The sequence below is a fragment of the Mustela erminea genome, chromosome 13 (genome assembly GCF_009829155.1).
Source record: "Mustela erminea isolate mMusErm1 chromosome 13, mMusErm1.Pri, whole genome shotgun sequence".
Classification (NCBI taxonomy): domain Eukaryota; kingdom Metazoa; phylum Chordata; class Mammalia; order Carnivora; family Mustelidae; genus Mustela; species Mustela erminea.
Window position 1 is genome coordinate 48,169,568 of NC_045626.1, and position 72,089 is coordinate 48,241,656.

The 72,089-nt window shown below is 44.3% G+C and overlaps 1 long non-coding RNA gene and 1 pseudogene across 1 annotated transcript; one reads left to right on the plus strand and one right to left on the minus strand.

Moving 5' to 3' along the window:
• The first annotated feature begins 1,653 nt into the window (after window positions 1–1,653).
• On the plus strand, window positions 1,654–2,089 carry LOC116572090 (annotated as a pseudogene).
• A 26,761-nt stretch (window positions 2,090–28,850) lies between these two features.
• Window positions 28,851–55,877, minus strand: LOC116572091. Its single transcript, XR_004278122.1, has 5 exons — window positions 54,836–55,877; window positions 54,052–54,176; window positions 53,522–53,752; window positions 50,164–50,215; window positions 28,851–28,954 (listed from the first exon to the last, which is right to left on the minus strand). It is a non-coding gene; the product is annotated as an uncharacterized LOC116572091 (long non-coding RNA).
• Window positions 55,878–72,089: the final 16,212 nt, after the last annotated feature.

Genomic DNA, 72,089 nt, shown 5'->3' on the forward strand with positions numbered 1-72,089 from the left:
GTAATGTGGAACTGTGTTTTCATTTGTACTGGTCACGTCCACCCGGCAGCCGCCTGGGTTTCTTAGGGAAATGTTAGCAGACTCCAATAACCACCACAGGAGCAGGAAGCGAAGAGAGAGCACGGAAATGGAAGAAGTCAGCATTTGCGGAGCGCTGACTATGAGCCAGGTCGGGGAGGAAAGGCATCTTTGAGCTGAGCGAGCCCTGGGCACCCCAGGACCTTGCCCTCCAGCAAAGAAAGAGGAAAAGCACAGCTAGGGAATTGCCAAGCAGAAGAGTTTTGTGTACCATGAATCAATTCTCTAAATGTTTTTTGAGCATTTACTGTATCCCGATCCCTTTGCAATGGTATGAAGATATTTAAGAAGTACCTCCTGCCCCAGATGAGCTCAGACTCTGACGGGGAAGCCAACATTTAAAAAAATAAATGCAAATTACTTGCAGTCATAAAGGTATGTACATTCAGAGCCACAAGGCTAGGGGAACTTTCAAGTGGATGGGCGGTTAATCCTACATCCTGCTTCTGGTATCATATTGTCTCTCACCTTAAATGTTTATACTATTGAAAGTTTGGAGATTTTTTCTGTATTTTCATGGGTGTCTAGAAGGTGAATATAAAAAGATTCTAAAGATCTTCAGAAAGACGAAGCATGCTAGAAAGCCAACCGATGATGGAAAAGAAAGTTTGAGGACCTCACTCATTAGACAAGAAAGTTTCTACAAAGTTAATCAAAATGTGTGGGAGTGATTGGGCAAAGAACAGATAATTCAGTGGAATGTCTCATCCAAAAACCTTCTCGAATCTATTTAGTAGCTTAGTATATGGAAAAATCTACCACTCAAATCAGTGATGAAAGGCAGGGTCATTCAATAAATAGTGTTGAATGCCATTTGCAAAGATATCTGTTTTGTAAATGGATTAGCATTTGCAAAAATATGACACATCTCTCCCACCCTATGTCAAATTAACTCCAGATGGACTAATAATTTAAATATTTGCAGAAGAAATGCTCCAACGTCTAGAATAAAACACAACCTGAGCGGAGGATTTCCTAAGAAGGATAACAAGGACAGAGGGTTTAAGGATCGTGCTGATAGGTGATGTTCCATATGGAGGGGATGTAGACAGGCACTTCCTTCCATTGCCTGGAAGCCAAGGGCAAGAGGGCATCAGTGAAACACCAGCAGACACTGACATTGGAGGGGTGAGGGTGTGTAAGCATGCACATGTTGGGTGTTTTTATTTTTCAATGATGATTATGTATTATTGAATAATAAAAAATAGAAACGTCTTTTTTTATGACACACGTCTGGGAACTCACCTTCAAAGTATTTTTCATTTTACTAACCTCCCCAGACAAGCAGTAACTAAAAACAGTATGTCTGCTAAGTTAGTAATGCTTTTTTACATATACATTATGCTATTTTTTCAAAATAATCTAATAACGTGAATGCTTTCATTTTGTCTGCATTTGGTGGATGAGGACTCAGGGTGGCTTGTCCAAGAGCATGCAGCAAAGGGGAAGCAGAACGTCAAACCATCTCTCGATATCCACGTTCCAGGTGACATCACAGGTGTTGCTAATGTACCATTAAGTTTGTGTAGACGCTTCATCCACTCAGGGCAGGAAAGGGGGCGGGGCTGGGGCTGAGGCTGGGGCTGGGGCTCCGCTGGCCTCGCTCTATCTGCCATTTCCCATTTTCAGAGTCTGTTGACCATAATATTGCTGCTTAAATGTACCTGTGCTTGTATCTGATCCTTGGCACCCAGCTTCCTGAATAGAAATAAAACTGGGTTCTTGGGTATATTTTGGAAGTGGCCAGAACTGGTGAACGGAAGGTCCTTATGATGCGGAATGCTGTAGGGCGATGGTCGTCAGCATCCTCTTCGTGTAATAGCTCGGAAAAAGAGCCGCATTTAATTGCCATTTGATTTCAGTATGAAAAAAGGACGTATCTTCAGAAAATAATGGAATGAATGATTAATAACCCTTTTATCTCTGAACATTGAATGAGATAAATTTCCAGCTGCTGTTCTTTATTTTTGTTATTGGACCAATGTCCTGTATAAACAGGGTATAACCATGTAATACTGGAGGAGTTTAATATGCCTGTAACCATCAACCTCGGTGCCATCAACACAATGTTACATTCTGCAAATGTTATTAGGTTGTGTCGGACAGTTTTTCCTGAGGTATCTCTAAGGTACATAATGGGAAACAAAATTGGTAAATTATTCCAGTCCCTTTCACGGGATTTGAAAATGATAAATCTTCGTAGAATGAGAAAAAAAAAGTTTGTGGAGACAACTATTTTTTCAAAATCTCAATCTTCTCAGGAATCATTATTATAATAATAAAATTAGATTTTATTAAAAATTAAATTAAATTTTAAAAAATTAAAATAAATTTTATTTAAAAATAATTAAATATTATTAAAAATTAAATTTAAAAATAATAAAATTATTTTTATAGTGTTCTCCCTCTAGACGCATATACTCAGGCAAGATGTACTGTTCCTACCAGTCCAGTCCTCAACTTTTCCTACACTATAAGCAATAAGAATACATAATCTTCAAAGAAATAATTTATTATTATTATTATTATTATTATTTTGCTTTTTCCTTTTGTGGTAAGAGAACTTACGATAACATCTACCTTGTTATCAAATATTTCAGCATACAATACAAATTGTTTACGAGCAGGCCTTACGTTGAACAGTAGTAGTTCTCCAAAACTTATTCCTCCTGCATGACTGAAACTTTGGACCCTTTGACTACTATCTCCCTGTTTCCCCATTCCCCCTGCCACCATTTGATTATCAGCTTCCATGAGTTTGACTATTTTATATTCACATATAAGTGAAATCACACAATATTTGTCTTTCTCTGACTTATTTCATTTAGCATAAGTTCCTCCAGGTCCATCCATGTTCTTGCAAATGGCATGATTTCCGTCCTCATCTCACATTCTTTTCATCTGTTCATCTGTTGGTAGGCATTTAGGTTGTTTCCATATCTTGGCTATGGTAAATAATGTTGCAATGAACATGGGACTGCAGATATCTCTTCAAGATCTGGATTTTAATTCCTTTGGAAAAATACCCAGAAATGGGATTGCTTAATCAAATAGTAATTCTATTTTTAATTTTTTAAGGAACCTCCTTATTGTATTCCATAGTGGCTGTACTATTTTGCCTTCCCATCAACAGTGTAAAAGGGTTCCCTTTTCTCTATATCATATATATATATACATATATGTATGTGTGTGTGTGTGTATATATATATATATATATATATATATATATATATATATCTTAGCAGGTGTAAGGTAATAATTCATTGATAACTCTTTGTATTCTGTTTGCTGGGGTAGAAAGAAACTTTTGGAGGTGGTGCATAAGTTTATGGCATTGATCATGATGATGCTTTCATCGATGCATGCCTATCTCCAAACACATCAAGTTGTGTATCTGTATGTCAATTATGTCTCAGTTAATTGGTTTTAAAAACAACAGAATAATCTGAAGGAATAGGTAATTTAAATTCATACATGGAAAATTGTGTATTTGCCTAAGAAGTTACAAAGTCTGGAGCCATACTCTTTATACTAAAATATATGTTTAGTTTATATTTCTAATCGAAACACTTCATCTCTTAGTCTAGTACATTGGCTGTCATCTTTCTCCAAGAACCAGTGGGTGGGAATTAGTTTCACATTTATGTAACTAAAGCACTATTGGTTGGTTTTACCAAATCAAAGGAACGTAAGTTTTTATGAGCTACATAAGGACCAGGATCTTGTCAGTTCTAAATTACTGTTCTATCTTGAGACCCCCACAAAAAAATAGAAACAAGTGGGTGAATGAATAAAGATCTGATTCAAAGGGATGCAGGCCTCCCACTCTTTGGAAGCAGAAAAATGCTTGTAACTTTTATTTGACACTATTTGCAGTGAGGGACCCTCTTTTTATTAGTGTCTGAAAATGGAAAACTACCTAAATGTTTGGTCACAGGAAGTTAATTAAATATATTATAGTCTAGACATGTTTTACAGACAATTAAATCAACATCGCGGAAGTCAACATAGCGATAGATCACTTTGGATGTTTTCAGTAACATAAAACACTGAAATGAACTTGAAAATAAGGACTTTTATTATGACACACACCCGGAAGTCCAGAGGTAGGACAAATTTCCGGCTCAATAACATCACCAAGACCCAGGTTCTTTCCGTCACTCTGCTCTGCCATCCTTGGTGGGTCAGATTTGCTTTATGGGGTTCTCTTTCACTCTTTCAAAATGGTCACAAGGTTCCAGGAGCCACAGCTAAATACAGCATGTCCAGAAGCCCAAGGACTATCTTTTCAGGTCTCTTATCTAGGATCAGGGAAACTTTTCTCAGGAGTCCTCAGCTGACCTCCCATGTTGCCTCAGAAGAAAGTTATAGGCCTTCCCCTAAACTAACCACTGGAAGGAAGATAGGATGGCAATCAGTAGGGTAGACCAACGAAGAAAACCCCCTTAATCTTGGATATAGTTGCCTTTATCTGATGGTGAGAAGTAAACCTCCAAACAGAAGTGATGAGTGGGTGGGTATCAGATGTGTCAATCAGGATAGGCTAGGTCATCCAGCAGAAATAAACACCTGAAGTTCCAATGATTTAAAATAATAGAAGTTTATTTCTTTCTCATGCCACACGTACATCATATCAATGAGGGCTGATGGAAAAGCTCCAATCTCCAACATTGCTAGTCGAGTTACTGCAGAGAAATAAAGAGCTCTGCAAGTTATCAAATAAGCAATTAAATACTCTGGCCTGGAAATTAGGAGTCAATTCCATTCTCAAATCATTTAATAAAACTAGGCACATGTCCCTGCCCATTGCAAGGGTGTCAGGAGGGGTGATCCTGTTATGTCCTTAAAGAAGCGAGAACCTGGAACATTTGGCCAGCAGTATCCTATTAGGTAAGCAATGCGAAAAGATTCATGATACTCTATTAAGTGAAACAAACATGTGACAAAAACACATCCACCGTGGTATCCTAAGTAAAACTCAGTGGGTGTGGGAGTATAACAAGCTGAAAATGATTGTTATCTTAACAAATGACAATAGAATTCCTCTTACAGAGTATACTATATTTGCTTAGGAAGATCCTTTATTAAACCTCTTGAGATGGCAGTATGAGCCTGAAAACATAAGCCACTGGGGAGGAGAAGAAAAAAAGGGAATAGCTGAAGAGTTCTACAGTAGAAATAAATAGGAATTCAGGATGAGGGAGACCAAGGAAGACGGGACAATAAAAAGGAATCAGAGGGAATCGTCAAGCACCACCAAATATGGTCCAAGTACTCGCAGATATCTTAAAGCAGGGTTTCTCAGCAAAGGCACTATTGAAATTTGGAGCTGGATATCTGACTGTTGAGGGCCATGCTGAACACTTAAGATATTTTAGCAGCATAGTTGGTCTCTATACACTTAGTTGCTAGGACCTGTGACACCCAAAAATATGGTGACAAACAAAAAGGACATTTGACTTATTTCCAGTTTTTTCTTGTTATGAATAGTGCTGCTATATATATTCATGTATAGGTTTTTGTGTAACCATATTTATTTAGTATTTTGTATAACTATAATTATAGAGTATAATTGCTGGGTCATCTGGTAAATGCGTATCTAACTTTACAGAAATTGCCAAACAGGTTTTCCAGAATAGCCATATTAGTTTGCATTCCTACCAGCAATATATGAAAGTTTCACTTGCTCTGAGTGCTCACCGGCACTTGGTCTTCTCAGGTTTATTTGTTTGATTGATAGTATTGCAACCATTCTAATAAGTAGATAGTAGTATCTCACTGTGGTTTAATTTGCATTTCCCTATGATTAATGATATGGAACTTCCTTCATGTACTTAATTACTATTCTAACCTGGTTAGGTGAAGTCTTTACATTTTTTTGCCAATTGATATAATTGAGAATTTGTTTCCTTATTATTGCATTTTGAGAGCTCTTAATATATTACAGATATAAGTCCTTTATCAGATACACGATTTTTAAATATTTTCATCCAGTCAGTAGCTGGTCATTTTATTCTCTTAGCAGTGGCTTGCTCAGAGCAAAAGATTTTAATTTTGATGAAGTCCATTTTATCAATTTTTTTCCTTTATCAATCATGGTCTTACTATTTTGCCTAACTTGAGGTCACAGAGATTTTCTACTGAAATTTTTATGGTTTTGTCTTACATTTACTCATGGGATTGCATTAAATCTATCAATATTTTGTCATTTTCAGCATGCCAAACCTACACATATTTTGCTAGATTCATAACTAAGTATTTTGTTTTTAAAAGCTATTAAACTGGTTTTATTGTTGTAATTTCTATTTGCAAATGTCCATTGCTAGTACATTAGTATATGATAGTTTTTGTATGTTAACCATGTATTTGTGAACATTGCTAAACTTGATAATTAATTCCAGGAGCTTTCTATAAGATTTCTTATGACTTTCTATGCAGATAATCATGCCATCTATAAATAGAAACAGTTTTATTGGGGCGCCTTGGTGGTTCAGTTGGTTAAGCAACTGCTATAGGCTCAGGTCATGATCCTGGAGTTCTAGGATTGAGTCCCACATTGGGCTCCCTGCTTGACAGGGAGTCTGCTTCTCTTTCTGGCCCTCACTCTTCTCATGTGCTCGCTCTCGCTCTCTCTCTCTCTCTCTATCATATTCTTTCAAATAAATAAGTAAAAATCTAAAAAAAAAAAAAAGAAACAGTTTTGTTTTTTCCTTTCCAATACAAATGCTTTTTATTTCTTTTCCTTGACCTTGATGGCTTACGTGATGCCTTATCCCTTATCTTAGGGGGAAAGCATTCAGTCTTTCACCATTAAGTATGTTAGCTGTGGCTTTTTTGTTGATGCTGTTTATCAGCTTAAGGAAATTTCCATCTACTTCCTGACATTTCAAAATACAAATTGACGTTGAATTTCTCCAAATGCGTTTTTGCATCTATTAAGATAATTGTGTGGTGTTTCTTCTTTAGTCTGTTAATATCATGGTTACACAGACCAAATTTCAAATACTAAATGAACTAGGCTGTATTCCTTAGATAAACCCTATTTGGTCATAATGTGTTTCTCTTTTACTGCATTACTGGATTCAATTTGCTAACATTTTGAGGATGCTTTTATCCATGTTTATGAGGAATATTGGTCTGTAGTTCTCTATTCTTGCTATATTTTTGTCTAGATTTGATATGAGGGTAATGCTGTCCTCATAACATGAGCCTCCTCTTCTATTTTGCTGGAAGACATTGCATATAAGTGATATCATTTCTTCCTTAAATGTTTGATTAAAAGAATCAATTCCTTGAAAGACACAAAGTACCAAAGTTCACTCATTTAAGTTTTTTAATTTATTGGCATAAACTTGTTTGTAATATTTGCTTATAATTCATATATATTTATATATTTAAAGATTTATTTATTTTAGAGAGAGAGCATGAGTTGGAGGAAGAGCAGAGGGAGAGGGACAGAGAGAGAGAATCTCCAGCAGACGCTCCACACTGAGTGTGGAGCCCGACGTGGGGCTCAATCTCACAACCCTGAGATCGTGACCTGGGCCAGAAGCAAGAGGCGGAGGTTCAAGTCACTGACCTGCCCAGGTGCCCCTCTTATAATTCTTCTAATTTCTATAGGGTCAGCGTGATGTCCCCTCTTCCATTCCTGATTTTGGAAATGTGTGTCCTCTTTCTGTTTTTCTGGTCAGTCTAACTAGAAATTTGCCCTTTTTTTTTTTTTTTTCTCCTCTCTCTCTTTTCAAAGAACAACTTTTGGCTACATTGATTTTCTTTATTACTTTTAAGCCTGACTTCCTGTGTTCACACAAAATAATGGTCATCCAATGACTAAAGAGAGATCACACTCAACCATCTCAAGCCGGTGAGCCACTGTGCTATATCAACGGATTTGTGTGTGGGTAGAGCAGAACATTCAAAGATCGAGTCATTTTCGAGTCTTCCTAGTCATTACTTCCCACTGGGCCATTTTGGTCTCTGTGTCTGTGCATGGGCTCTGGTTCGGTCAGGACTATGGCTGACTTGAGCCTTTTCCCTGTCCTGCCATGTGTTCAGGCGGCCTTCGGCAGACATATGTTTGTCCCAGACATCACCGCAACCTCAGACTGAAGCCATGGGCATGGTCACTCACCTGCCTCTGAGATGGTATTTCCACCAACACCTACACCACCAAGTCAATCAAGTGAGCTTCTCTTGACTGGTAGAGAAGCTGGCAGGACTCACTTGGCAAAATCTAGCCCTGCTAGAACCCCAGCATCAACTGGGCTTGTGGGGACTTGAATGAGGGAGAGACAGGAGCATCTGTGGGCCAGACTGCCACGGGTGACCGCATTTCTTGAACCATGTTTAGCAGTGTTTCAAGCATAAACGCTTCTTAGATAATTGTAACCTTTAGTTGGGTTCGGGAGTGCTCAATGCATTCTTGGTTGTTTTTCACTTGTCCATGCTCATCATTGTTTTTCAGGGACAAAAGTTGCCACTCTCCTCACCCAGCTATAGCCAGAATGAGCCAGTAACTTAGTTTTGAAAAATACAGAGAGAGCCTACACAATGTTAAGCTGTTAGTTATATCTCTATAGGTTCCCTGACTATTTCTGATGTTACACATTTATTTCACGTGATAGTAAGTACTGGATACATGTTGTTTCGAATTCTGGGTTGTTGTTGTTGTTGTTTTAGCCTTTTATTTTATATATTCATCTCAACACATTGGCATATACCACAGAATACCACCGTGTTCACATTCCTCTAACAATGGTATACTTTTAAAAGTCTGCAAACACATGATTCTTTCAGTTTTGGTTGTGGGATTTGGAAGCCAACTTTGTTCTTTCCAGGTTGCTTAGAAAGCTTTCAGAAGCTTTGTGAAATAAATATTCTTGTCACCATCCCTACGGCTTCTTAGAGGTTCAGTAAGAATAATATTTTACAGATTGTGAAGCAATTCTAATGTTCAGAACATATTCCTGACAGGCCTTACGACCCACACTTATTACAGGAGTGAGTAACTGCGATATTTATAAAGCCACATTACAATACGTAACTGTGATTTATAATGGTTTGGATATTTGGTACCCTATTCTGGATACAGACTTTCATAACATTCCCCATTCTACACACAAATTCTACTCGTCATTTATTTTATGGAGCTTTATCTACATCTATTCATCTATATATAATTAAAGTGACGTGAAATCATTGGCATTGATAATAAATATTTTATGACAACCCTAGAGATGACTGGATATATGCTTGGTATCACAAAACCAAATGTGATCGTTACAGTATAACTGTTAGCACTTCTGCTTTTCAAGACATACTAATCCTATATTGGATAAAAACGCTTTAGACCCAAAAGCACCTGGAATGAGAATTCCATATTTCCTAAAATTTCATGAAATAATATACTTCCAAAAGTAGTAGTTCTCCATGATACACATATTATTGAACATACTAAGTCATTGTGCCTTACTTTCTATTTTCCACTCTGTTACAGCATAAATCAAATTGATTTGGTGTGGCTTGGGCATAGCACACAATAATGTCCCAGAAAAAAAAGTGTTTTAGGAAAAGCAAAAAGAAACATAAAGAAGTGACAGTTTTTCTTTTAAATCCATATGCAGTAATAAATACATCAATGGTACCTATGGATTTTTCAGAAAATTTTGAAAAGGCTCCATAAAATTCATGTCATAGTCTTCTCAACATATTTTAGTAGTGAACAGCTGTTTAAAATAACTTCTTACTGTATTTTAATACATTCATTCCCCCAAATCAGCACATTGTAGGCTTCATTTAGTTTAGTTTTTTTTTTTTTAATCAATTGCACAGATACTGAATATGATCTGACTTATGGGCAGTTCCTATGTCAATTCCTAAGAACTGACAGCAAACTCTGTAAGAGCCAGCCCACGAAATGATTGCCACAAAAGCCAACAACATGGATGGAAAATGCAGAGACTGCCCATGAGAGGTAGTCCACACACTGGTGCCAGGCGCATTGGAAAGACTGGGCTGGGCACCAGGCACACACTAGAGCCACACATAGGAGGCCAACAAAAATAGGTAGGAGAATTGAGGGAAAAAGCAGTGCATTTTAACCTGGCAGAGAGAAATTTACAGGGAGATATGAGAGCAGTCTTTGGATAGTTGAAGTGTGGTTGTGGCAGGCTCTGTTCTCTGTTCTCATGGCCCTGCCTACCACTGTCCATCCTCTCCACCTTCCCCCTGCCCCCGTCCCTGCTAACCAAACAGATCTGTGTAGGTTCCTGCAGAGACCCCTTGACCTCAGAAAGAAGAGGCCCCACCAGGTCCTGGAAGGAGAAGCATGATGCATCTCAACCAGCCATAGCCTACAGCCAGTCTAGGTGTGACCATGAACCCAATTCTGTCTAAGGAAAAGTCTGATAAATCAGGATTTCAAAAAAGTTTCTTCTGGGGTGCCTGGGTGGCTCAGTAGGTTAAACCTCTGCCTTCAGCTTGGGTCATGATCCCAGGGCCCTGGGGTCGAGCCCCGCATCGGGCTCTCTGCTCAGTGGGGAGCCTGCTTCCCCCTCTCTCTCTGCCTGCCTCTCTGCCTACTTGTGATCTTTGTCTGTCAAAAATAAATAAATAAATAAATAAAATCTTAAAAACAAAAAGTTTCTTCTTACCTTTTGAGAAGAGAAGTCTTGACTGGCTGCCTTTCACTGCTTAGTTCTTTCTTCCTACCTGAGGATACAGCAGAAAACATGCTAAGAATGACAGCGTAGGGAGATACACCTAAAGAGTTCTACCAGCTGGACAGTTGGCCTGCAGATACTTTGCTTTGTGAGAAAGACAAGCTTCTATTTGTTTAACGATGGCAGCTAGGGATTCTGTTCACTGTAGCTAAACACTCCAAGCTGACACTGTCTTCATGAGAAGAAAAACACATTCGGTCCTCAGACATTCTAGAGGGCAAAACTGAAACTAGAGTAGGAAGTAAGGGAGATTTTGAACCACTGTCAGAAGTCATTTTCTAAAAACCAGAATTGCTGGAAGACAAAGTTACCTCAGGAGTCAATGACCTTCCATCCCAAACAAAGCCAAGTAGAAGATGACTGACTGTCTGGGAAGGGTGTTCTTTAAAGAAGGAATTTCTGGGGCACCTGGGTGGCTCGGTCAGTTGAGTGTCTGCCTTCAAGCTCGGGTCATGCTCCCGGGGTCCTGGGATCGAGTCACACATCGGGCTCGCTGCCCAGCGGGGAATCTGCTTCTCCCTCTCCTTCTGCCCCTTTCCCTCCTCATTCTCTCTCTCTCAAATAAATAAATAAAATCTTTAAAACAAAAAAATAAAAGAAAGAATTTCTGCATGAGTTAGGAGGTTCCACAGTCTCTTTGAATTCTAATTACTATACAATGCCTTCATATTTGAAAAAGACACTACTGATGTTTGCTAGTCATATAGGAAAAAACAGTCTTTAAAAGGGTGACAATTATTCTTCTAGTTGTTCAGGAGGGAGAACAATGCCTTCTTGATATCAGGTATCTCAGTATTTGAAAACATAGAGATTTTGTTCCAAGTTTCTTTCATCTTGGCATTAATGTTGAACCAGTCAAATAGTGTCCCATGATTTAGATAGCAGCAGATTGTATTTGAATTAAAGGACAACTATTTGGATAAGACTATTCCGGTCAAATTTCCATTTTGACAACACTGCTTTGCTGTAAATGAGTCACCTCATTTCTAAATGCTGAATGTCAAACAAACTCGTCTTCTGTTGTGGCATCTTCTCACCAGCCTCAGATTAGATATTCTGTACATTACTGCTCTGTGTTCTAAAGGGTCTATTAAATTTTCCCTTTATTCAAGTTTAAGGATGCCCCTGAGCAGCTACTTCCATACATCATAACCCAGGTTCTGTATGTAGTCAACAGGGCAAAGTCATTTTAGTGATCACATTCTGGCTATTTTCTGGAAATTTAGTGTAGATCAATTATTTTTCTACCCCACCCCCCTCTAAGCTGTAGTTCAATTTAATGTTAACTTTGACTTACCAGATGGAACACTGAGAAAATCACTCATGAATTTGTCACTTTGAGCACGTGTCTACAACCCAGGTCTCATAATGTTTGTTGAGCCCCAGCTCTGAAAAAGGTGGTTTTCGCAGAGACTCAAAATAAATAAAATAGAAAGCACTTTAGAATAAGGGTGATGAAACAAACAAACAAACAAAAAACCAAAAACAAACAAACAAAAAAAGAATAAGGGTGATGATGAGAAAAGTAACAGTAATGATGCCTTTTGCTTGATTGCAATACTTTTTTCTTTCATATTTCAGAACATATCTTATTATTCTCATTTTATACATGAGGAAATTGAGGTTCAGAGATATGCAAATAATTAATTCCAAGCCAGGCAAGTGAAACAGTGCCCTTGTAGAGGTATGGGTCCACCATCCCTTATCCAAAACCTTGGGGCCACTTGCATGTAGGAATTTTTCTGATTCTAGAGTGATAATGTAGTGTATATATCATTAACTAACTAACAGCCACATTAGAGTCTGGGTATCCCTCTGTCATCAGACACATTAATATATTTATGCAATCAAAATGAATGAATATTCCTATCACTGAGACAAATAGACTACCAAGAACCTTAGATCAGTAAGGTAAGATTTTGTAGCCAAGTAGCTTACATCTTACATAAAAGCTTTCCATTTCCCAAGTAACTTCCATAAAAGCTTCTTGGATTCCAGAAGTACAGAGGGAACCATGGGGCTGATCCAGTAGTACCAAACCAGTCTATTGGAATTGGAGAATTGGATTGAAGGAGGTTTCATAAAGGGAGTGACATTTTAGCCAGACCTTGAAGCGCCATAGGGCTTCAAAAATCAGAGAACTAATACGCATCTTATTGACTATAAAGGGAATTCAACAAACTCAGCGCAGGAGAGGTGGTACAGGAAAGACACTTGGGGTTATCACAAACAGGCTCCATGTGACGTTTGCCACTATCCCCAAAGGCCCAGCGGCCCACTAGGGTGTCCAGCCATGCTGGTCTGCGCAGGATTGCTCTAGCTGTAGCACTGAAAGTCCTGTGTCTGGGGAAGCTTTCTAGCCCCAGATACACTGGGACTGTTGGTCATTTAGCAGCTCCATGATCTGCTTTCTTTGTTGATGTGGGTCTAATTCAGCGGAACTCAGAGTTGCCATTTGGGCTCATGCTGTTAACGAGAGTCTTTTGCTGTGCGGGCATTAGCAAGAGCAGGCATTTCCTGAGCCAGTCACAAGCTCTCCCCCACTCCAGCTGTGGTGTGCGTGTATGGAGGGGTCCAGCTCAGCTGTGCACCTCTAGAGCCCGACCCAGAGTCCACAAATGAGCACAACGAGAATTTCAATACAGAATATGGAAATGGAGCATTTTAGGTCACTTTTTTTTTTTTAAGATTTTTTTTTTTTTAGATTTTTAAAAAAGATTTTATTTATTTATTTGACAGAGAGAGAGCACAAGTAGGCAGAGCAGCAGGCAGAAGGTGAGGGAGAAGTGGGCTCCCCGCTGAGCAGGGAGCCCGATGCAGGGCTCAATCCCAGGACCCTACAGTCATGACCTGAGCCGAAGGCAGGCGCTTAACCCAAGCGCGGCCCTAGGTCACTTTTTTTCTATACAGATAATTCATTCTTGGGGAAGAGACTCTGTGTCTGAATAACACCTGTGTGGATTACTTAGGGAGTTTGTTTGCTGCTGCTTGTTACTCAAGTCTCAAGAAAGGCTGGTAGGTCAGCACTAACAAATGAAAACTTCAGACAAAAAACAATGTTTGCGAATATCCAGATGTTCGGTGTCCTGTAGTCTCAGCTTCGACGTTGATCATTTGGAATTAAGCTGACGGTATGAGGCAATGTTCTGAGAGCATTTCACACACAAAAATGTAAAGCTGGATTCAATAGAGCAAAATGATAAAAGCCAAATCCAGATAACATTTTCTCCAAAAGAAGCAAACAGGCCCAAACATCTTGGCTAACACCTATATTTAGTCATGAGGATAATATTAATTACCATCAAGTGATTTTGTCCTTTATTAATAGCATGTCATGTAGCGTTTCCTGTCTCTGGTTTCCCAGAGGAAGGAACCAGAACTGTCACTGCGCTCTCCACACGCCTGCCTGAAGCTGGCATAGGGCAGCCTCCTCCCAGAGACTCAAGCATGGACATGACAAGCCCAGCCAAACGCCTCCCTGATCTTACCCGGCCTCCCAGAGAGCGTTGATAGGAGCTGTTTTAATTCCAATGGTTACCAAGCTGTACATGCTCTTTAAGTGACACAACCATTATTTACAAACGAGGGTGTGTCTGCCTTGAGACATTTTTGTTTTCAGAAATAATCATAACCACAACCTTGGGCAACACAAATAAGAAAGACTGAAAGAAGATACAATATACACTCACAGAGCAGACTTGACGAAATCTGATGTATTTGGCATCAGTTCATTTTCTAGAAGAGAATCGGTGACATTGAGCCAGCTGAATGAGGAGGGCAAGCGAATGGGAAATAAAGACTTAATGTAGCTCAAAACAACCAAGATATTCATAATAACTGCAACAAAAAAAATGAGATAAAATTGACAACATCGAAACAATATCCATGGAACTCCACCAACTTCAAGAACAGAACACGGCCCCACCCCCACACAGGCATTGGTTGAAATAGTCAATGTCTAAGGAGGACCTAGTATCTTGTCCATTCATTCATTCATTTATTCATATGTTCATTTAACAAATATTTATTCTGAGCCTACTATGTGTCAGGCACAGGATAGAATGTTGAAAATACATGATTCCTGCCCTCAAAAAGTTCACACTCTAGCGGGAGAGACAATCAAGGATTATCATGGAATAGCCTAGTGAGTAATGGGACTTTAATAACTAACAGGCTTTCCCATTTGGAAATAACTCTGTAGTTTACAAGATTCCTTCACATCTTTTTTTTTTTTTTTTCATCTTTCTGCATCATTACATTGAAGGCATGTCTCTTATAAGCTGAATATGGTTGGGCATATTCTCCCAAACAATCTGAGATTGTGAGTTTTTAACTGAAGAATTTGATTATGGATATTTTGACTTATTTCTACGATCTTTCTGTGCTTTCTAATATCATATTTCTTGTATCTTCTTCTCCGTGTTCCTGTGTTATATAGAATCAAACTTGCTTTATTCTCTTTTGTTTCCTTCTACAGACTTGAATTTATAAACTGTATTTCTATTCTGTTAGAAGTTACCATTTAAAAATTTTTAACATGGGCATGTGATAAATTCAAGTCACCATTGGCTCTGCCCTCTTCCCCAAAAAAGCAAGGGATACTCATCCCTTCTGCCAGTCACATTATTATCAATTGTTTAAATTCCACTTTATTTTAACTCTTATCTCATTAATATTATCATTATTGGTCTTGGGGGTTTGTGTGTTTGTTTTTACATCAGTGCTTATTAATTTTACTTATATGTTTGCCAATTGTTTTGTTTCCACTGGTTTCAATTTCCTTCCTACTGAAATACAGGAATACCCTGGAAACTGATTTTTAGATGAACATTTTCCTGCGTTTAATTCCCAAATTTTATAAATAATATTTATTTCTAAACACTGTGGTTTTTTGGCTAGTGTTTTTATAGAAAAAAGAAAACTTATGCTCATCTCAAAATTTCATCAACCCTTTGAACAAAGCAATGTAAAAAAATAGTCTGAAGTTTTATTCCAAAAATAATTGGTAGAATCATGTGAAGACACTGAAAAGCTTACAGAGAGCCAGCAGTGTCCCCTGTGTGCTGTTGGTGCTACAGAGAGTTACTGGTGTATCAGAGAGTTACTCAAGACAGGTGTCTGTTAATAGCCACATTCACCATTTTGCAATCAAGAAATAATACTTTAAGCAGTTTTTATTTATATAAGTACTTGATGGTTGCTATACGTCAATATTTTGCTGTGGTTTGGTTGTATTTTAGGAAAGTAGTTAGTGGTTGGTTTCAGGTTGGTATATAATGAATTAGATTTTTTTCCCATTGGTATAATGGGAAATAGGATTGGCAGTGTTTCCATTTAGCTTGTCTGATTTTCAGGAAGGAGTTACTGGAAGTAAATAGGCAGGGCATGTATATTATTAAGTAGCTCTTTAAGGGACTCTAAATTATTATCTGCAATGTCTTCATTCTACCTTTACTTCTGAAAAACATAGCTGGATATTTATTCTAAACTGTTTTTCCTTCCATAATTTAATGGCATTATTCCACCATCTTTTGGTATTAGTTTTGAGAATGCTGTTCTCAACTGATTATCATTTCTTTGTAGGTAATCTGTCTTCTTCCTCTGGATTCTCGTAATATTTTTGTTGGTTACGTGATGTTCTGTAGATTTCATTATGATGTGTCTAAGTGTGGATCTATATATTTTCTGCTCAGGATTCATTCATTCACTCAGTATGTATTTATTGTGTACCTACTGTATGCCATATCCAGGCACTAGGCATCAGCAAAGAGCAAATCAAACAAAGTCTCCATGTTCAAGCAGCTTACATTTTGGTGGGATGAAACAAGAATTACGTCATAATTCCATACGTATAAATTCTGTCTGAGAGTGATAAGTGCTATGGAGAAAAATAAGGTATGAAGAGTAGTGAGTTCTGGGAAAGCACGAAATAAGCTATTCAGAAGTCCTTTTCCAAAGGCGACAGAAACAAAGGCAAAAATGAACTATTGGAACTTTATCAAGATAAAAAACTTTTGCACAGCAAAGGAAATGGCCAACAAAACCAAAAGACAATTGACAGAGTGGAAGAAGATATCTGCAAATGTTTCATCAAATAAAGGGCTGATATCTAAAATCTATAAAGAACTTATCAAACTTATCAAAGTTATCAAACTTAATCAAAGAACAAATAATCCAGTCAAGAAATGGGAGAGGACATGAACAGACATTTCTGCAAAGAAGACGTTCAGATGGCCAACAGACACATGAAAAAGTGCTCAACAGCCCTCAGCATCAGGGAAATACACATCAAAACCACAATGAGATACCACCTCACACCAGTCAGAATGGCTAAAATTAAGAAGTCGGGAAATGACAGATGTTGGCAAGGATGCGGAGAAAGGGGAACCCTCCTACACTGTTGGTGGGAATGCAAGCTGGTGCAGCCACTCTGAAAACAGCATGGAGGTTCCTCAAAAAGTTGAAAATGGAGTTACCCTATGACCAAGCAATTGCATTACTAAGAATTTACCCCAAAGATACAAATGTAGTGATCCGAAGGGGTACTTGCACCCCAATGTTTATAGCAGCAATGTCCACAATAGCCAAAAAATGGGAAGACCCCGTATGTCCATTGACAAATGAATGGATAAAGAAGATGTGGTATATATATAAAATGCAATAGTACTCATCCATGAAAAATTGAAATCTTGCCATTTGCAATGACGTGGATAGAACTAGATGGTATTGTGCTAAGCGAAATAAGTTAATCAGAGCAAGACAATTATCATATGATCTTACTCATATGTGGAATTTAAGAAATGAAACAGTGGATCCCAGGGAGAGAGAGAGAAAAATAAATCAAGACAAAATCAGAGAAGGAGATAAACCAGAAGGGACTCTTAATCATAGGAAACAAACTGAGGGTTGCCGGAAGGGAGGGGATGGGGGAATGGGGTAAATGGATGATGGACATTAGGGAGGACTCATGATGCAATGAGTACTGTGTGTTATAAAAGGCTGATGAATCACTGACCTCCACCTCTGAAACTGATCATATACTATATGTTACTTAACTGAATTTAAATTAAAAAATAAAATCAAATAAATTTTTAAAAAATTTTTTAGAAAAAGAAAGCAGGAGCAATCAGTTCTACCAAATGCTGCAGACTGTGCATAATGCGGATGGAGAATGCACCACTGGAATTAACAATATGGAAATCTTGGGTGAATGCTCTGTGGAGAAATGGAGATGAAATCCAGATTAGAGGGGCTCCAAAAAGAACTAGGAGAAGAGAGACTATAGATGAGGAATACAGGCAACTCTTCAGAGGAGTGTCACCGTGAGAAGAAAAGGCATAGCATCTGGAGGAGGCTGTGGGACAAAGGGAATTTGTTTTATTTTACTATGACATTTTATTAAAATGTATATATTTGCTGATGGCAATAATATAATAGAGAGGGGAAAATTGCTAAAGGAAAGAGACTGTGCTGCCTTGTTCTGAGGACTCAAATTTTTGTCCTCTTCAAGAAACTGATCATCCTCTCTGTCTCCGAATATCACATCTCCTTGATTCTCTTTGAATCCTTCCATTCCAAAACTTGTAATTGGCTATGTATTGGTTCTCTTAATTCTGTTGCCCATATCACTGAATCTGTCTTCAACTTTCCATTTCCTTTCCTCTCTGTATTCTCTGCTGGGTGATTTCCTGCGCTCTACCTCCTGGTTAAGGAATTCTCCTGGCAGATAGAACGAATTTGTTCTTTGACCCATCTCTTGAATTCTAAACTTCAATATGTCTCATTTTTACAGTTCCATTTTTCTTTCTCAAATCTGCTTATTCTTTTTTTGTATCTCATTAGTTCTATAGTTTACTGCTAGTCATCTTAAAGATTTGTAATTTTATGTCTCTTTCAGATTATTCTATTTTCTCCCATCCTTGGGTGCCAGTATCTTATTTATTTTTTCTGGTGGCTCTGTATCATGGTGGCCTGGTTCCTTACGGAGTTTGTCATTTTTTTAAGCTTATCTTCAGCAAAAGTTATTTTTCAGTTGTAAGCCCACACATCCCTCCTTGAGCCAGGGTCCCACTAGAGAAATTATTGAAGCTTTGCTTCTCTAAAACCCTAGTTTTCAGTCGGACCCCAAAATGATGGTTTTGCAATCCCTCTTTCAAAAGCCAGTGGCCCATTGAGCGTCCCAGATTGAGGGCCTCAATCTCAGCCCCTGAGACCACGCCTCGTCACCATCTGAGCATCAAAACCCTAGTGCCCAGGCCCTGAGCCCTGCCGCCCACGTCAACTCCTGCCCAAAGGTCATCTCCACACCAGCTCTAGTGCCCCACTTTAGGTTTGAGTTGCTTTTTGTTTTTGAAACCCAAAACTTCCCCTTTCTTTCCAGCTTAACTCTATATTTGGAGATACTTTCTGGACATTTTTTAAATCTAACATTTTTACGTAATGGCAACCACAGAAATGCCTGACCAGGGTCACTCTACCAAATACGGTCAACTCAGAGGTCCACTTAAAAACATGTCTCTGTGCTCACTTCGGCAGCACATATACTAAAAACATGTCTCCCAGAACACTTTGACTAAACTCAAAGTTGAAGTTGCTCCCCAAATTCGTCTCAACCCCGGAAACAATACCCACTTGTCAGAGCTGGCATGGGAAGTGAAAATTTTTTCTCTCCCTGTGATACTACAAAAAAGAAAAAGAAAAAAAAATTAGATTTCCACCACCACCACCACCCCCCCCCCCCCCCCCCCCCCCCCGCCCCACCTCAGGCAATTAAGGAAGTATTCATTAGCAGAACTCCTTAGATCTGTAGAAAGAATTCCTGCTTCCCAGCCCTTACCTGTATCTCTTAAAGCCAAAGGAGTCTTTAAATGAGGATTAAAATAACAGTAACAAACGTAATGTCCTGCTCTAATGTGCAGACAGACACTCTGGAGACCAGGCTCCTTACTTCCTCTGGGGTGTTCTTTGTGAAAAAAAATAAAATAAAATAAAATAAAAAATCCAGCTCTATCTTGGGAGTATGGAGAAGGAGGATGTTTATGTTTTATTAAGGGAAAAGTCAGCATTTTTTAAACATTTGGAGCATAAGAAGTCATTTGTGGATTTTCTGATTTTTAATTTTGAATAGATGGATCCTAATACAATGGGAAAAACTTAGGTTAAGAAATCCTAACATGTAAATATTTTATATATGCCTGCTAACACTCATATATTTTTACCAGTCAAAGTAAAAGAGATATATAGCGATTATTTCACTGACCCTCTCTGTTTACCAAGTTGTTGGTGCTTGTAAATCTGGGACAGAAATTCTGTTCTGCAGCATAGATAATCCCATTCTATTGTTTTAAAGTATTTCCAATTTTACTTATAACAGGTCTTACTGAAAACGAAAATATCATTATGAGATAAAACATTATGTTGAACCAGGCAATAGTCAATATGCAAAACAAAAACATTATTTAATTATTTTGCTTTAACTCCCTCAAACTCCTCCTGTCCATGGATTGTTCCAGGTCCCGCTGTCCTACAGCTGCCCCCAACCCTTCCAGCCTCTCCTGGGGCTCTAGCTGAATCACAGTATCTCAAAATCCTCAAAGCAGTGCAAAAACCTGTAAGATGAGTAGCACAGAGCTCATTTTCCTTTTTGCCATCTGGAACCAAAAAGGTAAACTTACTGTCCAGCTACAGAATGACATTGAAAGCTGCCCTATACCCTTCAGAGCACCCACTCTCCATAGACACAGACACACATGGACTATAGTACATATACATACATACATACGTGTGTATGCATGTGATTTTATAATGTCATTTGACAAATACTTAGGCCTTAGGGACACATACCTAATTTTAAAATATAAATCCATAAGAAAGTATGATTCGCCCCACCCCACCCCCAAATTTAACTCTACCCACATATTTCAAGAATGCATGCATGCCAAGTACGGGAAGAGGTTTGTGGTACAGAAGGACGGTAAAAGACAGGCGGGCCATCTGGGAAGATGGTTCTACACACAGGCTGCAGATTATCCACTCTGAGACCAAGTCTGTCTTGGCCACGCACAAGCTACATAACCCTTGATAGATGTTAATCTCTCCAGGCTTTTCTGGAAAATGCAGAAACACTACCTCTCAGGATTGTAACCAATAGGACTGTATATTTAAAGTAATTCACCCGCTGGCTGACACACAGCAAGAACTTTACAAGTCAGTTCTTGTCATTCCTGCCAACACTGTCTCACTCTTTGATTTGCCCCCAGGAACAAGTACCATAGTAGTTTTTAAAGCAATCCTGGAAATGTAAAGCAAAACCATCACCTCATTTAAAAAAGTGGTACTTCTGTGTATTTGAAATAAATACTTCCTTTAACCCTTGGATTCCAGCTAGATGTCTCTGGACCTCGTGTTAAGATGCTTGTTGTCACCAGGTATCAGAGGTGGGTGATAATTCCTGCTCCAAAGGAACAGATAACACTTCATTTGAATATCACTATTCCAGTGACTTGAAAAATAAAGTTTGTGACCAGGACATGAATATATCTTATTTGCACTTGGCTCATCTACATATTACACACAGACTTTTTTTTCTTTATTTTTGTCCTGTTTTCTTTTCATAAATGGGATCCTACTAAATACACTGTACACAGTTCCTTGTGTTCTGTCTGACCGATACTTCATGGAAATCCTGTCCATTAAACTGGTCTAGTTCCATTTCATTCTCTTTAATGACTACACAATATTTTATTACTGGGACAATCATTTTGTCAGCAGGGTTTTGTTGTTTTGCCCCACAATTTTGCTTTTTATTCTGTTGTGTTACTATGAATAATCCCTCAATATGTTTTCCAGATAGCCCATTCCTGGGGATCTATCTCATACAGACAAAAACACTAGTCCCTAAAAAGGGACTTCTGGGTCAAAGAGTGTATGAATTTGAAATTGCAGTAGAATCTACTAGGTAGCCTTCCAAAAAACCTTAAATGATTCACATTTCCATCAACACAGAAATGTAAAAAAGAATTTGAAGGGATTTGGACAGAGGACCAACCCTATCCATGACAGAGAAGGAAGAGGAAATGAAAATATAAGAAAAAGAGAATAATTAAGCCTATTATGGTTGAGTTGAAACTCAACAGAACACACATATTAAAGACTGTGAATATGAAGACTATACATATGGTGGAAAATAGTGTAGAAAATCATAAATAAGCTCATAAAAGTGTATGCAAAAATGTCTTCTATATGCTAAAATGTCCTGTATTAATGTAAAATGTTATTACTGGATGAAAAAAGTAGAACTCAAAATTATAGTTCACTATTAGAACCATGTACAACCTATATTTCAGTATAAATACATAAAATACAGTTCCTTTGTGGATGTATCTTAAATAAAATTTTTAAGGATTATTTATTTATTTATTTGACAGAGAGATTGATTACAAATAGGCAGAGAAGCATGCAGAGAAAGAGGGGGAAAGCAGGCCCCCTACTGAGCAGAGAGCCCGAGATCAGGACCCTGAGACCATGACCTGAGCAGAAGGCAGAGGCTTAACCCTCTGAGCCACCCAGGTGCCCCTTAAATAAAATTTAAATAAATTTATTCTTCTGAAAACTATCAACTGCAAGAAAATATATCAAGTATTTAATATCAAATATGTCAAAATGGTAATAGTGGTTCTCTATGGGTCTTTTTCTTTTTACTTTCCTGTATTTTTTCGCGTGAGATTGATTATTCGGAATTTTCTTTTCCGTGTAAAGGACCTGTTGCAATCAAGAGCATCTACAGCATTTTGGGGTTTATTCAAAATGGCTCCTTTTCCCATGCTGTAGGAGGCCAGCATGATCTGCCACTCCTCCCATCCCCCATGGCTCATGACCTGGCCCCTCTCGGGTAGGAAGAGGACTCAGCGAGGGAATCCGTGCTCCTCTCCAAACCCACATGCTTCTCTCCTGGCCCAGGGCTACACATCTTCCCAGCGTGCATGATGCATGGGTTGGTGTGAACCTGTGACTGCCTCTAGCAGAAGCAGCAGCAGTAGTGTCATTTCCTGAGGGGCCCCAATAGCCTTTCCACATGCAAAGCTGCAGGCTCCTTTTATTTCTGCACATTTGATGGCGACGAGCACCGTGACCTAGAAGGTTTCATGGTGATGGCGAGCCTGCGACTTATTGGAGCCCCAGCAAGAAAGAGCCTGGCCCCCCACCTCTGCTTAGAGTAGAGCTGCCTGCTGACTGGAAAAACTCATTTTAGGTTTGATGTGAGAGTCAATAAGTTCTAATGGTGTTAAGCTACTGAGATACGGTGTTGGAGAAAAAGGAGAAGAAACAGGAGGAGAAGGAGGAGGAGGAGGAGGAGGGGAGAAGAAGGAGAAAGGAAAGAAAGAAAAAAATGAAACTCTCAAAAGAAAAGAACAGAGATGTGGGATGACGACGGATTCGGTTTGAAAGTACAATAAAAGTCAGCTTTGAAGAATTGGTTTTCTACAGCTATTCCGCATCAGTGGTGTTTACATAAGAGCAGTTTCCTCCACAGTCTTTAGCAACTCATGAATCACGGCCCTTATCCTCACTCGGAGACAGCTATGGGGACGAGCGAAGCGGACATGTGGCAGGAGCCAACCTGAACTCTCCTCTCACTGGCGACTCCCACAGCCCCGCGTGCTCCTGGTCACCCTCGGTCCTCCCCGGGAGCACTGTCTCTCCCAGGTGTGAGGAGACCACCCCACTATCTTAACTTCACCCCAATATTCAGCCCTTACCAGAAGCCCCATCATTCTCAGACACATGTCACAGTATATAGATCACAGACCTGAGCACTCCGCCCTGCGTGACTATGGGGGACACGTGTCCACGTGGCAGTCGGAAGCCCTGGCTCCCAGGCCCAAGGCGTAAACAACTCCGAGGCTTGGATGGAGCCCCTCATCGCACTCTGACTGTTTTCTCATCTGTAAGACAGACGTCAAGGAGATTATGGGCCACTTAACTCACAGAGCTGTTGTGAAGGGCAAAGTGAGATCACAGGCTTAAATAAGATGCGAGGTATTGTATTTATTTCTAGAACTGGCAGAAATACAAAACTAACTGACTTCCTAGCATCGAGGAAGTCGCCTGAATATTGTTTCATATGGACTTTTATCCCAAGGACTTTGAAGATCCTTCAAACGGTTTCTTGCTATGCTTCCATGCACCCGCCTGGGGTCCGCCTCTTTAGCCAATGAGGGGTTAAAGAGAAATCTGGGACCCCTGCTTGACATAGTTACAAATTCCTGTACTTATTTTCCTTTGTCCACCACCCCACTACTACTGGACTACTCAATAGCTGTTGTATTAATAAGTCTTCTGCGAAGTATTTCCTGTTCTTATTTAATGTCCAGGAAACATCACACATTCATCAGAGGGCATTTTCAGCATCAGAATGGCACATCCCTTCCCTGGATCATCTGGTTGCTGTTACATGTCATTCTTCTCTGTCCTGGTCTTTGCCTCTCCTTTCACACAATGTCCCCAGATCCTAAAAATGTTCTGTGCGCCCAACGTCACCAGGAGGCCAGATTTGCAAGGATGCTTGCAGGGGGATACAGGAAGTTCAAATTTGGCTGTGCTTTTAAGCACATTCAGAGGAACACCGGTTCACGGTCACATTCAGTACAGCTGCTTGATGTATTAACTTGCATTCGGGAGTCGAAAATTTCATGTGTGGCTGCTTCCTGTTTGCATTTTTGGAGAAACCCATCCAGTCTCTGCAACTGCACTGTCGGTTTGGGGTGGTGAGGCCGGCTTGTGAACTCTGTTCTTCAAAGATTAGAACACAGCACCACTTCTCCCCTAGCGTCTTCAAGGCTCTGACAAGTAGACAAGCAGTTTTAGGAGCTCTGCCCGTGGAAGGGATCTCCTCTGTGGCTTTGATGGGCAGACACTGAATTTGAGATCGATTCACACAAGGCTTATCTTCATGAAAATTCTTTCCTAACAGTCATCAAGTAGAGCTGCATGCTCCTTTCTATGCGGATTGCAAAAGAGCATAATTTAATACCTAAATTTGGTCCTTCTCCATGATAATTAAGAGTAAGAAGAATCAAAAATTCCAAGGAAGTTGAAAGATAACAAAGAGAGAGAGAGAGAGAGAGAGCAGATCAGCAGGTCTCAGACTGATTGAGTCTACAAGTCTTGACCTTGACTTGCCTGACTGAAGGTCACAATCATACACATCAAAGAGGTGACCGGATGTGGCTTGGATACAGTTGAAGCAATGTTCAGCTATTTTTAGAAACCAGTATGCAAGGAACAGTTGAGAACACAGAAACGGAAGCCAGACTTCCTGGGTTTAAGTCGAGGCTCAGTCTTTCACTCTCAGAAGGACCCTCAGCAGGTTACTTAAGTTCTGTGACTCAGTTTCCTCACCTGTAAAGTAAGCATCATAAGCCTGCTCATTTTGTGGCGGGTTAAACACATGAACGCACGTGAAGCACCGACAACAGCCGCTGGCACACACCAGGCTCGCGACTCTCGCCGTCACTGCTGCCTTCACCAGGAACTCGGGCAATGAGCGCTGCCAGTCTCTCTGTTAAAACACCTCTTGATGGTGGCAAGGAACTGGTGAAACTAAGACAAGCCGGCAGCGAAGAGGGAAGGGGCAGGGCCCAGGGCGGGGACAGAGAAGGCAGCGCGCCTCACAGGTCTCAGACTGGGTGAGGGATTTCAGCTGATTTAACTCAGTTTGGTGCACCCCAACATTTACTAAGTATTTACTTGCCAGGGGCTCGGCCAGACAAAGGGGGTTCACAGATGAACAGGATTTGATGCCAGGCTCAGCTAGGGTCACTGAAACGGATCCCAGGTCAGTCAGACTCCTTCCTCACTGCCATGCCAGTCCTACCTCTAGCCCTTTGCAAAGCTGGTACACCTTCACCTCCTACCATCCAGACCTTACCTGCCCTTCAAGGTCAATCCCCAGACCCCCTGCCTCCTGAAGCTTGCGACCGTCACTCCCACCCACCTTCCTCTCTCCATTTTTGGGGCTACTATGGCAACTGCAGTCGCTTGATATGAATTTAACCACAGAAAAGGTTTCAGTTCTTGCTACGCACCCTAAGGTACACACCCTAAGGGGACTTCTCTATCTCCCTCCCCTCTACACACACACACACACACACACACACACACACACACACGAACATAAGTCGGAAAAAGCCCAGGCTCAGAACAGGCAGTTTCGCATTCAAACATCAGCTCTGATTTTGAGAACATTACTCAGCTTTTTTGAGCCTCTATTGTCCCATCCGTAAGCTGGGTAATACTGCATACCTACGGCCAGGGTAGAGGTGAGGATTAAGGGCCTCGCTCATACTAAGCGCCCCTCCTTAATGGTAGAAACTCTCATAAACAGATACTTAATAGAGCTTATTTTTTTTTTTAAGATTTTATTTATTTGAGATAGAGAGAGAGAGCACAAACAGGGAGGAGGAGCAGAGGGAGAAGCAGACTCCCTGCTGAGCAGGGAGCCTGACATAGGGCTTGATCCCATGACCCTGAGACCATGACCTGAGCCAAAGGCAGACGTGTAACCTACTAAACCACCACTCACAGCACAGAGCTTGGCACATTGTCAGTGTTCAATAAATGTTACCAGTTTATATTACAATTACGATCAAGATCATTGTCATTATTTTTCTAGCTGAGCAAGCAGCAGAAGGCAACTGATAGCAACACCCAGAGACGCACTTTGAGCAACTTTTGCATGCTGAGGAAAATCCTCATTTCCTGGTCGCTTCTCACCTTGTCCAATCGCCGACATTGCCCAAGGGGGGCACTTGGAATTCTCTGCTTCGTGTCCCAAACCTCTGCCTTGTGGACAATTTATCCCATGAGGCACTTATGCAGTGTGCTAAATGCGTTTGATCTCCCTCCTTTTGATTTGTAGAACATCAAGAAGAAAACACTGTGTGATGTGTACGTAATGATATCACAGTTTCCTTCCAAATCTAAGGGAGCAGGAAAGATAATACAATGTTTCATGCTGGCTTGTTGTGTAGTTGTCTGAATGGCCTGTTCCAGGCCAGAAAAGCAGCACCACTTACCCACTGTCTTTGAAGAAAAGTAACTGTTAAACATAAAGTGGAAAGAATCTTTGGGATAACTTTATCACTCTGATCAGACCATTCGTCTAGCATGGTCTAATCCTTTCCCAGACTCAGGCTCACTAAGTGCTTCTTGGTTAACCCTCACCAGTATGGCTTGTCTCCAGTTGGGGTGACATGTTCTTTATGAGCTGTTCTTATATAGAATGTGAAGGATACACGATCACCTTGTACAAAGGACAAAAAGAACATCGTGATGTCCGTTCCAACAGCGTCCCTCTGTTTTCATTTCCAGCAAATACCAGAGCCTTCCATCTTTCACCAGCTTGTGTGTGGGGAGGGATGAACAAAATGTTCTGACATGAGCTTGTTTCAAAATTTCTACCAGGGAAGCAACTTGAGGGATTTAGCAGGAGAAACTGTGGGTGTGTTATGCTGGTCATGCTTAAGGAACTTGGAAAACAGAGTCAGAGAATGGGGGTTGGGGGGGGGGAGTTAGGGCAGAGATAACTTGGCAGTGAAGCAAAAGCAAACCAACAAAAACAAGGCGACCTGAAAGGGGAATTGAGGGGGCTCCTGGAGAAAGGGGGCATCAAATTGACAACTTGGCCAGAAATCTGGACACTGTAAGAGACAATTTAGTACTGGGTCATGCCCTGGGCTGAATTTATTGCCTCTTCCCTTGTTAACTGGCCTCATGTTTAAAGTCAAAACTGCCATAGGCTCCAAGGGATTTTATCTTTGTCATTTGTATGATCTGCCTCAAAATAGGTACCCTGAAAGGAGCCTCCCCCGCTTTGAGGTTTCTTAACCCCAAGTGACAAGGACATCCCCACCCCATCCCCATCTGAGTGAAGAAGGCAGAGATGCTGTTTTTATGGATGATGAAATAGATTTTTCAAAGTTAGCAGATTTGAAAGGCGGTTCTGAATGAGGTTGGTGCTTTGAGAAATGAGTGAGGTCGGGAGGTGGGGGGGGTGCACTACGGAGACGCAGTAACCCAAGTGAGGAGGACACGTGGCAGTGGGCAAAGAGGGAAGAGGCCCGCGGACCCCTGGGCCTGCAGACAGAGGGGACCGGGCCATCTCTACTCGCCAAGGCCTGGTTGGTAAGAGGATTCTGCTCTCTCCTGGCGCCCGGGGGGATTAAAGAGTGAACATTCATGAGAAGCCAAGTTTTGCCAATTCCAGGTGAGTAGGGAAGATTTCCCCCTGAGCCAGAGATGTTACAAATGAGGTACGTTAAGAATGCAGCACGGACATCCATCATCCTTGGGTACAGAAAACGAAGAGGCGCACCTCTCCCCACCGTGTCTAGGAAGCTGGGCGCCTGGGAATGCAACCCAAGGGCGGAGAGGCGAGGTCTCCGTCCTCTTCTCCAACGCTGGCAGGCCGCAATTGGTAAGGAGAAATTAAAAACGCGCAATGCGTCGGCTCCCGAGGCTAACGATGTTTACACAGACATACCACGCCAGTGGAACGGTCCCAACATTCTGCGCACGGCGCAGGGCAGAGGAGGTGGGGGCGCGGCCGGGCCGCCCCTCCCCCGCCGCCTTCCTGCGCCGCAACCTGGACTTGACCCCCGCGAGCCTGGCGCGGCGCGGCCGGGCCGCCCCGCCGGAGCCGGGCGCTGAGACGGCGCTGAGACGGGGCCGCCCGGGGCCGACGTCGCGGCGCGCGTTCGCGGAGCCCAAACGCCGCAAGGTGGCAGGAACCCGGTCCGCCCCGACGCCAAACCCTTTCGAATGCCTGGACCACTTGTTTGACTGGGGGTAGGCACCCCCCCCCCCCCGCGCGCCCCTGCCGCCGCCAAGGAGGGCGAAGGTTTTGCGTCCAAGCGCTGAGATGTGAAAAAGGAGAGACAGCTCGACAGCAAGCATCCAGGGCAGAGAATTGGAGAATTGGAGGTACGCACGCCCCAGAGGGGATGCGCTCCAGCTGCCCCCCACCCAAACCAAGGCATGCGGCTTAAGTTTTCCAAGGTCCCTTCCGGCCCTGACATTCTGACTTGTCTCCTGTGGATCAGGACTCGTGGCAAAAGGAAAAATTACTCCATAACTAGAAATTAGCCAAAGCGCAGCTCTAGAGAGACAAAAGCAAACAAACAAAAAGTCTCACATAACCCCAAACACTAGATCCTAGTGCATTTTAACTCTATTACTCTGTAGAGATTATTTATTTCTTTAGTAACAAAGGTAATTGATTAGCGTCAGTGCCAAAAAAAAAAAAAAAAAGTGCTTGGGTTATTTGTCTTAAGGAGGAAACATAAATCCATAAATCCTCCAGGCTCGAAGAAAGAAAACTCTCTCTATTCCCCAAATAGGCAGATCTTCCAAACAAGTCCTCTTTTTTCTTTCTAAATCTTTGCTCTTAGTCACCTAAAATCAGTGGCTTTCTTTTCCTGAGATTCATATAATCTTTAAGTAAAGGGAGAAAAGAAAGCCCCATTCTGTAGCATGGCCTTGGAAAGCTGTGCCCAGAAAGAAGTATATTGAGATTTTTTTTTGAGAGGGTTAAGAATCCCAAGCAAGATGATTTTCCGTCTTCTGAAAATATATGTAAAATAATTTATAAACTAGATGTTACACAGATTTACAGTATGATTCTTAGACTCTCTCTGGTTGGGAAAAGGAACACTGATCTTCTAGTTACACCAACAGAATGTTCTACAGGCGATGTTTGATTCACAGGCTACGTGATCTTTCCCCACCTCCTCCCCAACAGTCACATCAACAATAAGGATTATATTTTTGACATTTATGGTTTTAAAAAGGAGCGGGAAGGTGATTGATTCAAAGTCTAGTTGTTACCAAAACAAGGTAGTAAGGCGCTTGGTGTACATGAGAGGTTAGAGGTGCAGAAGCTCATTCTACTTAGCAGCCTTCTGGAGTAATCTTCTGAAATGCCCAAATAAAGTCTCCACCCCCTCCTCCACCCGTCAAGCTTTCTCTGCCACCCGCACTCGCCCTCCCCCAATGTTCCCTCTCCAATCACCCAGGCCTGCCCTGGCCTGAGACAGGCTGGAGACCAAGACGAAACACTGGCCCCACCCCTCCCCCAGCTTCCCAGGGACAGTCCTTGCAGTGGGGTGAGTTTGTTGTGCTGACCTTGTGAGCCAGTGACCCACACAGAAGGACACTGTGTGCGGTCACTGAGTTTGCTGGCCTCGTGTGTCCCTGTTCCTATCAATGAGGCGGCCAGGGGGAGGGGAGAGAGGAAGCGGGGAAGGATGGTTACGAGGACACGGAGGACCAGAGACCGCAGCTGCTCGGGTGACAATGAATAATTGGGTTGTTTCCTTGAAGCTGCTTGAAAATGAAGGTGGGCCGGGTGTCCACAACACCCTCCCAACCTCTCCTCTGGCTTCCTTCCACATGTTCCCAGCCTCCTCTCTCCATAGAAAGCTTTTTATGCAAAGTCAGGGGCACATGTTCAGGACACAGACTCCAGAGCCAAGGGCCCCTGTCCGAATCCCACTTCTGCTAAACCTCAGACACAGTTTCATCACCTACAAATGGGAATGAGAACAGCCCTAGCTCACAAGAGTGCTCTGAGATTTAAGTAAATGAATACATGCTCAGCACGAAGCCCAAATGTTTCCTTCAGTGATGGTTTTATTCAGGTCTCTTCTTCCTGAAGGGCTGCCTGCCTTACTAGCTGTGGCTTCCTGCCATTCTGAGCAAGGATCAGATGTTGTCCTGTCCAGAGGGCAGGTGAGCTTATTAAATCTGCATTTGAAAAGATGTCATGGAAAAATGTAGAAAACTCAGGAAAACCCTCACTGGGAAGGCTACCATTTACTGACCCCGACTCAGTGAACACGTTTGGACACCATTCCATTTAAACTGGATAATGGCCCCCAAGGTAAGTATTTTTACTCCTTTTTACAAGGAGGAAATGAAGGCTAAAAGAGGTTGGTAATGTTCCTGGTTGCACAGCTAGGATCAGAATACGGCAGTAGTAAAGACCACATACCAAGTAGCTGTAGCTGCCTGGCCTGTCTCCATCCATTGAATGCTCTCAGCAACACTGAGATCGACACCATTATTCTCTCCATTTTACAGGTGTGGAACTGAGGCAGCATGAATAAATTCCTCCTCCAAAGCCCAGAGGTACAAAGTGGCAGATCTGTGGTTGGCGTAGAGCCTGGCTGACCACAGTCCAACCACAGCACACAAGCCCTGTCTGCCACTGGGGAAGGGAGAGCCCTGACCACACCAACCCCCATTGCCAATGGCTGCTGTCACCATCCAGAATGCCCTTGAGAACTGCAGATCTCTTCAGACTCAGCCCCATGAGAAACTCACAGCTACCATATGTCATTGCTCTGTACTTAAATTTTCAAGACAGAATGGATCCTGATATTTCTTTGTTCTGATTTTTGTTGTGGTTTCCAAGAATCATAATATAATTTCTCTGTATTGAGAAAGGATGACCTTTTTCCTCTTCCTTGCAAGGGTGTTTTTTTTTTTTTTTTCATTTTTTTCCCTGGAATATTTAAGAATAGGTCACCCTCAATTCTTTCCACGGGGCCTGAGCTGGATCCCGTGTGGAAAGTGCACAGAGTCCCTATGGAGGGCCCAGGATGAATCTTCCACAGGACCCAGAAAGAAGTTCCTGGTGCCAGGCTGGCCAGGGGAGATGTGAGAGGCACAACTCCCCTGAGAGGGCTGAACATGGCACAGACCCGCAGTCCCTCACTCGGCCTTCTGCACCTTGACCTTCAGCTCTCTAAAGTACTCCGAAAAACATTGCCAACTCAGGCTTCCTGTTGCTCTTTTGCAAAGACTGACATTTGCCTGTCCCCCTACCCCCCTTTTCTCCAAACAGGCTTGTATTTAGAAGCTGTTTAAGTGTTAAAAGTAAAAGTTTAATTCTCTAGCTTTCCCCAAGGTATGCTTCTAGAATTGAAAGAAGCAAACATTTTGGAAGGGGAGCCCAAGCTCTCTCAGCTGGTAAAGCACAGACAGTGGGCAGTCCAGCCAGGTCTCCTCACTCAGTGCTCCCCCTCTCCCCTCTGCACTTGATGGCCTGTGGTGCGGTGCTCTGAGGTATGAGAAAGGGACAGCATTAGGGACTCGGGGCTGCCTTAAGCAACTCGTTTCCGTTCCTATTACTGTAATTCAGTTCTTCAAAGGTCAGCCTGCCCTTCTAGTAAAGGCAAACACACACACACACACACACACACACACACACACACACACTGATTTTTCAGTGCAGAAGCTCCATGCCCAACAGCTAAAATAGAATGTTTTGAAAGGGAGAGTGGGGCAGACAGAAGCCCTGGTTATTATATTTAATTGAATTTAATTAAAGCCATAAAAGCAAACCACAGTTTTGCAGTGGGTACTGACCATTCTGATTGCTTGGAGGACTCAGAGGAGTCCTGCTCTTAACTGATGGGCAGAGGCCCAAGTCACTGCCATTACCGAGTCTCTGTCCAGGGGCCTCTTTACCTTGATCTATCTGGGCAGTCTTGCATACACTATTTCTCTCCTATCTTCTGTCATTTTAAAGGTGATCATTGTGGTTCCTTCTCATTTTAGTAAGAATTGCACTTTGATTTCTTTTCCCTAAGAAGCTCGAAATGCTGAGTGAAATTTTCCCCTTCGTTTCCCTTTTCTGTTCTCTTTCCAGCTCTTAATATTCTGTCCCTCTTTGCCTCTCCATGCTCTTCCTGTTTCCCTTCTGGTCAGCCGCCTTCCGCTGGCCCCAGACCGCCATCCAACCCGAAGCTGGGCTGTACCTGCCCCGCCAGGCCCTGCGCCTGGGGTTTCGGAGATGGTCCCCGCCCTCAGCTTGCTCTCAGTGCCACCGGGGAGGCTCGGGAGAACACAGGCAGGCTCGGAGTGGTGCGGCCCTGAACAGGAGGGACACCTAACCCTGGCTTGAGGGTATTGCCTGGAGAGGAGACTTTTCAGGCAGAGGGAATATCAGGTGAGAAGGCGCCGAGGAGACAAGTGCAGGGTAAGGCAAGGAACTGCTAGTCATGTCCTCCCCTCCCTAGGCCGCCTTTCGAATCTCTGTGGGGCCAGGCCTCCTCCTGCCTCTCCAGCTCCATCCCTACTTCTCCTTCCTTTCTGTTTTTGGCTCCAATTCTATCTTTCCATCCTTGCCCCAGCCTTTACTCAAATACTGTCAGGAACGTACTTCTCACATCCCCAGCCCTCCGCTGGCTTACTCTCCCATCCTGCCCTGTGGGTCCCCGACGAAACGTCTCTTCCTCCAGGAAGCATCCCTGACCTCCCAAATCCAGGTGGCATCCCGTTCGCTCACCCCCATTCCTAACCCTTATCGCACGGCTTTATCACAGCTGTTTGTTCATTCGTATTACGCCGGGGAACACATGCTCTGTGGAGGCCACAGTGCCGTCCGTGTGGTTTATCTTTGTCTCTCCAGGTCAGAGATGGCGCTGGGCATGCAGTAAGTGCTTTACAGAGGTTTGCCAGATTCACCAAACACGGCTGGAAAGGAGGACACTGGGGCGTCGTGGTGTCAGGTGAACGCAAGGAGGTAGGCAAACGCAGAGCACGAAGGTTCTCACAGGCTGCCCTGAAGAGGCAAGATGGGGGACAGCATGTGAGGAGAGAAGCAGGTCAGGGAGAGCCCTCATGGAGCGGAGTCGCTGGAGGCCAGCACAGACGTCCTTCAGACGCTCGCTGGACCCATGGCCGGAGGTCGCTCATCGCTGTCTACATGAATCTCCTCCACAGAGAAATCCCTAGTCTGCCGCAGCCATCTTGAACTCTCGTGTAACCAGAAGGCAGAGTCAGACTGAGGTGGCTACTACTCCGTGTCACACTTCCTTCAGCAGCATGTAACTTGAGAACTGTTTGTTCACGTCTGCAACAAAAGCGAAGCTTCTGGAGACCGGAAGAGCCCTACGCAAAACGAAGAGGCCAAGGCTATGTCAAGGTGGGGACAGAGCGGCTGTCACTGGGCATCTCCCTCAGGCGCTTTCACTCCCTACAGCTGGCCCTGCCACCGAGGTGCGGGGAGGGGACGCTGCCCTCAGATGCCAGAGCTCGCTTTACCTGCATGCGGGGAGTGCCTGGGAATTCGCAGCCCCATAGGGCAGCCCTCAGCCAGTTACAGGAGAGCAAACACTCCATCCTTGGACCCCCGAGCAGAACAACTGGGATGCGGGGCCTGCCTGTCCTCAGAGACCCACGACAGGACCTGGCTGCATACCCTCTCTTCGCTCAGACCCCTTCCCTTGCCAGTCCCATGCCACACCCCTGGACTCCCTGGGAGCATTCATTCAAAACTCACCTGCACCAGAGTCCTTGTCTCTCCGGGCTCCATCTGGGGAACCCGGCCCAGGGCACAGGGTTCCTAAACCTTCAGGCAGAAACAAGCATTCTGCTGGAAGACCAAAAACCCTGCGTGCTTTATCCCAGCTGTTCACACACGCAGGCTTGCCATCCAAACCATGGTCATCATGGGTGGGGGGATGGGGTAACTGCGTGACGGGCATTAAGGAGGGCACTTGGTGGAATGAGCACTGGTGTTATATGCAACTCTACCGTGAAACTAATGAAACACTGTATGTTAACTAACTTGAATTTAAAAACTAAACAAAACAACGCAGTCATCCGAGGTGAGGACACACACTAAGAACTAAACCGAATGGGTATTTTCAACTAAAGGGAGATACTTTATTTTTCATGTCCTAAACGGACCCCACCCCCAACTCCATGAATTCAAAGCTTGGTGCTTTTGGGCACTTGTGAGGGGTCCTCTGATGGCCTCACTTCTGGCCCAGGAAGAAGGTCACCACCTGCCTGAACCGAACGTGTCAGCGAAGGGACAGACTCCCATACTTTCCACCTTCCCAGAGAATGTTGCAGTCTTTCAAAATGTTGCCTGGAAAGAGAGAACTGGGTTTGGGGTGTGTCTGTGTATATTCAGGGAAAGACAAAGTTGGAAAGGGTCAGTAATTCTAATTTTTCATCGCAGGTATTTATCAGAGAAAAGTTTCAAAGTTTATGGGTGAAGAGGAGAAATCTTAAACTCCGTTGTAGGTCAGCTTTTGGAAGTTTACAATGCTAGGAACACATGAAACTGCTCCTACGTTCTTCCTGAGCTTTGATTTAGCTCTGGGGGTTTTTTGGTTTAAGATTTTATTTATTTATTTATTTATTTAGTGAGAGAGAGAGCGCGCGCGAGAGCATGCGCATGAAAGCAGAGCGAGGGGCAGAGGGAGAGAGAGAATCTTGAGCAAGCTCCATGCCTGGTATGGAGCCCCATGCAGGGCTCGATCCCATGACCCTGAGATCATGACCTGATCTGAAACCGAAGAATCAGATGCTTAACTGAATGAGCCACCGAGGCTCCCCTGCTTTACCTTAGGTTTAAGTTTCAATCTTTTACATCAAGATGCTGCCGCATTAAAAGTAATGGAAGAGATTAATGATAAAGTAAAAAACAAGGGTTTTAAATAAACAAGAGGGAAAAACACAACTTTGCATTGCTGTCCCTTGAATGAGAAACAGATTTCTGGTATTTATTCCAACCCCTAGGTTTGGGTGCAACACGTGAATATTAAAATCATTTTTGAGGAGTCATCATTTTTTTCACAGTCTGGCATCCACCAAATTCAAGAAAGATTAGAAACAGCATTTAGAGATCGTCAAGCCTTCTGGATGGCAAACCCCTCTCCTGCTCTGCACCTAGTCCCTCCTTAGCCATCCAGCAGCCTGGCTCTGGGACTGGGGGGCTCAGCACCAGGTTGTCCTTGAGCTGACTTGCCCCATTTCGCCCCTCTGGGGCTCTGCTTCATTGCCGTGCCTGAACCCCCTCCTTGAACCTGAAGCCCAGGTAGCAGCCTCTCCTCCCGTCACCGGGGGGAGGGGGGTGTCCCTCCCCCATGGCTAATGAGCAGCTCCATGATTGATTGAGCTCCATGATTGATTGAGTGCCAAGCAGGGGACAGGGTGCTTCTCCTCAGCACAAGTGCCCCGCACTTGTATCATTAACCCCTTAGTAACTGGAGCGCAGAAGTGGGCTGAGCACCCTTTCCCATTCACGTGTCCTGCAGCATCTTTGCTCCACATCCGCCCCGGCCAAAACCTCAGCCCTTCCTCTGGATAGCCCAAAAGACCTCTGTCCACAAGATTACTCAAGAGCTTGCAAACTTGGCTGGGGACTTGAGGGTCAGAAGAGGAGGGGGCGCGATGCATACTGCGCAGTCTCCCACCCTCCCCTGGCTCTCTCTAGATGGAGTCCATGTCTTGGGGTGTCAACATCATCCCCCGAACAGGACATCATGCCTCTCCTACAAAACACAATGCCCAGGGTGCCTGGGTGGCTCAGTGGGTTAAGCCTCTGCCTTCGGCTCAGGTCATGATCTCAGGATCCTGGGATCCAGCCCCGCATCGGGCTCTCTGCTCAGCAGGGAGCCTACTTCCCCCTCTCTCTCTGCCTGCCTCCCTGCTTACTTGTGATCTCTCTGTCAAATAAATACATAAAAATCTTTAAAAACAAAAACAAAAAAACAACAACAAAAACCAAAAACCACAATGCTCTCCCCAGGAGCAATTCTGGTGGATACAGTTGAATACAACTGCCCTGCCACAGTAACATCAGGCTGCACAACCCACGGTGTAGAGAGGCTGACTGACTGACTGGAGCTCACTCAGCTACTAAGAATTGGGAATCTGCACTCAGGTCAGTTGGAGAGTCCCCACACTCTAAGAGGTCACGTTGCCTTGCTATGACAGCTTGGCTGCTGACACTTCATTTCTCCCAAAGACAGGCCATGTGCTGTGCCCTCCTTTTCCTCACAGGCTTCGAGTCTTGCCCCTGATTCCATCCCAGCTGCCAGAGCCAGTTCCTGACTGCGGTCCCTGACCCCCACCATGTTGCACACATACCTCCTGGGACCTCCTTCCTCTGCCCCGCCCCGCCCTGCCCCTGCTCTACCCACCACCCTGCACTGAACCTCTCGATCTATTGATGGGGACCAGTTGCTTGGCCCGCCACCCATCGCCTCATCCCACATTCTCTGTCTTATTGGACGTTCTTCCATCACCTGTCACCAGACCCCTGACCACGGGCCACCTCCCATCCTGCTCACCGCCCACAGGCAGCTCCCACAGAGCCTTCAGATGGTATTGGCTGTTTTCAGAAGACAATGAATCTCTCCTCTCTTCCTTTCCTGTCCCTCTCACAGGCAAAGAATGTCTTCCTCCCAAGAATGATTCAGTTCTCCACTGTCCCTACATGCCAGGGCGCTTGAGGGAGGATCGCGCAGTCAGTGGTGTTTAATGGAGTGACTGAGACATCTCTACCTCCCTTCTCTCCTCTTTTGCTCCATGTTGGCTGAGAAGGCAGCTGCCCTGGAAAAGATTTTTGGCCGATCCCTTTTCTCCCCGCTCCCTCAGACTTTCCCATGCAAAGCTAAAAATAGCAGCTCACTGCTATTGTCACAAGGAAAGACAGAGGCCGATTCCCACCATCTGGGCAAGGACATGGCGGCCCTGCCCACTGTGTGGGCAGGTGTCGGGCCCCAGCCTCGGGGAGCATGAAGGAGCTGGAAGAAACTCTCGGGAGGGGCTGGTATGTATTTGATGTCCAAAGGGATGGACAGCTATTGTCACAGGTATCAACTCGCAGTATCATAGTAGGAATCCAGATTCTCAGACAATCTGGCAACCCGTTGGGGCTTTCCAGAAGGCCTCTTGTGGTCCACCAACGCACACGTCCCTGGACAGCAGGCTGAAGGGCAGAGTTCGCTGCACAGACAGTGTGGCCCCCGAGTTCTGGAGGCGCAGACCAGAAGAAGCTTCACCCCGGGGGGCTGTTGGCCTGTGCTGAAGAGCTGTGACACATGCAAGCCCATGGTAAGAGCCAAATTATGCAACAGCCCTCGTTTCATCACACATTGCTGCCCTCCTCCTCCACAAAGCCTTCCCAGCCGGCCCGCCAGCCGCATCTCTTCCTCCCCTGAGTTTCTGGCTCTACCAACCACTGGGCACATAAACAGACATGGCCTTGTGGCATTCCCAGCATCCCATATGGAACTTTAACCTACTGCATTTTCTTTAAAGAGACGTGTGCATGAGCGTGTGTGTGTGTGCGTGTGTGCGTGTGTGTATGCGTGTTCTGGGGCAGGAACTCCTGTGCAGAACAGAACTATGGCTGAGAATAATCACGGGAGACAGACAGCTCCCATTGACGGAGTTCTTCTCAAACGCTTGCTGTCTCCACATCCCAACTCGTGGAACCCTCCCAAAGACCCTGTGAAGTGCCGTAAAGGACATCCTGAGACTTCTTGACTTCCGTGTCTTAGCTACCCGGTATCTAATCCCCCTTCTTGGGTGTGGGGAAGTTCTCCACAAAGTTCTCCACAAAGTTCTTCACAAAGAGTGGGACTTTCCTTCTCTCACTGCTCACGAGAGTTTGCCACATGTTTGCTTTCTGCAGGACATGGTGTACGACCCGGTCTGGCCATTGGATTTGAATCAGGAACAAGCGGCAGTAAGAAGGGGACAGGGAGAACTTGCTCTAGCAGCAGAACTGGCAGCAAACACCTGGATGTGGAGGGTAGTGGGTCCCGTGGCTCCTCCTCTGTTTCTAGGACATTTTCTAAGCCTGGTTGGACCCACCCTTCTCAGTGATTCCTTGAGCGACTCAAATCCCATCACCAAACTTCTCCTGTACCTGAATAGGTCAGAATACGACTTCATTCCTTGAAGCCAAGAACCCTGGCTGTAGATTAAAAATTCTCGTATCACAGGGTAGGATTTGAAGCTCAGAAAGGGGAAATGACTTGCCCAAGGTTGCGGAGCTCATGCCTGTTGATCGTAAAGCCTGTGTCCTTTTTAAAAAGGTTTTTATTTAAATTTCAATGGGTTAGCATAGGGTGTTGTATCAGTTCCAGGTGTACAGTATAGTGGTTCAACCCATCACCCCGTGCTCTTCAGACAAGCGCCCTCCTTACTCCCCAGCAAAGCTTGTGTTCTTGACAACACTGATTGCTGAATGTTCAAAATGAGAATTGAATTATAAATGGCATTCTTCCTGTGGACACTTCATAGACTTTTTTTTTAATGAGCTAATTAGGATAAAACCTGTATTGCTGGAGATAGTACATATCGGTATAACTTTTGTAGAATGCAAATCTGGAATATGTATCAAGCCCTTTAAAATGTTCGAGCCTTTTGGGGCACCTGGGAGGCTCACTCAATCAAGCATCCGACTCTTGGTTTTGGCTCAGGTCATGGTCTTGGGGTCATGAGATCAGACTCCGCATTGGGCTCCACGCTCAGCTCAACAGTCTGCTTAAGATTCTCTCTCTCTGGGTGCCTGACACCCAGAGAGAGCATTAAGCAGTCATTAAGCATCTGCCTTTGGCTCGGGTCATAATCCCAGGGTCCTGGGATTGAGTCCCACATTGGGCTCCCTGCTCAGCAGGAAGCCTGCTTCTCCCTCCCTTTCCTTCCCTGCTTATGTTCCCTCTCTCACGGTCTCTCTGTCAAATAAATAAATAAATAAATAAATAAATAAAAGATATTCTCTCTCTCTTTCCGTCTACCACTGTCCCTCCCCCTGCACATACACTCTCTCTCTAAAATAAATAAATAAAGTCTTTATAAATAAATAAATAATATTTTTAAAATGTTCAAGCCCTTTGAGTTACTATTTCCATGCTGGGCCTCTATTCCCAGGAACTGCTTCTTGCCCTTTTCTTTTTATTATTGGTCCTTTAGTTAAAAGCCTTTTTTTAAGCACGTTTTTCTTGTGTCCCCTACAATTTTGCAACACAGATATACCATATATTGATGTGCTGCACTTATTATCCATGTTTTATACATAAAAAGAGTATGATTTATTTCACACACACCAACCCAGGGACAGTTATCACTCCCATTGAGAAATCATGTACTAAGGGAAGAGATTCATGTACAAAGATGTTCAACATTAATTCAATAGTTAATAGTTGAAGGTGCACAGCAAAGAGGAGTAACATCTCTGCCAATTGAAGTAATAGTCATTTTACATGATTTTTAACCAAGAAAACCCACCATTTGGAATTTTTATTATTTTTCTTAAGATTTTATTTATTTGAGAGAGAGAGCACAAGTCAGGGGCAGAGGCAGAGAGAGAAGCGGACTCCCCACTGAGCAGGGAGCCCCATTTGGGACTCAATCCCAGGACCCTGAGATCATGACCTGAACCAAAGGCAGATGCTTAACTGACTTAGCCATCCAGGCACCCACTTTTGGAATTTTAAAATTACTAATAAACAACTCTTGAGTCAAATTTGTGATCTAAATTGAGAACAGAGAAAATTTAGAAAGCACTATTAATAAAAATACACCACAGCCCAAACAGACTTTTCCCAGAGGCAAAGTCATTGCCTAAAACACTTCTATTGCTAAACAGCAAAAAATAAAAACAAACCATTTATGTTTAACTAAGGGAGTTTTTAAAAGGGCAATAATAAGTTTATAAGGTTTGTAGAGCTTTTTAAATGCTTATCCAGTAACAGGAACTGTTAAAAAATCAGGATAAAATTATATTTACCATATGATTAAAACTTGATAAAACAGGGGCACCTGGGTGGCTCAGTGGGTTGTGTCTGACTTCAGCTCAGGTCATGATCTCAGATTCCTGGGACTGAACCCCACATCAGGCTCCCTGATCAGTGGGGAGTCTGCTTCTCCCTCTCCAGCTGCCTGCTGTTCCTCCTGCTTCTGCTCGCTCACTCTCTCGCTCTGCCAAATAAATAAATAAAATCCTTAAAAAATATATTTAAAAAAATAAAATTTGATAAAACAAACATACTCATGGATTAAAGCATGGACAAGATACAATATTATCACAGTAGTAGGGGCTTTGGATGGTTGAATTCTGGACAATATTTTTCCTTGTACTTTTCCATATTTTCTGACTTTTCTATAATGACCTTTTATTGCTTTTCAATAGGAAAAGCGTGTATGTTTTCGAAGTGAGCTCATTCTCCAGAACTGGAGTCTGGCCGGGTTAGGGAGGTCTGCCGGTCACCACTCTCCTGGGGAGCCAGAGGAATGGGTATCAGCTCCGTGCCCTCTGCCACTGCCTTGTTCCCTCCGTCACTTAAGACGTGTGTCCCCACTTCCACACGCCAAATGCACCCCAGAGATTAGAGATGCGGGAACCGCAAGAAGGAGAATTATCTGTGGTTGAAGCAAGGTTACTGGTAGTTCATCTCACACTGGGAGGCGCAGGTGCTCAGGACCCTGGGGAAACACCTCACGCCCTTGGATCAGTCATTACTGGGCTGACATTCGGTCCGTCCCCGACAGAGGTTTTGCGCCCGTCACCACGGGCAAGATAATGGCTGTAAATGCTCTTCTCCACCCGGTGCTGAGGTGACTTCCTACCCCAGGGGCAGCGTGGCGGGTGCTCCCAGCAAGCAGGCTGCCCTGAGGCAGGACAGTGGGTTCTTGTGACAAGCATCGCACCTGCTGTGGAGCCTGGGTCCTGTCATTTCTGGAAGTCCAATGCTTTGAAGTGTCGTGTGGCACCCCTGGGGCATGAAGTCATATCAGATCAAGAGTCAGACGCTCCCGGCACCCCACTTGGAAACCCGAGAGCCCTGGCCTTGTGCTTGGATGTGTGGCCAGAGAGAAGGGGAGTGGGCTGTCTGCGCATGGAGTGTGCCTCCTGGCCCCAGAAGGAAACAACTGTTATGGACAGAACTGTGTCCCTCACGATGCATACGTTGACGCCGTAGCCCTGCGATGTGCCAGTCTTTGGAGATGGGCCTTTAGGAGGTAATGAAGGCTAAGTGAGGTCAGTAGGGTGGGGCCCTAAGGATTGGTGGCCTCATGAGAAGAGGCAGTTCTCTCTCTCCCTCCCCCACCCCCCACCACCTCCCCCTGCCATGTGAGGACATCACGGGAAGGCGGCGCTCCGCAGGTGGGGAAGAGAGTTCTCACCAGAAGCCAAACCCTACGGGAGCTTGATCTTGGAATTCTGAGTGTCCAGAGCTGAGAGAGAATAAAGTCTGTTGTTTGAGGCACCCAGTCTATGGTGGTTTACGGCAGCCTGAGCAGTCTAAGACAATATCGTCTTCACGGGGGATACCCGGATCCTCCCCCACCAGCTACTCCAGGGGCCCCCAAAACAAGTCTTCCCCCATTCATCCCACCCTCTCCAGGCCCAGCCCATAGCTTGGGCTCTTCTCTGTCCTCACCTGGAGGCGTCTGCAGGTTCCTGAAGTCTCTCTCCACCCCTGATCAGGAAACTTGTCCTGCCTTGTCATAGCACCCCCAATCCTAATACAAGGCTTGGTGCTTGGTCGATGCTCAGGAAGAGCTGGTGGGAGGTGTGAGTCATAAGCGTCCCGGCCAGGGAGTCCCACCAGCCAGGCGTGGAGAAACAGGGCAAGCTCTTCCTCAGCTGTCAGCCATCACCATCTGGGGCCAGTCCTTCTTCGTTTCTCTGGTCCAGGGTTCCGGCCACCCACAGGTGGAAACGCCATAACATTCTGACTCTGTACATTCTTCTTCTTCTCCTTCTTCTTCTTCTTCTTCTTCTTCTTCTTCTTCTTCTTCTTCTTCTTCTTCTTCTTCTTTTTAAAGATTTTATTTATTTATTTGACAGAGATCACAAGTAGGCAGAGAGACAGGTTGCGGGAGAAGCAGGCTCCCTGATGAGCAGAGAGCCCGATGCAGGTTCGATCCCAGGACCCTGAGATCATGACCTGAGCTGAAGGCAGAAGCTTAACCCACTGAACCACCCAGGCGCCCCAACTCTGCACATTCTTAATGAACGCCAACCACGGGCCTCCTCCTCAGCAAAACCCTCAGCTACAATGTTCAACAAGACAACGTGGTGAGTTCCCCAAGCAATAAGCAAGTAAATGTATCAGAGCATCTAAAATTACAAAGAACTTAAAAACATGGGGGAGGACCTCACGTCTTTACCACATGTGAGGAGATCCCAAGGCGCTGAGCTGTGTCCCCAGCATAGCTCAGTGTTCCTGATGAGTTGGGCGTGCTTTTCAGCATTAAACCTCCTTCCAGATGCACTCTGCCATCCCTCCTCTCTCTCACTCTGTTTCTGTTCTGTCCCAAAGCCCATGGGGGAAGGGCTACCCCCCTCTGCCCACCTTGTTTTTTGCCCAGCAACCGCAGCCATTCACCACCAGCCTAAGCTGGACCCTTCCTCCATCACTTCCTAAACCCTCGGAGCAACTGATTTCATGTGCTTCTGAAAGGTCTACTGCAGTTCTAACAAGTGAAAATATGTTCCTCTTCCAGGAATTGGAGGGCTTCTGTGGAGACTGACAGAAAATACAGCAAGTCACACTACAGGTTTAAATGCTATGAAAAGTCTGTGCAAGGTCCGAGAAGGGAAAAGTCAACTCCATCGGAAAGCAGGGTTTTGGGGGAAGGCAGGGTGGGCCTTTCCAAAGATGTAGTATGTGAGCTACATCTTTTTTTTTTTTTTAAAGATTTATTTATTTATTTATTTGATAGCGATCACAAGTAGGCAGAGAGGCAGGCAGAGAGAGACTGGGAAGCAGGCTCCCCACTGAGCAGAGAGCCCAATGCGGGGCTCGATCCCAGGACCCTGAGATCATGACCTGAGCCAAAGGCAGAGGCTTAACCCACTAAGCCACACAGGTGCCCCGATCCACTTCTTAAACAACAAATGGGGATTGGCCACACTGGCAAGGTCGGGGTGTAGGGGGAGGAGGGCTTTCCAGGCATTAGGAGGATCAGAAGCAAAGGCACAGATCACGAAATTTCAAGGGCTTTACACTAATATCTATTACTGCCTAACAAATGACCCACAAACTTAGTGGCTCAAAACAACAGGACTTTTTGATCTCACTGTGTCTGTGGGGCAGCAATCTGGGCACGGCTTAGCTGGGTCTTCACCTTCAGGGCTCTCCCAGGGCATCAGTCATGGTGCTGGCCAGGGCTGGGGTCCCATCTGATGATTTGTAAGAGGGCTCCATTTCCAAGTTCACGTGGTTGTTAGCATATCATGGTTCTTCAAGGATTGTTGGACTAAGGGCCTGGGTCTAGATGGCTCGATGCTGCCTTTAGCCCACCGCCAAGTGGTCCTCTTCAACAAAGACACTGACCTCGGCAACAAGATGGAAATGTCTTCCCATCACCTTTGTCATACCCTGTTACAAGCTGACCTAGCCCATGCTCAAGGGGAGAGGATTTTCAGGAAGTAAGGGAACCCCTGAGAATCAGCCCCCTGCAGTCCACTTGGGGAATTGCAGGCAGTCTCAGGCTCTGGCAACACAGGGAGGTGGGGGCAGAGGAGGACAGACCACAAGGGGCTTCAGAAACCATGCCAAAGGACTGGGGCATCATCCTGTCAATGGTGGGATCCCTTCTCTTCTTTTAATGCACCTTGTGGTTTGGTTTTGTTTCTCCAAATCACATCAGCTTTAGTGCCCTAAAATCCCCGTTACACTTACACACCCTACATGTGTCCCCCCTCTAACGGCAGTGCCACATCTGTCATGTAGACACACCGAAGCCAGACTTAAACAGACGCAGCTGAAATCTTTTAAATCCCCAGACCTCCAAACAGGTAGCACCTCCAAATCCATCACTGAGACTTTGGCAAGAAGTTGTTCTTGGCTGTCTGAAAATCCAGAATGGATTGTGGCGGGGGGGGGGGGGGTGGGGGTGTTGGGCAAGGACTGGAATGTCTCCCTGAGACCTGGCCCTCTCCTCTGGGGTCTGAGTTGCTTCCAGTCATGGTGCTGCCACCAGGCCTCAGTCGATCCAAATCTATCACCCGCCCCAGTGTTCAGAGAGAGGCCCCAGAAAAGCCAACTCTTCCCAAGCCATAACCAACTTTCCCAGAGGAAATGGCCCCATGCCATGATCCCTCATTGCTGGAAATGTCACTTGATTATGGCTGTCACAATGATGACTGCTCTTTCTGTTCCTCGAAGGTGAAGAGTGTCTGCTGTTCTGGCTCTTAGAGGTTTTTACTGGCTTCTTTACCTTGATCACTTTTCCTGCACGTGTACAAGTGTGCTCTTGCCAAAGCTCATTTCTCTGTGCTTAATAAAGCATTTTATGGGCTACTTTTTTGGCAGGGAGTCTCCGTCCTCCATTCTTTGATCTGCAGACCCTGCGTGTACCGAGTTAGCCCTGAGCAAGCATTACCCTTCCAAACCCCAAGAGCCACGTCCAAAATATAACCCCCAAGGTTCCATTTGGAAGCCCTGGGGGGGTCTCTTCCTATGATCCTTAGATCCTTCTGGCTTTGGTCCTTGCCCTACCCATGATCCATCTCCCAAGGAAAGGAATGAAAGCAGTGATAATTTCTGAATTTTGATGATTTCCACCCAAGTACTTCTTGTGACCACGCTCACTGGTTACCACGCATCCATTTGGAGGATGGCCGCCTCTTACGAAGGGATCATGACAACATTCCAAATGCAACAGCTTTGATCTCTCGGCCAGAAGACATCTGCTCGCCTGTTATGACATTTTTACCTTCTAGGTTCAGGCCAGAATTGTCCCCCTGCTCCCCAAGCGCATCTCCCTGCCGGAGTATCATTCCTTCTCTGTTTCCTTGGCTTTGTGTTATCACCTTCTCCTTCCAAAACTTATGCCTCATCCCTCCATGAAATATTTTACCTCAGACAGAGAAATTCTGCAGCTGACAGGCAACTGTATTGTCTTTGAAGTGTGCTGGCTCTAGGCTGAGTCTCTGGCCGGAGGAACAACTTACTGGAATTACTTAGACGTCTCCTTTTCCTTTGTTTCCTTCTCAGTGTTTATTCACGGAGGAGAATGTCAGTGATCATTGGGAGAGAAAGTTCCAGAAGTCCGTTCCCCCTGTGAATCAGCAGAGGATGCATTTTCCACTTCCTCCCCTCCCACAAAAATCCACGACACTCAACGAAGTCTCTCTTCCCAAAATGATCTCCATTTCCCAACCTCATCAGCTCGAGTTCCTAATTCTCCTGCTTGGGAAGAGTACTGCCCTTCAAGCCAGGTGGTTTGCTCCCACCAAAAGAAGCCAGACCAGAATCTCCCTTCACAGAAACCATTCCTTTGGGCCTCACCTGCATGCCTGCTCCCTTTGCAAGACACGGAGACAGGCATGGGCCTCAGTGGGTGATGAGTAGATTTGTTTAACTGCTTTGAAATTATTATTTGCATGCAGAAGGCCTGGGAACAAAAGCCCTTGTGTGTGTAAAAATGCCACAGGATTAAGCCTTTGTTTGGATCCCCTCTCAAAAGAAGTGTGATTATATGCACAGCAAGGACACCTGAGAGCTAAATGAGCTATCAAATGGCCTAACAGACTTGGCGAAGGACCATAATCTGGCCCACGGCCCCCATTCTCAGTCCTTCAGTCAGTCATGCTACACAAGCAGCCCTCCTTTCTCCGTGTGTTGTGCTTTTGTCTCCAGGAAAGGGGTCTGCAGCCAGGTCTGCCGTGGGCGCCAGGGGAGGTGAGCAAGGGAGTGGGATCAGGTCAGAAAGGAGTCGGGGGGTGGGGGGGAGGCGCTGAGCCTGCTACACACAAGGAAAATGTTACTCAATAAGCCATCCGAGCTACCGAGACCATGACTGCCAATTCCAGAGGCGGGATGAGTAAAACCGGAGTCAAGGTCGAAGGCATGGCCGAACCGCATAGGAGTTGGGGACACACATATGCCCATCTGACGAAAGTATTTATTTATAAAGAAATAACAAAGATCAAAGTCCAGAAGGTTGTTTTATCTGCAAGGAGAGAGGGAAGGGGCTGGGGAGGAGAATATAGGTTTCTGGGAGTTACCGCCAACATTCTGCTTCTGGGGTTCATTGGCTGCTTCAGAGTTGTTTGTTACAGAGGGAATAAAGAGCAAAGCCGGGCATGAACTGAAGGTAGTAATGAATGATCATTAATCTGATTCTGTGCACGACAGGGATCTAACGTAAAGTAATTCTGCAGGAGCTAAAGCTTTTATTATTCCGAAATAACTGTCTCTATCACTTGTACTTAAAGGAAAACCTAAGTTAATAACCTGCTTAACTGAGAAATTCTCCCCCAAGTATTTGGTGGATTTGCTCCCCAGTAGTAAGGGAGGCATGGCTACTGTTTTTAGTCCCTTCCACATGATACGTTGAACAGCACATGGTTCTTGGTTTCTGGACCACAGGGTCAAGTTCAGGAGACACTGGACTGGAAAGTGCAAGGCAGCGTGCCTATGACCGCCAGCCTGAATGTGACCCAGATGCTTCGGCACCCCCGACACTGGGGGTTGTCAGAGCCCTGCCGGGAGTCAGACAAACTCAAGTTCAAGTCCCAGGTCTGCTGCCACCAATGAGCTGACCTGAGGCAAATCCCCTAGCCTGCCTGAGCCTCAGTTTTTCAAATGTCAGCTGGGGAGTTTTAGTGCCCTAGTGCCGCCATAACAAAGGACTACAAACGAGGTGCCTGAACACAACTGAAATCTATCCGCTCCAGTTCTGGAGGCTAAAAAGTTTGGCAGGGCCATGTTCCCTCTGAAGGCTCTAGGGAAGGACCATCCTGGCCTCTTCTAGCTCCTGGTAGAATGTCAGAAATCCCTTGACATTCTTTGGCTTGTGGCTATACCATTCTCATCCCGTCGTCATGGTCACGTGGCATTCTCCCTGTGGGGCTCTATGTCTCCTCCTGGCTTTCCTGTAAGGACACCAGTCACTGGATTTGGGGGCCACTCGGATCAGTAGAATCTCATCTTAACTGATGACAACTGCAGAGACCCCAGAGAGGGTCACATTTTAAGGTTTTGGATAGGTCTGAATTTCAGAGGCATACCATTCAACCTTGTACCCGGAGATGAGGATACATTACCAAAAGAACTATGATAAGAATCAAATTAAATAATGTGTGTAAAACACCTAGCACGTATCAGCATTCATCACCACCATCATCCACCATCTCAGGGAAGAAGTGAGTTGGGGGAAATCGGAGGGGGAGACAACCCACGAGAGACTGTGGACTCTGAGAAACAAACTGAGGGTTTTGGAAGGGAGGGGGGTGAGGGGTTGGGTGAGCCTGGTGGTGGGTAATAAGGAGGGTGGGTACTAAGGAGGCTGTGGTGCATAAACACTGCATTTTGGAACACACACACACAAAATTAAATTAAATTAAATTTTTGGGGAAAAAAAAAAAGATTCTTCTTCTGAAAACATTTCACCCTGCTAGCTAAGGTGACCACAGGGGAAACCATCAAATAGGCCTGGGTTCAAATCTTGGCTGGGAAAGCCCTGGAAAACTACCTAGCATCTCTGAGCCTCAGTTTCTTTATCCACACTAGTGGAGCGATAGATGCATATACATCCAACACTTAAACAACATTTATTATATTCTGAGCGCTGTGCTAAGAGAGTGATAAATCTTATCTCAATCAATTATCAGAACAGCCTGTGAGTCAGGTATTATTCATTTTACAATCAAAGAAATTAAATCAGCAGATATTTAAGACAGTTGGCTAAGGTCACATTGGAAGTGATGGAACCAGAATTCAAACCCAGGCAATCTGGCGCAGAATTCCTCCAAGATTCAAACAGTTCCAAATAAAATGGTTCGTCAGTGGTTAGTATGTATGACGCAGTCCATAAAGTGGGGTAGAGTAACTATGCTCCATCTTCTAAACCTTTCTCCTTTGTCGACCTCAAGATTGCCTTTCCTCTTTCTCCCAATTCAGACACCCTGTTGACTTTAAACCAGAGCCAAGTTTCCATGTTTAAATGTTCAGACTGCTCAAGTCCCATTCAGTTTCCTGGGGTATCTTGTCCTCTTTTTTTTTTTTTATCTTGCTCTTACTCTCGCCACTGTCTTGTGACCACGGTGACAGGAAGGGTGACAGAATGGGAGGGTGCAGTGGTTCTCTCTCAGACAATGGTAAACTGTGCGCTCCTTTGCTGGGGTGGGGACAGAGTGAAGCCACAGACTGGCAGCTACATATCTCAGGGACAGCCACTCGAGGGGGACCACTCACCAGCCCTAGAACTTGTGTGCCATTTGGCATAAAGCTCCTTGAGAGATCCATCCAGCATGACCTCCCTCAGATTTAGGAAAGCCACCACCAGGGAAGAACACAGAAAATTCTCCCACGGAGAATGTGAACCCAGAGGTTGGTGAAGGGAGTTCACCCTGAGCATCTAGCGTTGGGTGAAGTGGGTTCCCAGTTAGGGGGGCCCTGACAACACTTTGTCCTGACCTATTCTGGGCAGGAGGCATTCACACAGAGCTCGTCCAAATCTCTGAGACTTGGCATCAACCCCCACCTACTGCTAACTGGTGAGTAAGAGGAAAAGACGCTCTCCCTCCCTCCCCTGCATCCTCCCCACCCCCACTCCGCCAGCCTCTCTTGCTCTTGCCAGAATCCTCCCATGGTCATGACATCTGCTATAGAAATATGGCCACTAAGAGAGGGTGCACCTCCACACCCACGATGGGAGAACTAGGTAGATCCAATCATAACTTAAGCAACTTTGGGCCAAATGTGTTCACGCTCCCCAAACCCACAATATGAGGACAGGCTTTCTCCAAGGGGTAAAGTGAGGAACGGCAAACTGCGGAGCAAGCCATTTGCTGCTGCTGCCGCCCCACCCTTCCGCTCTTGGGGTCCCTCCTGCCTCCCTCCCAGGCCCAAACCCCTTACACAGCGCTGCCTTCCCTCCTTTCTTCCTCAGAATGCAGGGCCCCTGTCACTTTGATAGCAGTGGACGTGATTAAGGAAGAAACTCCGGCTAGTTTGCCTCCCAGCCAGCAGGCGCCCTCACCCAGGTGAGCTGCACAAAAGACACAGCTGGTGGGGAGTCTTCAGGCAATTCCTGAACTTTCTGCAGCTCCCCTGTGAGCTGTTAGGATGCACGCAGGGTTTACACTCGATGTTGTGAGGTGAGGGTGGGGGTTTCTATGACTGGTTACTAAGCCCATGAAAACACACTAACAGAAGTAAGAAAGTTTTTGTGCTGGGAGCCAGGGGGGAGCTGGACACGCTCATCCCACCTGTGCCCTGGTTCCTGGAAAAGGTCTGGACTTAGGTCACTCACCCATCACGAGCTCCCCGACATGTGCCCCCCGCAAACAGCGCTCCCCAGCCCTCCTCTGCCCAGCCCTGACCCCGGGCATCCCCTGAGCAGCCCACCAGGTCCTCACCCCTCAGGACGCCGGGTCCTGTGGGGGTGAAACAGGTGAAGGAGATGAGGAGGTACAAAGCTCCAGTTATAAAATGGGTAAGACCCAAGGATGAGAAGTACCGCGGACAGAATGCCTTCTGTAATATTGTGATAGGTTCGTACAGTGACAGCTGGTGACTGCACTTACCGTGGTGAGCATTTTGTAACACATACAGCTGTCGAATCACCCTGTTGTACACCTGAAATGAACAGAATATATCGTATGTCAACCATACTTCGATTTGAAAAAAAAAGGACTGGGCTGTCAGTGACCGCCCTCCACTCAGCCCATTCATTTTCACAGTGATTATGGGTTCCTGAGGATGGAACTGAATGGTACCCTCTGGGAAGCATAGATTTTAACCAGTTTTTTCCCTATCTGTACTTACTTTGCATGTCTTTCACCTCTGTCTGAAATGCATGGAAAACCTCAGATTCTTCCTGGCCTGATGCCCTCCTTGTGTTTGTTGCTATATTATGAAAGCAGTAAAAAAAGAAAAAAAAACCATATATATGATTTCTCTATTCCAAGTTCCCCACATACATGGGATTGTGCAATATTTGAGTGTGTGTGTGTGTGTGTATAAATTCCACTTACATGAGGCTCCTGGAATAGTCAGATTTATAGAAGGGAGGTTTGCAGGGGCTGGGGAAAAGGAATGGGAGGTGACAGTGTCTAATGGGAACAGAGTCTCAGTTTGGGAAGATGAAAAAATCCAGAGATGGATGGTGACAGTCGTTGTATGACAATGCAAATATACTTAACGTCACTGAACTGCACGCTTAAAAAAGGCCAAAATGGTAACTTTCACATTATGTATCTTTTACCACCAGGATATCAAATGTATATTATATATTTGCATCAGCTCCCCTCTTACTTAGATATATAACTAATTTCAGACAGTTTACATTTTACTTTTGATCTCTCACCTCCTTTTTTATATCGTGTGCCTTGGTTTGGACCTTTTATCTCCTAAGACTTTTCTGGATCTGGTTTTTTACAGAACCAAAAGGAATACCCCTCCAGGAAAAACAAAAAACAAAACAAGACAAAACTATGGCCCTCTCTTCCTTCTGTATCCCCCATAGCCAGTCACCCTCTTCTCAGTTGCTTTTAGGCAGAAAGCTTTCCTAGTTCAAGAGAAAGTCTGATTTTCAGTGGTACATTTAATAATTCATAAATCATGAGAGGTTCAAACAGGTTCAAAGTTTAAAAGTTTAAAAGTTTTGCTAAAGCTTTAAAGTTTAAACTGTCAGAGGCTTTGACAAAAAACTTTTCCTGTCTGGAATATTTAAGATTGTTGTGCCATATTATATTCAGGACTCTATTATAGCCTCCTCTCCCAAAATGTTTCTCCTAAGAGAATCCAGGCGCCGTTGGCTTCGCGCGTTTTCCTCTGTGGCCCTGAGGCCCCGGAGTCCCGGAGGGCGAGCAGGTACCGGGAGCCAGACTGGGGCGGGGCGGGGGGGGGGGCGGGTTGCTCTGACAAACCGCACTTTGGGGGAAAGCACTTAGTTGGCCAGAATCACTGTCGTGTGGGGATTTCTCTTTAAAAGAATGGAAATTGTAAAATGAGATCCTGGCAAAAGTGTGTAATGAGGTCTTGGCGGAAGACAGTGAGTTGTGCATAATCTGCTATTTCAAAATCTGGAAGCAGAGAGGCCAAATCTTCCGCTGGCCTCCAGCTGACCTCTAATTTTTCAGGCATAATTACTGTATTTGCATGTGCGATTGAGTGTGGTGTCAGCCACCCACGCCAAAGCACTTTTTGGAGTTTACTGGGACAAGAACAGACACAGTCACTTCCACCACGAACTGTGTTTGACCAAGCAAGCGTAGAACATGGAGGTCATGTCTGACAATCTGGCCTTGGACCCCGATGCTGCATATACTGTGTTGTTTTGATAACGTCACTCCGTTTCTCAGAAACCTTCAGTGGCTCCCACTGGCCTTTCAGGTCAGATCCAAGGACTGAGTCATGAACTTTCAGTGTCTCACGTCCGATCCTCACTGCGGACGAGCAAACTCCAGCCTTCCCCCACCTGCCCTGCTCACTGCCGCCTCCAACCCTGTTCTGTGTGCTCTGCTCCACAGCTGAGAAGATTTTCCTTCTCCTTTTCACCAAACACGTCTTTACAATTTTTTCAGAATTCTCCTCTTGCTTACGGTTCCCCAAGACATTAGTACCGGTGCCAGGAACAACTCAGCATAATCAAATTCTTTCCCTGGTTTCCAGGATTTGGTGACAGGATGTTGTAAGATGAGCCCATGACACAGATGCACTAATGTTTTGGGCTCCCAACTCGGGTTTCTAGCCCTGGACGACGAAGAGCCTCCTTCCAACCTCACCTGCTCCCCTCCACGCCCTCCCCGAGTCTTCAGTCCTAGGAGCTCTGCGGGCTTCTCCATGGTTCCTGATCAGAACACCTGACATGTATCTTCAGGACTTTCCTGGGTGGCCTCTGGTGGCATCCCAGAGTCTCCACACTCTTTTCTTGAATCTTCCTAGTGTCCTAACTTTGCATGACTTTTTTCACCTCTTTTGTGCCTCCTTCTCCAGCTGCCCCCCCCGCCAGCATGGGGCACTCCACGTGGCACATTCGTGGCCAGTCCCCCTTCCTCCAGTGCTGCCCCCAGGCAAGCTCCCCTCCCCCTCTCCTAGGGGCCACATGCCAACTCTCCCATGGGCCCCGACACCCCGTTGGCCTCTCCCCACTGACTCCACAAATGAGAATCTGGCAAACTCAACGCCTATTTCCTGACAGTTTATCAGAGATAGAAACCAGTGGAAGTCGTCCTGCAGAGCTGCCCCCCTCCCACCTCCAGACTCCGTATTTCATTATCTTTCTGCCAAGGCTCCTTTTGTGTTTCCCCGCTCAGCCAAGTACCTGGTTGGGCAGGGTAGGACTCCCCGCCGCCCCTAAGAGCTTCCCCCTTCCACTTTCCCACCCCAAAGACTCCTTTGCCATCCTCTCCCTCTCCTCCAGCCCACCACTACTTCTTAATTCAGTCTGTCACCACCTCCTGTTCTAACATGGCAATGCCCCGCTCTCAGGCGGCTCTTCTCTGGTCTTTCCTGTTCCCAGTCTTTACAGACAAGGACAAGTCATGTCGCTGCCAGGGAACAGCAGCCTTTCCCTGAGCTGCCCCCCACACTCCTGGAAACACAAGGCCCTTGGCCATCGGATCCCCCTCGACTTTACCAGCCGCATACACCCCCACACCCCTCCCCCTCTTCTCTCCCCTCTCTGCTCCAGCCAGACCTGCCTGCCTTCTGTTCCCCAGCAGGCAGCCTCGTTCATATCTCTGTGCCTTTGCAAATACAGTTTCTCCTACCCGGAAGGCCTTCTCTGACTCTGAGCCCAATGCATCCATCGGGTCCAGCTCACTTCCACCAAGAAGCCCTCTGGGATTCCTGTCGGCAGGGAGACACTCCCCCTCCTTCATACTTCTAGACAACTGTGTTCTATGCACTGAGCCCCTCCGTTGGTCACGTGCGCCTTACCTGAGGGACTCTGGGCTGCTTATCTCTGATGCCTCAGCACCCGATCCTCTGTCTGGCAATGCAGGGGCCAAGCTCCTCTGAAAGAATTAAATCTTGTGGCACCAAGGAACAACCTCCAGATAACTAAGTGCCCTCGGCATGGGAAAGTGTCATCTCTGATTCGGATTCTTGGTTCTTCTCTGGTTGTAGCCTGTTAGAATTTTCACTATTCCTGATTGGGAAGTGTGAACTCTTGGAGAGAAAAAGAGAAAGATTCTTATTTAGATGACTCCTGTCTCCCCAGCAGACTCATGAACCTTCCTTTGTGGGTTGTAAACTCCATTTATCCAGGGGCAAGGGGCACGCCTTTTGGGTACCGTGTGGAACATTCTGGTTTCTACGAGAGCGGATGTAAATCATTTTCTGCTAAAACCATGCAGATATTTGTAATGGTTCAGAGAGCTCTGTAGTTAAGCCTCTGTTCTGGCATGTGAATTAAGGACAGCTTAGAGGAACACAGGCCCTGGGATATTTGTGGCTAGTTTGCTTACATCCACGGAGAGATGACACGACTTAGCCTCATACACATCAGGCTTTGAAGTCAGGGTTTAAGTCCTGGCTCCACCAGGAGGGCACCAGGAGCAGCCCACTTCAGCTCTCCACCTCAGGTCCTCATCTGTAAAACAGAAAAGGTCATACCTCCTGGGGCTGCTGTGAAAATTAACTAAGGTCATGTCTTCAAAGCACGTATCACAGAGGAAGCCCTCAATTGTTGCTATAGCATGTGCCGGAGTGCTAATGACTGGCAATTAATGCTAATGATTGCCTTAATCAGGAGCACAAGAAGTGCTTTATTTTTTTAAGTTTTTTTTTTTTTTTTTTTTTTACGATTTTGTTTATTTATTTGACAGAGAGAGAGATCACAAGTAGGCAGAGAGGCAGGCAGAGAGAGAGGGGTAAGCAGGCTCCCTGCTGAGCAGAGAGCCCGATGTGGGCCTCGATCCCAGGACCCTGAGATCATGACCTGAGCTGAAGGCAGAAACTTAACCCACTGAGCCACCCAGGTGCCCTGGGAAGTGCTTTATACACTAGAGATCTGTACCCACACATGCACACAGAAATACGGAAATACTTATGTGTGTATATATATATGCATTTATAGGTGTAAATTTATATATACTGTGTATTTATATTTGCACACATTGGCTATAATGACATAAAATTCTTACAATACACCTATGAGGTAGGAACTCTGTTTGTCTCCACTTCTCAGGTGAGGAAACTGAGTCAGGTTAAGTAACTTGTCTCCAGTCACTGGACTAGTAAGTAGCAGACCTGGAATTTCAACTGAGGCAATCAGTCTGGAATCCGAGTCCATGCTCTTCACAAAAGCTTCAAACTGCCTCAGTGCACTCTTCCGATCAATGAATACTTTCGTCATCACCATCGTCACCATCACCACCATCACTTGTCGTCATCGTCATCGTCGTCGTCGTCGTCGTCCAGGATGCTGCCGTATGACAAAAGCCCTCTGGCAAGGCTGACTGTTCACACAACTCTCCGGCGGTGACTCTGTCGCACAAACAAGACCGTTATCTATCTGGCAGCATCTGGGCCTGCCCCAAAGGTCTATCCCATGCAACACAAACACTTGGGTGGTAGAAAGCACTGTCTAGGGAGGCCCTGGAATTCCAGAAGACTGAAGCCAGGATACGAGCTGGCGCGGAGTCAGAGTGTGTGGCCCCTGGCGCAGCCTCATCCCATTCGCCTGTTGTCTTTCCTTGTTCAGCTGGAGAAAGCCACCCAGTGATCCCTGCCTCCCAGTCAACCCCAGCCAGACTGGGATTTTGTAATCGCGTCTGTCTCGGATGACGGCCTGCAGAAGTCAGACGTGGAAGGGCTCGCTCGGACTGTCCACGCATTCCACCCTGGAGCCAGGAAATGAGAACTTCTAACCCAGGGTCACTGTTTGGTTGTAAAAATCACATGTACTTGTACAATATGGAAGTGGACATAAGTGGATCTGAATGTCATAGCCTGGTTTACCAGAAATTTCATTTTAGTGTGTTTTCTTTTCTTCCCTGTTGTCACCTATGTTTGCTGATTTTCCTTTTCTACCTGTTTTTCTCTCAATTTCATCTCAAAGTTTATTCTTGGCCTGGACCATATTAAGGCTCTTTGTCCTCGTAGTCTGTGTAAAATAGGCTTTCCTGAAATATTTTTGCTTAGAATCAGGTGCATCAGGGCACCCAGGTGGATCAGTTGGGTTGCACATCCAACTCTTGGTTTCAGCTCGGGTTCTGGTCTCATAGATCCGGGGATTGAGTCTCTGCATCAGGCTCTGTGCTCAGCAGGAGCTGAGTGCTCTCTCTCTCAAATAAATAAATCTTAAAAAAAAAAAAAAAAAAAAAAAAAAAGACTGACTCTGTTTGGCATTAGGCAAATTGCCTTCTCGAAGCCTAAGCTTTGCATATGTAAAATGGGTATAATAAAGAACCCAACTTGAAGGAATTGTTGGGACAATTCTATATAATAATTAACAGGAACTAGCACTCCCTGAAAATCAGCACAGCTGATCACTGCACGAGGTGCCTTCTCCCAAGCTTGGCGACAAAACTGCTGAATAAAGGAAGAGATTATAATGTCCTATTTGGCATCCAGCCTCTTTCCTGGAGGTACATCTCTACCCGGATGGAAGGGAACAAAGACGGTCTCATCAGCCAGCCCACTGCACACCGCACGAGGCATACCATCCTCTTGTTTAGGAAGCTAGGTTCCCAGCCCTGTTTTACAAAAGAGGAACTGAAGGCAAGAGAGATGCTTGCCCAAGGTCACCCAGTGACTAAGCAGGGGCACACGTAATTACCACGTGCCAAAGCAATATTAAACAGTAGCACTAACAAGAACAATTAGTGGTTGTTGAGGGGAGCTTACCACAGGCCAGGCACTGTTCATTTAGTCCTCATATCAACTCTATGAGGTAGACACTATTACTAAGCCTGTTTTACAAATGCGTGGATAGAAGGGAAAGGGTGTTTAGTGACTCGCTGAAGGCCATGTGGTTGGTAAGATGACAGAGCCAGAACTTGGAACGGGTCTTCCGAATTCAGAACCAGACGTGTCCTACGCTGTCTCTGTTAAAAAATAAAATAATCAGGGGTGCCTGACTGGCTCAGTCGGTTAAGCAACTGAGTCTTGATTTCAGCCCAGATCGTGAGGTCGAGCCCTGCATCAGCCTCCATACTCAGTGTGGAGTCTGCCTGTCCCTCTCCCTCTGCTCCTCCCCTTGCTCGTTCAACTCTCTCTCTCTCTCTCAAATAAATAAATAAGATCTTTTAAGATGAAATAATGAAGTATGCATAAAAAGGTTTAGCCCAATGCCTGTGTACATGCACACACACACACACACACACACACACACACAGCACATGCACATATTATTGTCATTATTATCACTGATAAAATGATAGTCAATATTTTAATATTCTACTTTTTCAGGCATTTCCACTCATCTGTAAGATGTGAACTTCCAGCATGAGTCTGAGTGGACAGGAGCCCATATTCTCAGATTCATTTGATTTTTGGTCATCTTAACGGCTTTCTGCTGATGTCGACAGCGAGAGTCCCATCCTAACCTAAGTTCGTGATCACCCTGAGTTTTCTTTCCCAGAAGTCCTCCTACTGAACTGATCCTGAAAATCACTTTTCTTCCTGCAACAGCTCTGCATTAGTTTATCACTGCTATAAACAAACAAACAAGCAAACAAATTACACCAAATACGGTGGTTTGAAACAACACAACTTTATTATCTCACAGTGTCTGGGTCCTCCGCTCAGGGTCTCACGAGGCTGTAGTCAAGGCGTTGGCGGCATGGTGATCCTTCTGGAGCTCGGAATCCTCTTCCGAGCTCATGTGGTTGTGGGCAGAATTCAGTTCCTTGTGGCTACGGGACTGAGGGGGTCCCTGGTTTCTTCCTGGCCGTTGGCTAGAGGCTGCCCCCAGGTCCTAGAGGCCCCCCGCGGTGCCCAGCTTTATGGCTCCCCGCACAGGAAGCCCACATCCAAGCAGCCTGCTTCTTTAAGGCCAGCAGGAAAGTCTCTCACTCTGGTCTGCTAAGATGGAGTCTTAAAGAACAAAATGAACTGTGGGAACAATGTCTCATCGCCTTTACCATATTCTACCAGTTAGAAGTGAGTCTGGAAAACAGTGTGGAGATTCCGTAAGAAATTAAAAATAGAGCTTCCCTATGACCCTGCAATTGCACTCCTGGGTATTTACCCCAAAGATACAGATGTAGTGAAAAGAAGGGCCATCTGTACCCCAATGTCTGTAGCAGCAATGGCCACAGTTGCCAAACTGTGGAAAGAACCAAGATGCCCTTCAACAGACAAATGGAAAAAGAAGATATGGTCCATATATACGATAGAATGTTATGCCTCCATCAGAAAGGATGAATACCCAATTTTTGTATCAACATGGATGGGACTGGAAGAGATTATGCTGAGTGAAATAAGTCAAGCAGAGAGAGTCAATTATCATATGGTTTCACTTATTTGTAGAGCATAAGGAATAACATGGAGGACATGGGGAGATGGAGAGGAGAAGTGAGTTGGAGGAAATCAGAGGGGGAGACAAACCATGAGAGACTGTGGACTCTGAGAAACAAACTGAGGGTTTTGGAGGGGTGGGGGTGGGATGTTGGGAGAGTCTGGTGGTGGGTATTAAGGAGGGCACGTACTGCATAGAGCACTGGGTGTGGTACATACACAATGAACGCTGGAACACTGGAAAAAAATAATATTAAAAAAAAAAAGAAGTGAATCACAGGTCTTACCCACATTCACGAGGAGGGAATTATACAAGTCAGGTCTTTGAGGATCACCTTAAGGTGTGTCCATCACAAGCAGCTTACCAGCTTGCCTCAATTTCCTCTTCATTCCCAAAGAGGACCCCTTCACCTTCATTTTCACCTCCACACCAAAATACTTTCTTCCTGTGTCTGTAAAATCCCAAGATCAACCCTTCCTCTTTTTCCCATGCCTGTGGTAGAGGTACGGTCCAAGCCAAGACTTCTCCGTTTCTCTCCAGTTCACCCAAGAACACAGTCTCTTCATTTTCAATGTCTTTATTGGTATGTAACTTACATACCATAACCTCAAAGTGTACCACTCAGTGTATATCTATGTTTTATTTATATCGTCACCATAATATAAATTTTAGAACATTTTTCATCACCCCAAAAAGAAACATCCTATCTTTAGCAGTCACCACACCCCTCTCCTCCCCACTCAGCCTTTATAACAGCTAATCTATTTTCTGTCTATAGATTTGCCTGTTCTGGACATTTCCTATAAAGGGAACTACCCAATATGTGGTGCTCTATGACCGACTGCCTTCACTAAGCGTAAGTGTGTCCGTTTCTGAGGCTCCTCTGTGTCGTGGTATAAACAGTATTATCATGGCTATCAGGTTGTTTAGAACGCTGTATACAAAACAACCAGGAAATGAAGGATTTAAACTTAGAGAAATAAGAGTGAGGAATGAGTGTCTTTATTCATTTTTCCACCTCACAATTTTTTATGAGAACTTACAGTGAAGTTTCAACTCACTAGGGTAAATTAGAAGTCAAAACTCCTCTCTCTAACATGTGAGTTGTGTTTTAGGGGGGAAAAAAATGTTAACCGATATTCTCTGCTTATAGTTGGAGCTTAATGATTTTTTCAAATGGGGCAGGGGCTTGTTCTGAGAGCTGACGCACGTCCAGCACGCGGAACGAACGGGCTCACAGTCCATTAAGGGAATTTCAGGGTAGGGGCAGGCTTTTCCATGGGGGCTGGTGTTCCCTGTCGTGACATCAGCCCCAGGATCCCATCTGCAGCGATGCACTCGCGCGTGTGTGCTCCAAGCCTGGAGGAATTTTACTGCGTCTTAGCAATTTTTCATTTGCCCAGAGGTCAGCGTTTGAATATCAAAAACACTTCTGAGTTAGACAAGCTGAGGAATGATGAAACTAACCGGTTTCTGTCAGCAGGAGTGAAGCTGTATGTGGGAACTTCGGATGTCTCACAGAAAAGCAAGTTCAAGAAGCCTTAAAACTAAGAGGTGTCTGTCGCATCAGCTGAAGAAAACAGTCAGATAATGAAACATTTACCACAGATGCAATATTATGAGTGTTTCCAAACATTCCTCTGGGATAAGCAAGACTCTTGCTCAAGATTTTCAGACAGGGCCTCACGACTTCAAACTCCAGTCATGGAGCAAGGCCAGGGTCTCAGCCATGGGACCAGCCCCTCCCACGGCCAGCAGCCCGGGGCCTCCCATCACCAGCTGCTGGCTACCTAGGAGCAGGGCCGCGCTCAGGAGCGGGCCTAGGGTGGCGTCACGAAGACTCTTCACTCCTAAGGCCCTCTTCCACCTGGCTTGCTGATCTGAAATTCCACTGTTAGAAATTTATGTCTTAGCTCCAGAACGAATACTCCTGGGAGAAGAAACACAACATGTATCCGCTATTTACACTTCAGTGCAAATGTGTGTATCAGAGCCTCTGCCAAGGAGGAGAGAAGGCGAAAAGGAGCGAAGAAAGCCTGAGGATAAGAGAAAGGAGGCAAAAGACCCAAAAGGACAGAAAAGGATGACAAGGGGCACCAAAGGCAGATGAATGCACTCGGCCTCTTCCCGGGACGGCTGCCTGAGCGGATTGGCGGCTCAGCCAGACTTGTTGGGGCTGAAGGGACAACAAGGGGTACAAAGTCATGGCCAAGAGGGGGCGCAACTCAACCCTGCGCCTCTGGTTGCAAGAGTGGGGATGAGGGCCTGGCCCCAGGCTTGTCTGTGGTACCCATCTTCTCTTAGGGGGACCATCTCAGGAGGAACAGCACTGCTCAAACAGAGGAGGAGGAAGCCGACACCTGTCTTAGCACTTGTCTGGGGGCTCTGTTCGGCCTTCGTACACTGCCAAGAGCCTCAAACTGACTTACTTACACACACACTCTTTGCACTGAAAGAAAGTGAGCAATGTTTGTCTAACAGAACGCGGTCTTGCCCCCTGTGGGAGTGGGGAGCCACGCCCCGGCGTTCATGCTGAGCTACTGTCTCAGACCGATCAACATCAAGGTGAACCCCAAGGTCTTGATCTCAAGACCGATCAACATCAAACCTGGTGAGATGACTACTCGCTTATGTGACACGATGATTTCACAACGCTCACAAGGGATCAAAACTCACAGCTGTCCAGTTCCACAGGAGAAGGTGTTTTGAATTAATTAACTGCATTTGCAAAACCCTCTTGACTTCCTAGAGTTGGTATTATTCCAGAAAAACCACAGTCCATAGCCAGGCCTCTTTGGTAAGCCTGAATTTCCCAAACATCCAGTCAGTGCAGGTGACAGGTGACACACTCCAACACTGTGGGGCTCTCCACGCCGGCAGACCAAGCCGGGAGTGTTGGGCCATAACGGTGACTCAATGGAGGACTGTGACATCAGCCCTAGATATGGATGTAGCCACACCTTCATTTTTAAGATTCAGGTGTTTAGGTGGTTCTTTTTAGAAAAAAAAAAAAAAAAAAAGTTGTGAAGGGCTATGCTCAAGGAATGGGAGTGACAGATGTACATAGGATGTTCCCAAGTCACGTCCCCCGTGGAAAACCAAAGAGTCTGGAAGAGGACGCTCCAGCTCTCTTCAGTTTGCCTGACAGCCGATTCTCATTCTAGAGAATGAAGCTTTCTGGACTTTGAGGAGGAAAATGCCTACCTCAAGAATTACGGCGTTAAAAGATCTTCCTTGTAAGTGAATACTTAATGAACTGTAACACCCATCATAAAACACTTCATATGGCTTTAGTTATTCCACGAGCCAAACTATGCCGCAAGCATACAAAATGAGACCTTGCTCATCTTTTCAAAGGCCATGAGAAGCCTATACCCACAGTGGAATTTTTTTTTTTTTTTAACCATCCTAGGGCTTTATATTTTTTTTTAATTTTTATTTATTTATTTACTTTTGGTTAAAAAGATCAGAGAATTTCACTGTACATCTCTTCCCAGAGAAGACTGGTTCTGAAATGCTTTTTAAAGTGTGTTTGTGGCATCTGAAAGTTTCCTACCTCCCACACTCAAGTTCTGAAGTTTGAGAGAATACATCATTGCTAGTTTGATGTATAGCCAAAACCGAGAACACAATGCAAGGGAGTGTAACCATATTTCACTTCACAGTGGAGTCAGAGTTTTGCCTTAGACATGGTTTTAGCATAAAGTAAATTGTATTTCCAGGATTGTGGCCAAACACAACAATACAAATAATGATGACCAAAAACAGCAAAATGCGGGTGAACCAGAAGTGATGATATTTCATAAGGAAATCCCATAAATGTTCTTAATAGGCTTTGGATTTACTTGAAGATTAATTAATTAAACCAGGTTGGCAAAGTCCCAATATATAAAACTGTACTAGAAGAGAATTGCACAGAAACTCAATAGGGTTACAATGATTTAAACAACTTAATGCAAATGGTGAGATATATTTCAGCAATCAGTGATTCTGAAAATGAAATCACAAGGGTTTTTTTTTTTTTTCTTTTTTTTGGCACTGGCTAAAATACTTAATAGTGACCATTTTCCAGACTCTCTAAATTACTCCATTTCTGGATTACATGGATTTCTAGCAAATCATTAACACAGCAGTATCAAATCTCTCATAAAGCATCCATATGAATTTGCCTCCCTACTATTCTTCAACTGAACCATGAGAGGGAAAAGAATGAACACTTGTTCCACTCAGGAATTTTGCTAGATTCTTCCACGATTTTCTCAGATAATCCCCACAACAGCACTGTACAATGGGTAGTAGGATCTCTACTTTGCAGATAAAGAAATTGAAGTTCTGAAAAGTAACTTACTCAAGCTCAAACATATTCTAGGTTTCAGAAGGGGGAAGGAGACCAGTTGGGGCTTCAGAAGCATACTGGTCCATGCATGACTTCCCATTATTCAAGAAATTCAAGTGAAGGCATTGGCATCACTTAAAACTATTAAAGACTCCCAAGCTACACTTCTCAGACAGGGGACCTGCTCTGACGCTGAACCACGAGGGTCTCAGCCTTGCATCTGTCTTGGTGCACTGTTTCACCAAAATCAGGGACTATGGTACTGTAATGTGGTATGAAATCACCAGATCAAAAATGAATCTGCTTTTTTTTAATGAAACTAAAATTCACAGAACATAGACTATTTTAACTATTTTAAAGTGTACAATTTGGCAGCTTCTAGTACAGTCTCAGTGCTGTGCAAACAGCTCTTCTGTTTCAAGGCTTCAGACTATGTCAAGGAAAAAGTCTCAGTTTGGTGCTGCTGTATCTTCAATGATTCTAATATTTGGTAACCTCCCTCCTGAGAAAAAAGGGAAAACAAGCCAGTAGCCCTTGGTAAACAAGCATACAACTAGAATTCAATAACATGAATTTGCTGTTTCATTTGTATTTATTTTTTATTTACCCTGAATTTCTATTTATGTGGTAACAGAATTTCCTTATTAAAAAAATATATTTAAGGGGCACCTGGGTGACTCCGTCAGTTAAGCACCCAACTCTTGATTTTGGTTGAGGTCATGGTCTCAAGGTCCTGAGATCAAGCCCCGTGTCAGAGTCTGTGCTGGTGGTAGAACCTGACTTAGATGCTCTCCTTTTCCCTCTGCCCCTTCTCCTGCTTGCTCATGCTCTACCTCTTCCTTTCTAAAAAAGAAATAGATAAAGTAAAATGATGAGTTGATTTAAAGAAAAACTTACGTAAAAAAAACAGCATTGGTGGCACACACATATGGCCAAAAAAAAATCACAAAGTAGGTACATGGATGGCTGAAGTTCCAGACCCTTCTGGATGTCAAATGCAAAGGAACAAGGAAGCAAGACCAAGTCATGGGTATTTAGGAGAAGGAAGTGAGCATAATGAAATAATCTGTTAAAATGTCATAGGGATGAGCGTCTGGGATATGGGAAGGTAGACTCCAATGATTGATTCTAGAATGTGCATCTTCTTTCTTGTCCAAAGTCCACTTATCCGGCCTGCCTTCCACTGTGGTTCTGAAGGCCTAGAGGTCCTGGAGGTGTCTCCACTCTCTGAGTTACATAACAGTACTCTGTTTCAGAGCAGGAGCAAATCCACTCGCAGACTGGCCAGAGAACTAAGAGCAGGATGCTCTGAGAGCTGTTTTCAAGGCCAAGCTGGATAGAAGCTCAGAGGCAGGCCAAGGGAGCTGAAGAGCAGGCCACAGCTTAGCAACTGCAGACCAACACAAAGAAATGTTCAGTCTCAGGGCACCTGGGTGGCTCAGTCAGTTAAGCAGCTGCCTTCAGCTCAGGTCATGATCCCAGGGTCCTGGGATCAAGTCCTGCTTTGGCTCTGCACTCAGTAGAGCACCTGTTTCTCCCTCTCCCTCTGCCCCTACCCCCCATTCTCTCTTTCTCTCTCTCTCTATCTCTCTCAAATAAATAGAATCTTTAAAAAGGGGGGGGGAGAATGTTCAGTGTCCAAGATTGCTGTAAAGGAAGGAAGGAAAGAGGTGGGGCAGGGACTTAGAAGGTGAACTCTAAATGGAGCACTTGTCCTCTTGGCCTCAGACTTTCTGATGAAGGCTTGCGGTTAGAGCAGCGGTGTGGGAGGGCACATGTGTCATGAGTTGTCTCCCCTCCCAGGGATCTGCTTCAGGGCCCATTTGTGCAAAGAGCTGATGGCATGCCTCAGGAGTGAGGCTCTGCTGCCGGACAAGCCTTCTCCACCTACAAATCTGTTTCTAATGATTCACCATTTGTAAATGGAACTCCCATCCCTGGCTCTTCATTAGTAAGAGGTTATCAAAAAGAAAAATGGGGCACCCATCTGGAGATAAAAATCCCTGATGCCTAACAGATTGTCAGGAAGATTTCCAGCTCACCAGATTGAAGACAATGCATGTACGTACAAACACACACACACACACACACACACACACACACACACGGCTAGCCCTAGCTAGAATACTCATTCACTCTGGATACCCAATATACATTAGACTATCTACTACATCTAACATAAAGTTCCTCCTCTTAAAATGCAAATATATGTGAAAGAAACAACACATGAATCCATTAGTTCTGTACAAAGTGGTCGAACACGGTGCAAGGCGATGCCTTCTCCCAGCTCCTAGCATCTTCAACAGGTCACATCAACTGAGGAAAAGGAAAGTTGGACCCATTGAAACTGCATGTCCCTCCAGTTACTGTCACATTTCTCTGTGTTCCTTCCTGCAAAATTTGTCTTGACAGTTGTTCATTGTCCTGTGTGCACCACATCTCTTGAACTCGCTCCTACCTGGCAGTCACCAGGGACTGACTCCATGTTGTCAAATCCAAGGGCCACTTTTCTGTCTTCCTCCTTCTTAACTCTTGGCAGCACTTGACACAGTTGAACTCTCTCATCTGGAACACTTTCTTATCTTGGCTTCTGTAACACTAAACTCTTCTGATTCTCATCCAACCTCATAGGCCACTCCTTCTCAATCTCCTTCCCCTCTGGGCTATTTTCTGTAAGGAGGAGAGCCCCAGAGCCACACCTTGGCTCTTTTCTCCATCTGGGTGATTCCTTCTAGTCCTGAGACCCTGAAAACCATACCAAGGCTCACAACTCCAAATGTCCACCTCTGGTCCTGACCCCTCTCCTCAGTTCTGGACTCAAATATCCACCTATCTACTTGATATCTTTAATTGTATGTCTAATAGGCATTTCAAGTTTAATCTGTACTGAACAGAACTTTGATTTCTGCTCCCATATTTCTTTCTGTCTTCCCCTTCTTGATAATGACATCCAATATTGGAGCACCTGGGTGGTTCAGTTCGTTAAGTGTCCAACTCTTGATTCCAGCTAAGGTCTTGATCTCAGCATTGTGAGTTCAAGCCCCACATTGGGTTCCACACTGGGCATGGAGCCTACTAAAAGACAAAAAAAAAAAAAAGAAGAAGCAGCAGAAGAAGAATGGGATCAACATCCAACCAGTGGCTAAAATAAAATCATCATATCTCCCCAAGACTAGCTGGTCTCCCTACTTCTGTTCCTCTATTCAAAATTCTCCAATGGCTTTCCATCTCAAAACTGAATCTAAGTCCTGATCTTACCCATGATTTGCCCATCCACCTACCCCTCTATGACCTCGTCTCCTCCCATTTCCTCTCTGTTCACTCCTCTCTTGCCACAGTGCCTACCGCTGCCCTCCAACATGCCACGTGTGTCTCCACCCCAGGGCCTCACTCACTGTTTCCTCTTCCTGGAGCACCCTTGACTCAGTTATCCCCATGGTTTACTTCCTCACTTCTTTGCTCAAATATCATCCAATTGAAGAGGACTCCCCTGATTATCTTACCTAAACTGGCCATTCCTGTTACTCTTTATCCCCTCACAATGCTTTGCTTTACTTCACTATACCCACCTGACATGTGTTATTACCATCTGTTCCTTTCCACTAGAGTGTAAGGTTTAGGGGTGCCTGTGTGGTTCAGTTGGTTAAATGTCTGCCTTCGGCTCAGGTCATGACCCCAGGGTCCTGGGATTGAGTCCCACATCAGGCTCCCCACTCAGCAAGGAGCCTACTTCTCCTTCTACCCCTATCTCTGACACCACTGGCTCACGTGCACTCTCGCTCTCTCTCAAAAACAAATAAATAAATAAAATCTTTTTTAAAAAAGAGTGTAAGGTTTAGGAAAGCAGGGACTTGACCTGTTTTGTTCACTACTCTGTTGTCCGAGCCTAGAAGAATGCCTGGCACATAGCAGTGTTATATCAATATTTGTTAAATTCTTAATAAATATTTATTCCTCTTTCCCCCCAACTCCTCATGTTCAATCCATCAGAAAAAATCATTCTTTCATCTCAATCCCAAATACATCCAATTCTATCCTAGTTTAAGCTGCCATCATATCTTGCTGGGACTACTGCTTCCGGGCCTGATTGTCCTCCCTGTTTTCTCTCTAAAACCCATTCTCCAAACTGCAGCCAGTGATAGCTAATAAAACACAAATCAGTCCCTTTGTTTGAAACCCATTAATGCTCTTCGAATAAAGCAAAAACTTGTAACCCAGGTCAAAATCCATACACAACCTGGCACTATCACTCAGTCCTTGCTCATGAAGCTTCGGTCACACGAGTCTTCCACTGCCTTGCACACACTAAGTTTGTTCCTGCCCCAGGGATTCTGCACATGCTTTAACTTCTGTGTACATAGCTCTTCCCTGGATAGCCACATGGCCTGGTGCCTTTTCTCCACCCAAGTTTTAACTTAAGTGTCCCCTTCTAAAAGAGAAAAGCTCCCTGGTCACCCATCTAAGCTAGGCTCCAACCAGTCACTCTCTTTCAGGTCATTACTGTGGTTTATTTTCTTCATGGTACTCATAAAGATACTGTTTATTCACTTGTAGATTTTTTTATCTGCCTCCCCCAGTAAAATATTCTGCCTTGCCCACCATGTTATTCCCAGTATACTACATAAATATTATTATTATTATTATTATTGGCACATGGGTAGTAATTCATCAACTATTTATTAAACTGAATTAAATTTGGTAGCTTTAAGAATTTTTTCTTAAACAGGTAATTTTTTTTAAGTAAAATTATTCTAAATCTTGAGATGAATTAAAGACATCACTATTTATGGTTAGTCAAGCTAATAATGTTAACAAATAATACCAAACCTCAAGGGCTTAAATCAATCAAAGTAGATTTTGGATTCATTTCACTGCTTAATAATGATATTATGTGGGTGGCAATCTACACAGTGACTCCAGGACCTAGGTTCCTTCCATCTTGTGGCTCTACCATATTCTACATTCAAAGCTCCTGCTGAATTTTCTTCATCTGACTAGTGAGCATGCAAAGAGAAAAAAGCAAGCCAAAGATCTCCTCAGGGGTGGGGGGCTAAGCCCAGAGGTGGAAGACATCACTTTTACACAAATTCCATTGGCCAGAACTAACTGTATGGCTCCAGCTTAACTACAAGGAAGGCTAGGCCTGCCTAGGAAGAAGATGTAGGACTGGCAAGCATCTACTCAGGCTCTGCTATACTGTTTCATGTTCTGCAGAGAGTGCCATGACTTCAAGTCGTCTGCCACCTGAATGAGTTTGGTTATTGCCTGTTAGTTCACTGACAAATGGTCAACCTCAGCAGACAAGGAAGACCAAATGTGGTTCCTGGCCCTATCAGAGCAGATGAATATGAAACTCTGCCCAAACAATCCTTGGGCCCCTCAGCATGTGCCTTTGTGTTTCCAGCATTCATTCTTAGGACCACCATATTTAGGCCTCAATTCTCACCATCACACCAGCCAAACTTCCAGTCTTCAACAGCTGACTTGAGCCTTTCAATTTCAAGGCCTAGTTTCTTGCTGAGACAAACAGTTTTGTTTTTTTTTTAAAGATTTTATTTATTCATTTGACACAGAGAGATCACAAGTAGGCAGAGAGGCAGGCAGAGAGAGAGAGGAGGAAGCAGGCTCCCCGCGGAGCAGAGAACCCGATGCGGGACTCGATCCCAGGACCCTGAGACCATGACCTGAGCCGAAGGCAGCGGCTTAACCCACTGAGCCACCCAGGCGCCCATGAGACAAACAGTTTTTGAGAGCCACAGTTTTAAGGTAGCTCATCTTTCCTGGCAGTTTCTTCCTTTTAGCTTGTCTTAGACTGACTAACTATTTTTGTTTGGCTATACACAGTATCTTATCATGGATCTTAGGATACATGATATTTTATCCAGTATCATGGGAAACAGACTACATGAATCAATTATAAATAGCTCAGTCAGGGTGGGAACAAATTCAAACAGATAGCTATCCTTTGTTCTAAAGGAGTGTATTTGAAGATATTAAAATGTTTTGTGAATTAAATCCAGTGAGGATAAGCCACAGATCTCAGTAAGGGCATTTTTATTTTCTGTGTTCCTTTCCTTTAGTATCATTCCCCATGGGCTTAGTCTGTGATCTACATCTCATAACTATTTCACTTAAGTATGGAAATTACAAGGCCATAAAGATAAGAAACGAAGGCATATTGAAGAACGATGTAGAATTTTACAAATGAAATGAAAGATTCAAACCCTAACCAATCCAAAAACAAGTAGGAGACCATTACAGCAAAACATGTGAAATAAATGTGTTGAGTCTTAGGTGGTTCTGACTTTGTGGACTTAATAAAATTAAATACTAAATTACATCCAGCTAGACCCATCTAGGAACAAAAAACAGACAAAAATAGACCAGTTGAAGAGGTATACCAGTAAGACAAATATAAAACAACCTTAAAGCAATCTTCAATTCATTGGCAGTAATTAGAGAAACACAGATCATAGTCAGAAATAGTACATATAAAGGACAGATCACATATAAACCACAGAATGAGTGGGAATGGGCAGTCTTTGGGATACTGAAGAAAAGGCATCATGTGGATTGGGGAAGCAGAGGAGAGGAGGTTCTCTAGGGAGGGTAGAGCGTAGGCAAAGATGTGAAGACAGAAACATGGGTAAAAGAGATGAGGATGGGAAGAAAGCCAGGTTGCTGTAGAAGGACATACATAGTGGGTTACTCTGTGGAAGAAAATGGAAAAATGTGACTTATCGAGCAAGACTCATTGTTAAAAACCTAAGGAGCCCAGACTTGAGGTGATCAGAAATAAGGCAACAGTGAAGGGTCCTAATCAGAGGCAAGAGATGATGAAAGCCACAATGAATCTGGCAGCATTGTAGAGGATAAATTAAAAGTGAAGAAACCAGTGAAGAAGCTGCTATCCATAGTTTATAGGGGACTTGATAGGGACTTGGCTCTGAGAGGTGGCACTGAAACTGAGACATGGGGCAAATCTAAGAGATTCTGCAGAGAAAGGAAAGATGATTGCCAATGACTGCATACATGGAGTGAAGGAGAGGGATGAATGAAAAGCCTGGGACCAGGGCATGGCGGTGGCACTAAGCAAGAGGAATGAATGAAGCGTATAAAGCATCCTTTACCATAAATCTTGTAGTATTTATTACCAACCTAGTCATGATGGAGATTTCTCTTTAATTTCTAATTCTAAGACACATGGTTAAAATTAAGGTTAATATTCTTGTTGGCTTTAGTTTCAGATAGCCTTGAAATTCACGAAGTTGGGGGGATTTTGAGCATACACATCAAAATAGTACGTAGCTGCCAGATCATGTTTTCATTTATAACAAAATAGCAGAACAGCACTACATGTAATCAAAACATATTTTACTAGGGGAGGCAATCAGGGCTCGAAATCACAATGGGTCTTGAGTAAGTGTAGCTGGTATAAGACAGCTAATTGGTCTTTTAGGTATCACGTAAACGTCTACCTGACATTTTCTGGTCTACAGTTACTTCCTAAGCAAGCAGAAAGAGGTGCGAACAGATGCCGAAATCCAGAGAAAGAGACACTCCACCCAGAGGAAGGTAGACATCAGGAAAGATGTTAAAAACCTGGTGAAAAGTAGAGTATGCACATTTCGGGAAAAAAGGGATGTCTGTATGTGAAATGAATGTAAACATGAAGATCTGCCAGGAACAAATGGGAGGGAAAGGTAAAAGAATGAGCAAAACCTCCCCACCCATGGGCAGAGGATTTAGGAGAAAATTGTGGTAAACAGAAGTGAACTGGAGATCCAGAAATTAGAAATGTACGAATTAACATGAAAAAAAAAAAATACTTGGCAGCAAGACTTCAGCCTTTGATTCCATCAAAAGTAGATTCTTTTCTCAAACTCATGAGCCTCTAGTTTACTAGAAAAGTGGGACCTTCAGTGCCTGAACCAAGGTGGCATGACTCAGTACCGTAAGTGGTGCGGGACAGCCAATGGAAAGACAGGTAAGTTCCTTGCTAAGAGAATTATGTTCCCAAAGGCAAGATTGTAGAATTAAATAGTTCCCAGACAGTAATCCCCCTTCTGGGTATATATCCAAAGAAGATAAAGACAGGATCTTGAAGAATATCTGCACTCCCACATTCACTGCAGTATTATTACAATAGCCAAGACTAGGAAGCAACCTAAGTGTCTGTGCAAAGGTGTATGGATAAAGAAGATGTGCGATGATAGATAGGTAGACAGAGAGATGATAGATATGATGGAATATTATTCAACCACGAAAAAGAAGGAAATCCTGCCATTTACAATGACATGGATGGACCTTAAGGGCATAATGTAAAGTGAAGTAAGTCAGACAGAAGAAGAAAAATACTGTAAAATGTCACTTACAGGTGGAATCTAAAAATGCCAGACTCACAGAAACAGAAGTGGAGTGCTTGCTACCAGGGAGGGGTGAGGAGTAGGAGAAATGGGAAGATGTTGGTCAAAGGTTATAAAATTCTAGTTATAGGATGAGTAAATTCTTAGGATCTATGTATAGCTCAGTGATTATAATTAATAACACTGTTTTATACACTTGGAAGTTGCTAACAATAAATCTTAAATGTTTTCTCCACAAAAAGAAGGAAAATACTAATTATGTGGCATGATGGAGGTACTAGCTAACACTATTGTAATCATTTTGCCATATAAAGTGTATCAGATCAATGCATAAGACACCTTGAGCTTACACAATATTAGATGTCAATTATATCTCAAAGCAGCTGGGAAATAATAATATAAAGTAAAATAAAATAAAATAAGTATAAAATAAAATAATGAAGTAAAATGAAATAACATTAAATAAAAAATAAAATGAAATAATAAAATGAAATAAATAATAAAATGAAACAAATAAAATAATAAATAGTTCCCAAAACTTGGTTGTTGAAAGGACATTATAGAACGAGGAAGTTGGGAATTTCTTTGGAATTCTGGTATACATCAGAGATTTCTAGTTGATCTCTAGTACCTAATCATCCCTTCTTGCTCAGCAACAATTTCTAAATGTTAGCAGGGCACGTGGCCACCTAAAATAAAAACCGTATTTCTTAACCTCCATGGCTACAGAGGTATATATCCATCTAAGTTCTAGACAATGGATTTAAGAGGAAATAGCACGTGTAACTTCAGAAAGTGTCCTTAACAGAAGGGAGGCTACCCTATTCTTGTGTCTCTTCTACTCCTGGTCACTGATGTGGAGTGGGATGGCTGAGATGTTAGAGAAGCCAACAAAGACCTCAGTGTAAAAGCCTCATGTTGAGGACGGTGACCCAGGAACACAGGAGCTTGGATCCTAATGGAGCCACCATACCAGCCACAGATAACATTTACTTAAAAGAGAGATAAACATCTATCTGGGTAAGTCCCTGATAATTGCCTAACGAATAACAGTTACTTTAGGAGAACTAGGACTTCTAAAGGCAGGACAGGCTCAGCCTAAACCCAACTGACATGAGGCTTCCGGCACTAGAAAGCTGACCAGGTCCTTTCAAAGTAAATATTAGGGTAAATCCAATCAATGTGAATGAACATGAATTTTAGCTTAATGTTTGGTGGGGGAAGAGGACATAAAGTAATCAAGGCACCTCAGTGGACAAATGACCCAGTGGGGCTTGGGGAAAGTGACGCAAACAGGCAAACAGCACCTTCTGCTTAGAAACACAAAACAGAAGCAGA